At 42.1% G+C, this 72,089-nt stretch overlaps 1 protein-coding gene across 1 annotated transcript; it reads right to left on the reverse strand.

The window, feature by feature from the left end:
- Positions 1-40,279: 40,279 nt before the first annotated feature.
- Tcf21 (transcription factor 21) lies at positions 40,280-43,247 on the reverse strand. The gene is made up of 2 exons (XM_050159500.1): positions 42,471-43,247; positions 40,280-40,830 (listed from the first exon to the last, which is right to left on the reverse strand). The coding sequence occupies exons 1-2, from the start codon at positions 42,918-42,920 to the stop codon at positions 40,741-40,743; spliced, it is 540 nt and encodes a 179-aa protein (XP_050015457.1). The 5' UTR covers positions 42,921-43,247; the 3' UTR covers positions 40,280-40,740.
- Positions 43,248-72,089: the final 28,842 nt, after the last annotated feature.

Below are 72,089 nucleotides of genomic sequence, written 5' to 3' on the forward strand. Positions count from 1 at the left end.
CACACACACCACTGGGAAGCAGCTGGCTTAAGTGAATGGTGAAATGACTTATGGAAAACTGAGTTATGATCCCAGCTGGAGATGGTACTTGGGAAAAATGGGATTCTGGTTTCAGGTCACATCACACCGTCTCGCCCATAAAAAGCAATACTTGCATCAAGACGTGGGCCTGACAGTGGCTTATCTACAGTGCTATCTAATAAGCTCCTCATTTTCTTCTTTGCCTGGGAACGTTGGCTGCTGCATGGTCAGAAAACAGGCCCGGGGGAGAATGCTTTCTATCAGGTGATGCAACACCGATTACATGAAGGCAGGGAGACTGCCGCCCTGCTATTTTGGGTTCTTTACACAATGAACACAAAAGGCTAAACAGAAACTATTCTACTAACTACACAGCGTAACTGATGCCAATGTTTTAAGAGGAAATTTGCTTGTTTCTATGTGGTGGAGGACAGAGGACAGACTGGACCAAGGGCATCATCTTAGTGCCACCAATATTAGAGTCGGGGAAAATGGCAACAACCTCAAATAAAACACAAGGTATCTGAGGGCCTGGGCCTTTCCAAATAATTTGGGTTACTTCATAGACAAAGGATTTTTAGCAGCCGAAGTTCTGGCTGAGGGCATTGGAAATACAGAATGATAAGATGAAAGGGCACGGTATCAATTACAGGCTCACCAGACAAGAACTGTAGAAACAAAGGCCACGGCGTCCTTGTAAATTTGCTATTGCTCCGTGTACCTGTTCGCATATACCAGCTGTGAGCTCTGTTTACCACTCTATGTTCAAGTTGCTCCTTGGGCTGTTTCCCAAGGTGGTTATGACAAAGTGCCACCAGCTTAGTGCCATGGAGAATGTGTTCTCTAATCATTCTGGAAGCCAGGAATCTGGAATCGGAGTGTCAGCAGGATTAGTTCCTTTCATACGGCGTGGGAGAGAATATGTTACATGCTTTTCTTCTTCATTCTGTTGGCTGCCTGGCAGTGCTTGGCATTCTTTGGCTTGTGTTATATCACTCTTGTCTCTTTCCCTCCATCTCTGCATCTTTTTCCATCATCCCCTCCTCCCAGAATTTTTTTCTTATAGAAACATGCCCTTGGCTTAAGGACCCACCCTGTACTTCAGGGTGATCGCACCTCAAGATTTCAGTCCAGTTCCAAAGTTCCTTGTAGGGGAAGCCCAGCCAATCACCTTGTTTGTAGGGCGTGATCCCCTTAGACTAATATTTACTTATAAAATCTTGTAGGTGTGCTTCCCTCTTCCTCTTTGTTTTTCCTGTGTTTCGTGGGAACTCTGACTTTGTAAGTCCCCCTTTTCTTACCCTTATTAAAGCTGAATATTTTATAATAAAGCTAGTCTGGTTATTTCTATCAACCACCCGCCAACAGTTCCTGTTTCCAAGTCAGCTTCCAGCCACAGGTTCAGGGATTACGGTTTCACTATATTTGGTTAACGGCTTTATTTGTTTATTGAGAAGTTTTGACATTTGATTTAATTAACCAACTGCAAGTGTGCACATGACTGGATGTGAGTTTGTTCAGAAATGAATGCAAGCATTAGCTCTTTCGTTTGGTTTTTTAGTGGGTCAGAGTCTTATGTAGCCCAGGTTTACCTCAAATTTACTATGTAACCAAGGATAACCCAGAATTCCTAAGTCTTCTACTTCTCTGCCTTCCAGTGCTGCTGGGTCATACTTATGAATTATCATACCTGATTTGTAATCTTTATGTTTTATTGATTTTGTTAATTTAATTGAATTTCAGAAGGACAATGAAGTAAATACATGTTGCTAAACTAAAAAGTACAGTTGAACATTTTTGTAAATTAAGTGAATAGCCAAAGTTAAATTCTAAAATTCCTTCCTTCCTTCCTTCCTTCCTTCCTTCCTTCCTTCCTTCCTTCCTTCCTTCCTTCCTTCCTTCCTTCCTCCCTTTTCCTTTCTTTGAGACAGGGTCTCTGGCTGTCCTGGAACTTGCTCTGTAGACCAGGCTGGCCTTGAACACACACACACACACACACACACACACACACACACAGAGAGAGAGAGAGAGAGAGAGAGAGAGAGAGAGAGAGAGAGAGAGAGAGAGAGATCCACCTGTCTCTGCCTCCCAGATGCTGGGATTAAATGTATGCACTACTGTTCTCAGCTCCAAGATTACTTTAAAATACATAGAAAATTATTTTGAAGATGCATTTTACCCTCTAGTGGTGGGGAAATTAGCTACTCTATTTCTAAACTAGAAACTTAGTTATATATCCTGAGCAATGCAATTGTGTTGGAGGAAATGGAGGTTGATCGAAGAGTCCTTAGGCCTTGTGCTTTCTGGGGAGGGTTCATTTCATGTCTTGTTAAATAAGCAAACTCAAGCATTACTACCCACAGGGAATAAAACAGGGCATAAAGTCCCTTCAGTAGAAGGAAGACAAAGACAAACAAATGCAATGAGTAAGGAAATGTACCGGAGACAGGAGCGGATAAAATAGAATAGGATGAACAGAAATAAGTTATAAATAAATAGAAAGTAGAAATAACTTGTAAATTCCTGCAATCATAATGTGAGTCAATGGAGTAAATAGTCCTGTACCACAGAAAGTATAATTGTAATGGATTTAAATAATTCAGCTATATTCTGTTGTGTGTATTTACGTGAGTACTTGCACTCGTGTGATTGTGTGCATACATTCGAGAGTACTTGTGTGTATGTGTGTGTGTAGATGTACATTTAAGAGTACTTATGGAGTGGTATGTGTGTGTGCACATATACATTTAAGAGTACTTGGGCAAGGTGTGAGTGTGGAAGTCAGAGGACAACTTGAAGGAACTGGTTTTCTTTCTCGATAAGATGGTTTCTGGAGATAATACTCTGGTGGCCAAGTTTGGTGGCAAGAGTCTTTACCTGCCAAGCCAGCTCATGAGTTGAAAGATTATTCTGTGGATTAGATAAACGAGTAAACAAAAAAGAATTTTATCATCTTCAAATTTGGTATATTCAAGAACAGAAATACGTAGGGCAGTGGGGATAATTTAATCAATAAAGCTCTTGTCACACAAGCATAGGTTCCTAAGTTAGCGTCTCCTCCAACATGTTAAAAAGCCAGACATAGTGACCCACACCTGTAATATCTGGGCTGGGTCTGTAGAAAAAGGCATGTCCAAGGGTGGTTTTGGGGTTAGTCAACCAGGCCTAACTGTCAAACTGCAGGTCGTGAGAGACCTTGTCTCACAGCACAAGGTAGGTAGTGTCTGAAGAGCCATGACAGAGAGGTTGTCCTCTGGCTACTACTACTACTACTACTACTACTACTCACACACACACACACACGAACAAACATATACATTTGGCAGCACACACATATGCATACAGATACACTACAAAAGAATAGAAAGATGGGGAAAATTGAAAAAGAAGTCAGGTATAGTGATACACCTGTAGTCCAGCTACTTGAGAGGCTGAGACATGAGAATCATTTGAGACTAAGATTTGAGAACAAGATATTTGGGGAGGTGGAAATCCAGGAAAATTCTAGCATAAAATCTACTAGCCAGGGTCTGGAGAGATGACTCAATGGTTAAGGACACTTGTTACCCTTCTAGAGGATGGGTGTGGTTCCAGCACCCACATGGTAACTCACAAGTATCTGTAACTAGGGGATCCAGTGCTGTCTTCTGGTCTCTGAAGGCACTGCACATAAGTGGTTCACAGCCATGTTTGCAGACAGAGCACCAATGCACATAAAATTAAAAGTAATTTAGTAACCTGATATGGCATGTCCTTTTGTTTATGTGTTGCTTATTGGTTAATGGATAAAGCTGTTTCTGCCAGTGGCTTAGCAGAGTAAAGTTAGGCAAGAAATCTGAACAGAGATAGAGAGAGAGAGACAGGAGACACTCATGTAGCCACTGAGGGAGCCAGAACATTACCAGTAAGCCGCAGCCTCGTGGTGATACACAGATTAATAGAAATGGGTTAATTTAAGATGTAAGAGCTAGATAGAAATAGTCCTGAGCCATTGGCCAAACAGTGTGGTAATTAATAGTTTCTGTGCGATTATTCAGGTCTGGTCGGCCAGGAAACAGAAGTGCAGTCTCCATTCACAGTAACTATCTTAACTTCTCACAAAATGAAAACATATAAATACAATGGGAAGTCAATATACATAAAATGAGATATTTACAAAGGAACATCAGAGTGGCTAGCTAGTAGATGTTTCTGAATAAAATCCAGTTAACGTTTTTTATTTTAAAAAACAAGGCTTGAAATTTGCCGAATCCATCCCATTTAAGAAGTGAGGGAAAGGAAGACAAAGAAACTCTCTTAGAAAGTAGAAAAATATGGACCAAAGTTCAAGACAGAGTGAAACAGAAAGAAGATTCTGGTTTTTTTTTTTTTTTTGATAAAAAGCAATAAAATAGGCAATGTCTAAAAGAGGCTGACCAAGAACAACAATAGATAAAGCCGCAGTAAAACCAATTAAGGAAGAAAAAGGAGGCTTGGCAAATGTCAGATATGGCGAAGACCAAACAGATAAAAGGAACACCACGAACAACTTCATGCCAATAAATGTGAACATTTTGATGAAATAATAAAAAATAAGATAGCAAAATGACTCGGGAAGGAAGGACGGGATGTCTAGACTCTTGTGACTCACCAAGCATTCTGTTGAAGGCATCCGAAATGCTGAGGGTGGGCTGTAGAAGCTTTTCTTAAAAACACATACTAAGGAGAGAATAGGAAGCCGTAAGGCTCAAGACCAGAGAAGCACAAAGAAGAGCCAATAGCGCTCGAAAGCTTTCATGCTCTGCCGATTTTGAACTTTCAATGCAGTTGGCCGAGGTTACACAAAGCAGGAAACTCAACCGAAGGGCTGCCTGACACTAGCTAGGACCTGGAAGGGATTGTATCCTGGGGTAAAAATGAACAGAAAGTGAACAAGCTTCTGATGCTGGTTTCCAGAACCTTGGAGGGCAGGGGATTTCTTTCAACTTTGAGTAAGGTGGTCTCAGGTCTCTCTGTGGGAAGGTAGAGTCCTATTAGGCTTCAGATGTCTCCGATGAAGACATTTCCAAGCACTACTATTGATACATAATCAGTCAGATTTCAATAGACAATTGGAGATACACAGTGGTGTGAGGAAGAACCAATAGAAATGCCAAAGAAGGGCAAGGGAGATGGCTCAGTGAGTGAAGTGCTAGCTTCCCAAGCACGAAGATCTGTGTTTGGATCTGCAGCACCTACCTTAAAAAAACTGTGAATGACATACCTACAAACCCAGGTCTTAGAGGGTTGAGAAAGATGGAGCCCAGAGTCTTGCTGGCCTAGCAGAGAACAGCAAGTTCCAGCTTCAGCAAGAGTCTGTCTCACAAAAAGAAGTTGGAGAACAATAGAGAAGACAGCCTATGCCCCCTCTGGCCTCCATGTGCACTGCAAGGTTGAGTATACTTGTACACACACACACATGCATAGACAAGAACATCTCCCCCGTGTGTGTGCGTGTACACACATACACATACGCAGCACACACAACGCACCAATCAACAGACAGCAGAAATGTTTAATGGACAGGTGGGAGAAAACTATGCACAGAAGCTATAAAAGTCTATGGATTTAAGGCTGCAGTTAAAAGCGAAATATTACATATGTTTAAGGAGAACAGAACGAGACAAAATCCAACTATATGCAGCTTACAAGACATATCTAAACATGAAGACAGGAAGACTGAAAGCAGAAGAAGAAACAATAGGGCGCTCAGAATTAACCAAAGCCAAATGAATGTGGTTAGTTAAGTGAGAGAGTTCTTAAAAGCAAAGAGTGCCTAAGCATGACCTGAACAACCACAGTATCAATAGCCATGCCAACACAGAGGGGCAATTCTCATGGGATCCTCACCTAGACAGAACTACAGGCAACTAATGAGTGCCGAGAGAGGGGGATTAGCCTCTTCCAAGGGTTAGCCCCCAATCAGTTATCTAAAACAAAGTGGCCAGCCCTGAAATCATATATACTCAAGTCCCACTAAAAATACTTGGAAGCTTGCATTTATATATTTATGTGTGTGGATATATTTATATATTTCATTTAAACATTTTTAATGAGCAAAAATAACTGTTACATTTATAACTATCTATTTACCTGAGAGTAACTGAATAGAAGATAAGAGAATGTGCAAATGATTATTATAAAGATAATTCAGTAATTAAAAATGAAAATGCCATAAACATTCCTATATACCAATTAACTTGAAAACAGTAGATAAGGACCTAAGCAATCATTTCCTCATAATTAAGTTAATAAATCAATGTTCAGAACTTTTTCTGCAAAGAAAATTCCAGGTCCAGATGACACTGGTGAGCAGTTTTGTGAATTCATTTTATGAATCTAGAACTATTTGCTGCTAACATGAAAATTACCATGAGTTGTAATCAATATGCAAAATTCTTGAGATAAATAGCGAAGTTATGATTTTCTTACAAACTGGTCCTGGAATCAACTGGTAGTCAGGGGCAAAAGCCAAACAAACAAGCAAATAAACAATCGAAACCACTGCCCAGCCTAAGTGGGGAACTCCAGGTTCAGTAAGAGACTCTATCTCAAAAAAGAAAAATGCAAGAGAAGATGTATATAAATTCAGAGACACAATGCTAAGTCAGTGGACTCAGTGTTTATCGAGAGACCCTGTCTCAGACTAAGGTCAGAGCAGCAAGATGGCTCAGTGGGTAAAAGAGCTTGCCTCAGACGCCTGGCAGCCTGACACAGATCCCCAGAACCCATATTGGAAGAGCCCCATGCAGTGGTGTACGTGTGATCCCAGCACTCCTGTGGGGAGACAGGAGGCAGAGACAGAAAAGGCAGACTAGCCTGGTGCACACTGCGCAGAAGCCGATCACAGCAAGGCGGGAGGTGAGAACCTTTAAAATTGTCCTCTGACTTCCACATATACCTCAGATGCACAAGCTCACACGTGTGCACACACATGCACACGCACACAGACACACACAGACAGAGCAACAACAACAATTAATGAATTAAAAAATAAGAGGCAAAAAAGTGCGACGGCAAGGATGAAGTCGAACTTGGGATCTGTATGGTAGAAGGAGAGACGTGCTTCCTGCCAGGTGGCCTCTGACTTCCACACTCAGGCAGTGGCACATGCGCGTGCACACACCACACCACACCACACGCTGAATAACTAGAATGTAATCAAAGAGGAAAGGGCACTGAGTGATTGAGAAAGACACTGACTTTGGCCTCTGGCCTCCACATTTACACAAACACTGAGTGTGTAAGCATGCGTGTTAAAATGAAAAATAGTTCAAAAATCTAAACATATGAAAATACAGAATTCAGGCTAGAGTTTACCTTTGTTGGGTACAGAGGGGATGAGGTGGAAATCAGGCCTGACCGCCTGTTCTAGCCTCAGTATTTGCAATATCCCAAAGCCCGCACCTGCAGAGTATTTATTAGCGTGAGGACCCCATTACTTTCTCTTATTTCTTTTAGACCTTTTAGCCAATACAGACCGAGCAGGAAAAACTGCAATAAAGACAGGCTGAAGTGAGGGGTTTTGCTTTGCACGTGGTGGTATTATTTAAAAAACCCAACAATATCAATTAAAGATATCCATGAGGGGACTAAAGAGAAGACCCAGAGAGTAAGGCACTGGCTGTTCCTATGGAGGACTGGGGTTCCCCGCATGGCAGCTCAGAACGCCCTCTAACTCCAGTTCCATGGTGTCTGGTGTCCTCTCTTGGCATCTGCGGGGGCTTCATACATGTAGTACATATACATGCAGTTCAAACACCCACACATCATAATAGTATTTTTTTTTTTTTAAAAAAAAAAACTCTATGGAAACTGGTAAAACACGAGTGAAGGAAGGATTTCTTGGTGGTAGTATCTTCCACTTGTTATCCACTGTGTGCCGGAAACTCTGCTCAGCACTTTGCACTCAGGTTTCAATGGTGCTTTACCTCTCTGTCTACCCTGCTTTCTCTATGAGAATGAGGAAATGGCTCTTGCTGAGCCAGACTCCTAAGTGGCAGGACAGGGTTGAAACTTGTTTTGCATGACTCATAGCTTGTACCCAGAAATACCGTCATCTTCTCTCTAAACTAATCTAAACATTGACTTCAGATATTTTGTCCAAAACAAAAATAATCAGTGCCTTGGGTTTTTTGTTTTGTTTTGTTTTGTTTTGTTTTTCTGTGAAGACGCACCACAACGATGGCAGCTCTTACAAAGAAAACAATTCATTGAGGTGGTGGCTTAGAGTTTTGGAGGCTGAGGCTGGTCGAGTCCATTTTCAGGATGGGAAGCGTGGCGGTGTGCAGGTAGACATGGTGCTGGCTATGCTTTGACCAGAAAGCAGCTGGAAGTCGACTGACTTCACTGACTTCACTGAGTGAAGCTTAAGAAAAAGACCTCAAAACCCATCCCCACAGTGATACACTTCCTCCCACAAGGCCACACCTCCTAAGGGTGTCTCTCCCTTTCTAGGCCATATTCTTCCAACCACCACAGTCAGTGACCAGGGAAGTTGTCTAGGGAAAATGTGGCTCCCTTTGGTGGTGGGCATTGTTTAAATATGACATCACCTGACTGGAAGGATGGCTCAGTGGTTAAGAGCACTGGCTCTTCCAGAGGTCCTGAGTTCAATTCCCAGCAACAACAAGGTGGCTCACAACCATCTGTAATGGGATCTAATGCCCCTTTCTGGCATAAAGTGGATAGAACACTTATAAACAAGCAAACAAACACATCTTAAAAAGACTTATTTAAAAGAAAAAAAAGTGCATATACCTCAGATGGACCATATATGAACAGAGAGAGAGTCTGTATCCTAAGCAAGTCTGCAGAAGACAAAAGAAAGCCTTCTTTGGGGCTGAGAAAACTGAGAAAGCGGTTCAGCAGCCAAGCATATGTGCTGCTCTTGCAGAGGACCAGGCTCGGGTCTCACACCCACAGAGCAGCTCTTAACCTGCAACTCCAGTTCTAGGGGACCCAGCACCTTCTTCTGACCACCATGGGCACTGCAGTCACCTGGTGCATGCACAAACAAGCAGGCAAAAACCACACACACACACACACACACACACACACACAAAATAAAAGGAAGTTCTATTATTTAAATGCTACCTTTAAAAATCCTTCTTTCAGCTCTTCTTTCCCTTCAAACATCACTTAGGCTGCTACGTCTCCGTCAATATTATTCAGTTACAATATAATCGTAATTAACTATTGAAACTATGCCTTGATAGGGTGGTGTGTTTTTGTGCTTCTCCTCCAAGAAGCTGTCCAAGTTGCTTCCACTAGCAGCTGATTCTCTCGGCTTCCTCCCTGCTGGTAGATGAACTGAATAATACATACGGGAGGACTGGTTTTAAGCCATCTCTCAGGGGTGTGGACGTTGACTGCTTTATTCCTGGGTTCTAATTCGCTTTTAACTTCTGTTCTTTTTGTCCTGGAGGCCCTTGGACTCTCACAAAAGTTTGCTGAACTTAGAGTTTTCTCAACTTCCCTCTGGAAAAGTTGCTGGGAACAGCCTCTTGCCCACCCCTCCCTATCCTACCTCATCATAATGGAGGGTGCTGGGTGAGCCCAAGCCCAGATCCACTGTCACCTCTCCTTAGTAATCACAGATAAGGATAAGAAGAGACTTTAGGTCAGCGAGCCCACGGGGCTTTTTTACTAGCTCCTTCTGGAATGCGGGTCTTCTCCAGGCTGTTTTTTCCTTCTCAGATCTCCAAACTCCCTAACAAGACAGAGCTCTGTGGCAGACTAGCAGGACTTGAGGAACAAGGCTGCCCCCGTGTGGTAGGAAATGTGAACACCAGAGGGATTTGTGCAAAAAAAGTGAGAAATATGAAGGTTCTAAAAGGTGAGCTTCCGTGAACAGTAATGGTAATTTACAAGTTATCTGTAATTCATATCAGGCTCTAATAATTACAAAAATGCAAAATCTTCTTTAGATGATATCAGGAACTCATGGCACACCCCCCATGGAGGGACCTAAATCCCGGGAAGAGATTACGATGGACAGGTATTTTAGGTCTACAGACTCACCCCTCTCCCCCACATAGTCTTATCTAAAAATAGGCTAGATACACATAATTTTGTTAAGTAAAAGAAAGTTATATAGAGTATGTGATTCTTGAAATTAATGTTTTTGGTCTTTCCCACAGACAAAATAGGATCCCTGTTGAGTGAAGCAAGGGTTAAAGTATCAAATGGTCGCACAGACCTTGCCTTCAAGGTCTTCAGGAGTTGGGTGATGTCTGCTCGAGTTTCAGAGCAGCAGAACCATGGACTGGCTCTACTTCTGTTTGGTTTTATGTTCTGGGATACAGTCTCACTACAGCCCAGGTTGTCCTTAGACCCAGGACTGCCTTAGCCTGCTGAGAGCTGGGATTACAAATGTGCCTGGTCATGTCTGGCCTATTTGTTGTTGTTGTTGTTGTTGTTAAGAACAGAGTGGAGGCTTGTATTGTATTTCCTAGAGATGCATCCTGATATGTCGTGGTTCTAGCAAGTGGACGCAGGATAGGAAATACACAATGAAAAAAAAAAAAAAGCCTGTTCAAAAAGTACATCATGTCATTCCATCCCGACTGGTGCACATAGTCACAGGGGGTACACACATAGCTGCCCACTTTCATTGGAATCTGCGAGGATGGGTAGAGGGGATTGTACAACTGTTTGACCTCTGGTAACAGAAAGGTTAGAGGTTAGCTTCCTTGTCACACAGCTTAGCATCCTGAGAGGATGTCAGCCACCTCGGTCACTAAACGCAGCTGGAAAACGGATGCTGCTTGTCTTAGTCTTTTCAGATAGAAAACCTAGGGCAGTTGAAAGCAAGAAAATTGGTGCCATAGAGGAGGAAGAAGGGGTAACCGGAGGCGCTCTGGCCTTGTGGCATGATTGAGAAGTTAAGTAAGCTCTGGCCTCTGACCTATTTGGATCCGTAATCTAGCTCTACACTAATAACCTCTCCTGCCTTCAGTTTCTAATCCTGGGCATGAAATCCCAGTCCCTAAGTTGTGGCAAGGACTGCAATTAGCCCTTGCCTCGCTCTCATTCGAGATCCAGAAATATTAGGCAGTAGACATGTGTGCACCCAGACTCAGTGTGCCCACAATGAAGCTATCGCATTTTACGATGAAAAACCAGCTCCCCGGCATTTTTAAGACATTTACAGGAAATACGTCACCTAACATAACAGTCACCTTAGTGTGTGTGTGTGTGTGGGGGGGTGCCTGGAATTTATCACTTCTCCAGATCGCACTCTCTGGGTGAGAAATCAAGCCTGGGCTTGTTAACGAGTGCGCCGGTTTTCTAGTCACGTGGATCCAAGATTCACTGTGCGGATGCGTCGCTTTCTAGTTGGATGCCTTTGAACTTCGTTTCCCCACATGTAACACAGAATCAGAGCTACTATTCACTCACTCACTGCTCACAAATGTGTCACACTAATTATGACACCAGGGATGTGACACAGGGAAATACCTATGTTAGAGGAAACCTCAACAATACATATAGATTTGTTCTCTTGAAATTCTTTGATGGTGGTGGTGATGGCGACGGAAATGCCCAGAGAGATCCTGAGACTTGGGAAGCTGGTAATTGGTTCACAAAGCCATTTGGTCTTCTCAGTAGTAAAATAAAGGCGCAAGGAGACAATGATGTGGCAGTGGCCCGATTGCCGGTTTGATGCTTCTGAACTCCAAATAGGTGCATCATTGCCTGTTCTGCTGTAAGTCCATCAAGTGGGGCTGTACTCTCCAGCAGCTCCGAGCTACACTTTGTCAGTAGAGGGCGCCAGAGGGACGCTGCAGGAGAAAGCTTTTTTTTTTTTTTTTTTTTTTTTTTTTTTCCCTAACTGGTCCACAAGCTTGTTTGCTAGACCTTGCAATTCAAGCTGGCGCTGAAAATGGGGGGCTGACAATAGCGGTTAGCAGCTAGAACACGGCACTCCTGGAGTGATACCCTCCAGCCAGCCATCTCCTCAGGTAGCTTTCTTTACAAGCACTCCTCCAGCGTGATGTAGATGACTTTTCATTGAACCCAGAAAGCAAATATCCAGAACCGTCTTGCAGCTGTCTTCCCCAGCTTGCCTGCTTCTGCCCACACCCCAGAGAGCTGGCTCCTGTGTACCAGTTCTAGCTGAAATTCCTGTGTTACCAGTTTCTGCTAGACGTGCTGTGTGGGTCAGTTCCCACCACCGACCATCTCCTCTGTCCAAATGACCTCGTGAAGGTCTGGACCATAGGCTTGGGGAGACAGATTCGTTCCCAAGGTTGTCCCTCCACAGGTTACTCTCCCAGTCCCTTTACAGCTCACCCTCGACTGGAGTGAAGTTTTTAAAGGAAACCTTCATTGTCAGGATGAACTCTATTCTGCCACTGAAGAACCTTTTTTGTGACTGTATTCATTTCAGTCCTTACATCATCCCCGGGACCCCCGAGTGCTTAATGAAGATTTTTATTCCTTTATATGAATCTCATCCTTGCTATCGATCCATCCTTGGGTTAAGTGTAAATATCACCGGGGAGTGGGGTCTATATTTATGGGGGCAATTGGGCTGATGTGAGAATCCAGCTCGCTCACTACAGTGTATGTTTTCAGCGGAGTGGGCAAGGCTTCTGGCAGGACCTAGAAGGCATTCAGTTGGACCTAGAGAAAAAAAATGGGACTTTGCAAAACTGCAATATGAACACCATCATGGGAACCATTCAGGCAGAAGGAAAGATACAGACACACATGTGTTCCTTCGGAAAGAATGCCTTGGACATGGAAAAAATAGGAATGTAGTCGATATAGTAGGAGTCTGCTTGTTTGTCCTGGCTGCCCAGACCTGAAACAGCCACATAGAAACTGTAGTAATTAAATCGGTGCTTGGCCCATTAGCTCTAGCTTCTTATTGGCTAGCTCTTACATCTTAATTTAACCCATTTCTAGCAATCTGTGTATCACCATGTGGCTATGGCTTACCAGGTAAACTTTGGGTGTCTGTCTCCTGTGGGGCTATATGGCTTCTCCCTGACTCCACCTCCTTTCTATCAGCATTCAGTTTAGTTTTCCCCACCTAGCTCTACTCTACCCTATCACAGGCCTGAGACTGTTTCTTTATTAACCAATAGTACTTACAGCATACAGAGGGGAATCCCACATTTGTTGGGAAGGAGGCAGAGCTGGAGCACAGAAGGGTTTGAATGCTAGGCATATCACGTGGGGGAGGTATGAGTTCAGGAAGATTTGTAGTGTCGAATAGGTTAAATTGGGACCTAAGCAAAGTCACTTATAAGAAAATTATTAAACATTGATGATATGAGAAAATCTGAACCCACAATTGCAACATGGGAAGAGGAAGAGGAAAAAGAACCAGATATAAAGAAAGAATGTGTGTTAGATCCTGGATGGGTGGTTGTGAGAAGAGACCTGGCCAAAGCTGGGTGTGTAGTTTGTGTGTGGCCACAGATATAGGGAGTCATGGGGGAAATGGTTGGTGTTGACTTTCCAGTCTGGGTGGAATGTACTATGAGGCATGGAAAGCTCTGGGCCAGCAGGATGGCTCAGCAGGTAAAGGTGCTTGCCACCAAGCCTGAGGACCTGGGTTTGACACCAGAACCCCCATGGTGGAAGGCAAGAACAGCCCCTGGAAGCTGTGTGTGCACACATATACATGGACTCAGAATGAGTAATTAAGTAAGCGAGGAGACTTAAAGTAGAAAATAATATACAGTAAATAGGAAACACATGGTAATACTACCCAAGCACTCTTTACCGCCAGTCTCCTGCCGCCTGCTTGAGAAGGGTTCTTGGGGGATGGGGGAAGGTGAACCTTAATCACCTAAGTGAATTTTTGGAGGCCCTATGAGTGCCATGCTAATTCTGAGACACTAAACATTTCTCTGAGCCATAAAGTAGCAATTCAATAATTAGGAAGCTTAACTCAAGGCAGCGGTAGGCATTCCACACTGTATTGTCAGCTCCCCAGCCCAGACCTGCTGGCAGTGGAACAGGAGCACTTTCTCTCCCATTTTTCTCTTCCTTTACTCCTATCCCTCCCAGTAGAGACAGGAAGGGATGGACCCAGACCTACAGAGCAAGAGCAAGATCTTACAGGAACAAGGACTTCCTATAATTTGGTTGCATGACCTCTGGATCTGCAGATATAGAGAATAGAGTACTGCCATGTGTCCCAGACAGACACAACAACATGCCCATTAAGAGGCCACTTTAGTTAACTTGGATTGAGCCCAAGGTGATTTCATGCCAAGCTCTGAGCATGCATCTTAGTGCAGCATCTTCGTGCTGACTCTGCCACATAAGAAAGGATCTCTGTGACCCCCATAAACGTCCCCTCTTGCCTCTTCAGAAGTAGCATCATACTCTTAGAGGAATCCTCAGAGCCTCTCTCACTCACATGATGGTGTTGTCTTTTCTCCCTTGGGATGAGGCTGGGCTGGAACTAAGAGCTCAGCCTCAGTCACACAGGTCTTTTTTCAAAAGCACCCCAAACACTTCTTATCTCCCACACGTTCCCATCCTTTTCTATTCTGGCTTTGACTGAGAGACTGAAGGGGCTCAATCAGTTTTGGGATCACCTCCTTCATAAATCCTTCAGAAGGGACTCTGCTTTGAGTCTGGCATCTGCCATCACTGTCTCAGTAGAAACATCAGTGTGAACATTCTCTTACACAAAGACCGTTTTCAATCATAAACTTTCAGAATTCTTCAATAAGGCTCAAAGGAAGTCAATGCTATGACACTGAATTAAAATTTACATGTACAAATATATATTGTATGAAGTTATATATTTAAATGCTTAGAACTACATACATTAATAAACTTCACACACATATGCTTATTCGAAGATTTTTAAAACAACCTTTGGAGATTTGATATGGTGATTTTCCTATTGCTGCTAAAACCAACTTGTCTTTAGATCAGTAGTTCTCAACTGTGGGTCACTACCCATTTGGGGGGAAATACAGATATTTGCATAGTGATTTGTAACAGTAGAAAAATCACAGTTATGAAGCAGTAATAAAAATATTTTTATGGTTGGGGGGCACCACAACATGAGGAACTGTATTAAAGGGTTATGGCATTAGGAAGGATGAGAATCACTTATCAAGCTGGGCATGGTCTTGCAAACCCATTGTCTTGCAGTTCCAGAGGCTTTATTTCAAATATCTCAGGGACAATCCTCTTTCTGGTAGCTCTAGGAAAGAGTTTGTTTCCCCTTCTGATCCTAAAGGCTGCCAACATTGGTCTGTGGGAGAACAGCATTGAATTGCTTTTGTGCCTTTCAGTGACAGGTTGGGCGAGACATTCTCATGACAAGCTCTTTTCTGCCTTCTTCTACAGTTACAGTTAGCTGTAGCTGATGAGTAGGCTTAATTCTCTTCTGTTGTGTGTACTAGATCAGGGTAAGCCAGTGAAGCAACACCAGTAGGAGGTCTATACCAAGAGATTTGTTGAGAGGGATTGGCTGTCATGGCCATTAGGATGGCTAGGAAAACATGAAGCTAGGAGGCTTCCATGGTCATTTGAGGACAGCCACAGAGCAAAGGACAACATAAATTGTGGGTTGGGCAGGTTTGCAGCTGAGGTTGCTGGTCACCCATCCTCTCTGCCTGACTGGTGTTTCAACTCTCACACAGGCATAACCAGAGGATGGAGCCAGTAGGGGGTGGGGCATTAAAGGGTGAGACAAGATGCTCCAGCTTGATTTCTTTTCTTTTCTTTCTTTCTTTCTTTCTTTCTTTCTTTCTTTCTTTCTTTCTTTCTTTCTTTCTTTCTCTTCTCTCTCTCTCTCTCTTTCTCTCTCTCTCCCTTCCTTCTTTCCCTCCCTCCCTCCCTTTCTTCCTCCCTCCCTCTCTCCTTTCCTTTTTGAGATAGGGTCTCATGTAGCTCAGAATAATCTAAAACTATGAACTTGTATGTACCTGAGGGCAACTCTGGACTCCTGATCTTGCAACATTCATCTCTATACTTCTGGGATTAACAAATGTGTCAACATTTTTTAATCTTTTTGTTTGTTTGTTTGGTTTCTTTTTTAAGACAAAGCTTCTCTGTGTAGCTCTGGATGTCCTGGAACTTGTTCTGTAAACCAGGCTGGCCTCCAACTCAGAGATCTGCCTGCCTCTGCCTGTCAAGTGTTGGGATTTACATGGCATGCCATCACCTCCTGGGTCATTTTCACTTTTGCAAACCACAACAAGCATCTTTTGGGATGCCTTGTTTCCAAGATTTAAAACTGTGATTTCTTTCAGATACATTATTATTGCTATTCTATACAGTTTCACTTAGAAGCATTGGTACAATGAAACATGGTTAATAAACACTCAGAGACAGATATTGGGGTTCAACCTGAAAATCAGAAAAGCAAAACAGTCAGCCACTGGCTCTTACCTTGACCTCAATCCAGAAATGGTGATCCTGCCTCCAGGAAACCTCAGAATGAAACTGTGACAGAGAGCTGTCTCCTCCAGTTTTATAATCCTCTATAGTTCAGGGATTAAGGGCATGAATCACTACCACCTGGTTTCTATGGCAAACTAGCATAGATTAAAAGTGTGCATTATTGTGGCTACTGGAATTAAAGGTGTGTGTCATTGCTGCCTGGTATTGCAGCCAGTGTGGTTATTTTACTTTTCTGATCTTCAGGTAAGCTTTTTATTAAAATACAAATGAAATGCCGCTCTAGTCCAGTATTTGCAAATGTAGTCTTGATAGGTCCTTTATAGACTATAGACCATCCTCAACAAGAATGGTCAGTACTAGCCATGGGGCATCTTCTGTATTTCCCTCTTTGCGTTCATGTGGGATAGCAACTCATTTTCCCCTGGAGAAGCTAAACAAAGCACTCCCACTAAGGCAAGGACCCCACTTTGCCTGTTAATGCTACCTAATTGGAAATTGAAAATTGGAAGAGTACATTGCATATCCTTTGTTCCTTTTCATATAGCCTATTTCATTACATATTCTTCCTGGTTGTTATATGTATTCATCATTCACTCTCCAGTTTTTGCCACTAAGTAACATCTATATTGTATACACCTGGCAGAACACATCCCACCCTTACTCATTAGTTAAAAGATGGCCAAGTTGTTTCTACTTTAAGGTTTTAATGGATAAGTTGTTTCAGACACTCAGGTATGGTATGCATATGTGTGTGTGTGACTGTGTGTGTCTGTGTGTGGTGTGTATCTGTGTGGTTTGAATGTCTGTGTCTGTGTGTTGGTGTGTGTGTGTGTGTGGTATGTGAATGGTGTATGTGTTTGTATGTAAACGCAAGGGTATTTTCCCCCTTAAATGTCTGAAAATGTGTAGTAGTTGTGTGTTTCTAGTAATGTTCTCAAGTAATGACCAAGCTGTTTCTCAGAGTAGCTGGACTGTTTTACATTCCTTTTCACAAAGTATAAATGATCCAACCTCTGTATGCTCAATAGCAGTCGGTCCTATTTATTTATTTAGTTAGTTAGTTTTGGTCCTTCTGTGATGTGGGAGTGTCATATATCAATCTGTTGATTTCATTGGTTAAGTAATAAGCAAACTGCTTGGCCTCATAGCTTAGAACATAGGTGGGTGGAGTAAACAGAACAGAGTGCTGGGAGGAAGAGGAAGTGAGCTCAGAGGCCATGCTCCCCTCTCCCAGGCAGACGCAATTGATGAAGCTCTGACCCAGGATGGACGTAGGCTAGAATCTTCCCGGTAAGCACACCCAGGGGCGCTACACACATTATTAGAAATGGGTTAAGAGGCTGAAACTAATGGGCCAAGCAGTGTTTAAATGAATACAGTTTGTGTGTTGTTATTTCTGGTGTAAAGCTAGCCAGGTGGGAGCCAGGTGGGACGAAAAGCAGGCCCGCAGCTCCCACAGCACTTCTGAGTACTTGGTAACAGCTCATGGTAGTAATATTTTGCACTTTCCAAATGGCCAGCAATGTTTAAGCGCTCTCTTCTTGTGGTTATCTGCCATTTGTATTCACATGTCTCTTCATGCTTTTTTTTTGCTCCACTATTTATTTACTGTTGAGCTGTGTTTGTGTTCACATGTGTGTGCACACGTATATGTATGCATGTGTATGCACATGCATGTGGACAATGGAAACCTATTCCTCATAGTTCTATATTCTGCTAAAGATCAAGGCCCTGGCAGGGTTGGTGTCTGGTGAGGGGACACTTGTGGTTTGTGATGTCTTTTCTCTGAGTGGAGGTCCCTTTTAAAAAGACACACTCCCAGTTCACTTCCATTGTAAACTTGACGACCCAGAATTATCTGAGGGTGTAGCCCACTGTGGGTGATGCCATCCCTGGGAAGGTGGGCTGGGGCTATATAAAAACCATAGATGAGCTTAAGTCTGGGAACAATCAGCACCCCTTTGTGGTGATGTTTTATAATAAATAAAGTTTGCCTGAGGATCAGAGTGTAGAGTGAGCCACTAGATAGCCTTAGAGGCCAGGCAGGGGTGGTACACACCTTTAATCCCAGCACTCAAAAGACAGGCAGGTGGCTCTCTGTGAGTTCAAGGCCACCCTGTACTATACTAGATTGTTCCAGTCTCAAAGAGAAACAGAGCCAGAAGCTGGTGGCTCACACCATTAGTCTCAGTACTTGGGAGTCACGTGCCTTTAATTAGGCATTAGGGAATTAAAGACAGGAAGGGAAATGGCTGAGTGGAGAGAGGAATATAAGGCTGAAGGAGGCAGTCACTGAAGACATTCAGTCTGTGAGTTCGTAGGGACAAGATCACCCCTTTGGTCTGAGGATTTAGTACAGGTAAGAACTAGTGGCTAGTTGCTCTGCTTTCTGATCTTTCTGTGTTTACCATGATATCTGACTCTGGGTTTTGATTATTAAGAACAACTAGAATTCACATATTACTCTTTCATCTTTTCTACTTCATTTCTGCTTCCGGGTCCTGCCTTGAGCTTCTCCTGCCCTGGCTCCACTCAGTGATGGACCCTTTCCTCCCCTAGTTACTTTCAGTCACAGTGCTTATTATAGCAACAGAAGTAAACTAGAAAAGACACTAATTCCACCCATGGGGGACTCTGCCCTCACTTCCCCAACCCATATCTACAAACACTGCCATGATGGGGATTGGTTCCAACATCGGCTTTGTAGGGGCGTAAACATTTATTATACAGGGAAATGTCAAATCTAAGAATCCTTTGTACAAAATTAGAGTTCACAGGTTTTCAGCTATGTTCTGTCTTCTAAAAGTTTACATTTTATATTTAAGTGAACTTTTATTCTTGTATAAGGACACCATTCACTGAAAGAAAATAATGTCTGCGCCACTAAATTGTGTTTTGACTTTTATATATTGATAGGAATTAGTTGCCGATATTTCTGTAAGTTTCTTTGTAGGGTCTATATTCTTTTTCCACTGACCTATGCATCCCTGTGCCAGTTCACACTCCCTGGGTTACTGTCACACGTGTAAGTCGCACATGCTCTTTGTGTTACTACAACCTATGGAAGCATTGAAAGCAAAGAGTCTGGTTCTTCTCACTTCCTTCTTCTATTTCGAAATTTTTTCAGATATTCCATTATCTTTGTCTTTCCATATCAACATAAATATTGTCTACATCTGTGAAATCTAGTCGGTGAGAATTATTCTAAATCCTCATGTGTGCACTCGTTATTTTTCTGTTGCTGTGATAGACTACCTGGACCAAAAGCAGCTTGGGGAGAGAAAAGAATTTATTTTGGCTTCCAGCATGAGCAGGATGTGGTCCACCATAGTGCTTAGCATGGCGGGAGGAGTCTAAGGCAGTCAGAGAGCAGACTGTTCACATTTCATTTGCACACAGGAAGCAGAGAGATAGAACACGGGGTTATGCCACACTCTAAATCCGCAGCGCTCTCCCCCCAGTGATGTACTTCCTCCAAGGACTTCACCTCAGTGTTCCATAAGCGTCCCAAATAGCACCCCCACCAGGAAGCTTCCTGTTAAAATACATGAGCTGCTGGGGAAATTTTTATACTTGTACCGTAAGAAGGTCAATGTGAAGAAAATAGACATCTTGACTGTTTTATCTTCCAAGAATACGGCATGCATCGCCATTTGTTTAGATATTTTTGATTACCCTTATCATTTTATAATTTCAGCACACAAGTCTTGTGAATATTTTGTTAAATTTATGCTTATTTTTTTGGACATGGTAAATAGAATTATATTTTCTTTTTTACTGACCACGTGTTTATTGCTAGAAAGTGGAATTATACTTGGATTTTATGTACTTACCTTTTCTCCTGTTACCTTGATGGACTCTCTTAATAGTTACAGGAGCTTTATTTATTTGTTTGCTTGAGACTCTCTACATAGATAATAATGTCATCTGTAAATAACTATCATTTTTTTCTTTTTTAGTGTGGTTTTTATCTCCTTTATTACACTGTCTAGATCTTCTCACCCTACCACTATTTAAGTCACGATAACTGACATCTTTGTCATGTTGAGAAAGTACTCAGCTTTTATATATTTTAACTTTCTTAAAATTTTACATTACTATTTTAATTGCACAAACATATGAGTAGAATGAGATACTTCAATACATGTATACAATGTACAGACAAATCAAGCAGGTTAACATTTTTAGTTCCCAGAAAATTATGCATCTCAAATTTTTTGATTAGTATGTCATAATTGTACATGTTAGTGCTAAGCAGTATGCTATATCAGTATACACACAATGTATACTAATTAGACTGGGGTAAATGTTTCTAGATCTTGGTCATTACATTTAGAACCTTTGAGTTTCTCTTTTACAATTATTCACAAAATATGATGTACTATGGGATAATGTTCTTGTATACTGTAAAGATTTGTCACTTGTGTTAGTTTAATAAGATACTGATTAGTGAGTAGCCAGGCAGAAAGTAAAGGTGGGGTGACAAGACTAGGAGAATTCTGGGAAGAGGAAAAGGCAGAGATACAATCACCAGCCAGATGCAGAGGAAGCAAGATGATAGAATATCTTACCGAGGACAGGTACCAAACCACATGCCTAAACATAGATAGGGATTATGTGTTAATTTAAGTTATAAGAGCTAGTTAGCAATAAGACTGAGCAACAGGCTAAACAGTTTATAAGTAATATAACCTCTGTATGTTTATTTGGGACTGAACAGCTGCAGGACGGGGTGGGGACAGAAACTTCCACCAACAATGATGGTATTACGAACTATAGTTTTCTTGTTCTGTGATATATTTCTAAAGGCTGTTATTTATATCTAGTTGTGTTTTAATACCCATCATCCACCCTTCAACTTTCTTCTGAGCCACCCCTACATCTCTCACTCTCTAGTAACCACCATCACACACACACACCTGCTCAACTTTACTTTTTAAATATTCATATAAAGGCAACACATAATGTTTGTGTTTCCACATCTGTCTTAGTCACTTCTCATTTCTGTGCTATAGCCAACATAAAGGGGAAAAGATTCTGTCTCATTCTGTCAAAGGTTTCAGGCCACAATCACTTGCTTACCCTGCTCTAGAGTCATGTGAGACAGAACATCAAGGTGAGCTGCATGCTTTTGCTTTTTTTTTGTATTTTTCTTTTTTTTTTTAAAAAACTTTATTAACTCTTTGTGGATTTCACATCATGCGTCTTGATCCTACTCACCTCTCTGTCTCCTCATTTCTGCCTTCTGCCCTTGCAACTTCCCTCTAAAACAAAACAAAATTTAATAGTAAACCGAAAAAACAAGCAAGCAAGTTCTCGGTACGGAAGCTGTAGAGTGGCCCGGTGAGTCATACAGTGTACGCTTTAGTCCGTACATCTTCACTTGCGAGTGTTCATTGCAATGAGTCATTGGTCTGGTTCAAGGCCTCTGGTTTCTGGTACCCTATCCAATCTGGGCCCTCACTAGGACTCCTTTTGGATATTTTATTGTTGTCCTGTGTCATGGAGATCCTGCAGCTTTGGATCCGCAGTTCTTCCCCTTCACGTGTTCCAGCAGTTAACATGAGGTGGATGTTGGGGTGACCTAAGTCATAGTCCTTGTTCTGGATCTGGGTGGGTTGGCCAGTCCACTGGCTTTACCTCATTGCTACCACCTGGGTGAACTCTCCATCACTGCCCCAGCCAGCTCACCCAGTGCAATAGGCAGCAAGAATAGGGCTGGTTCTCCTGCTTTCACGCCCTTGGGTCCAGCTCACCTGCATTCACACCACCTGGGCCAGTTCTAGTGTTCTGCCCGGGGAAGGTGCAGGACCTGCTCTCCCTGTTGCTGCAGTTGGTGAGGTTCTGGACCAGCTCTTCTGTTCTCCTGGCCCCAGGCCAGATGGCGAGCCTGCCGCAGGTGGCAAGAGGCTGAGGGGCATGTTTTCCTCACCCATGCCACCATATGGCGTATGAGGGAGCAAAGTCGGCTGCTCTCTTTCTCTCACATCCACGGGGCTGGCTCACCTGTGACCCCGCTAAAAGGGTCGAGTCTCGTGTGTTCCCCAGGCAAGGGGCAGGCCCTGCTCTCCTCTGTGCTGTAGCCCATGAGGGACATGGCCAACTCCTCCACCTGCTCCAGGCGGGGAGGGGTCAGGAAAGCGGGAGGTCTTCTCTCCCTTGTCCACTCCATTGTATAGCAGATGAAGGATGGGGCTGGATCATCGACACCCCTGTTAATATAATTGAACAGCAATGCTCAAGTGTAAGCTAAATAACCCCCCACCCCCGCTTCTTGGTCCTGGTGTTCCATCACAGCAATAGAAACCCTATCTAAAACGTGTAGCTAGAAAAAAGTATGCTAGTGCCTGCCTAAATGCTGTGTTGCCCTGAAATGTCCTCTTCAAGGTCAATGATTTCATCATCAAATTTGTCTTCACCCAATCTAAGGGCACAAACAAAATGCAGAGGAGTTCTTTGTCAGAGTGTAACAAAAATCACCGTTAGTCCTCTTCCCAGTAGCATCCTCCCAGGAACAGACCTTTCTACTAACAATTCTATCTGTATTCTGGGCTGCTGAACTCCCATCAGATCACACTGAACTATGTTCACAGCATTCTCAGATTTTCCTACACTGCTTCTTCAAACAGTCATGTGGTTAGGTGCAGTCACAGTGGTAGCATCACTTCTTGGCACACATCTGTGTTTTGTGTGACTTTGGTGGTGGCGGAAGGTAGGGTGAGTATATAAAGAAATGCCTCTTTACCCTAGATACAATATTAATGACAGAGCAAAAAAAAAAAAAAAAAAAAACAATTCCACCCAAGTATAGTTTAGTAAACCAATGAGCTTAGGATCGACTAGCTACATCACGAAAAGCCACCTCAGCATGTGTGACAGCTCACAAAAGCTTCATCCCAGAAGAGCAACCTGAACAACCTGCAAATAGCCCCACCTAGGAGTCTCCTTTCACCCAGCACTGGCTTTGTTGCTTATATAATCTTGGGGAGGATACTGACGAATTTCAAAAGTTTTAGAAACTGTTTCCATGATTCTTATAAGCCTCCCCCTCCTCCCTTCAGGGAGGAATGTTTCAATTCAGATGACATAGCTACATAATATGTTGCCAGTTACTTTTATTGCAGTGATAAAAATGTCTGACACACAGCTTGAGGGAAGAAGAATTCATCTTGGCTCACGGTTTTAAACTTTGCTTGGCAGGACCCATCACTTTGGTCCTGAGGAGAAACAGAATATAAAGGAGGAGAACACGTGGCAGAAGAGGAGGTAGAGAATGGACAGAAAAAAGACAGGAAACATCCAGAAACCCAATCCACTCTTCTAGGCCTTGGCCCATCCCACAAGTGGCCAATTCTCTTCAACCAGGCTTGACCTGAAAGGCCATTCAGAGGCAAACTCATCGCATTAGCTACTTCTCATTGGTCTAACAAGAACACTTGGAAGAAACAGCTTTAGAGAAGGGTTTATTTTGACTCAGGACTTGAGAGGGTACAGTCCACTGTGGTGGGGTTAGTATAGGGTGATGGGGTTGGAGGAGAAATTCCTCATGTCTCTATAAACCAGGAGACACAGAGAGCCCTGGGCGGAGCAGCCGTATTGTTTATAACTAGTACTCCTGCCTCCTAGCAACCAGCCTCCGCCAGCCAGATCTCCTGCCCAATGACAGTTCTTCTAAAGTAGCACCACTAGCTGGGGATCAAGTATTCAGATGCATAAACTATGGGTGTTCAAACCACAGCGTTCTCTACCTGTCCCTAATAGACTCATGGCCTTCTCACAACACAGAATGCAGTCAATCCATCTTCAACACACGAACAGTCGGTTCAGGATCAGCCGTCTTCGAAGTCTAATGCGCAAAGCCTTTTGTTTCCAGGCTTAAGGCAGTTTTATACCAAATGTCTCAGAAAGTAATGCTTAATTTCCAAGTGCCGTAAAACTGTCATCCATTGTCACCAGGAAAAAAGGTAGGTTCTTTTAAAATTTGCCAGCAATCTCTTTGGGAGACTTCTGAGTTTGGAATAAAAACTTTATCTCTAGAGTCAGTTAAGAATTTTGTTGGGATTTTGACGGGATTGCATTGAATCTGTGGATTGCTTTTGTTAAGATTGCCATTTTTATTATGTTGATCCTACCTATTCAGGAGCATGGAGAAATCTATCCATTTTGGAGCCCATTTGATACAGTAGGATGCCTTGCTCAGCCTAGATGCAGGGGGGGAGGGTCTTGATCCTACCCATCTTTGTTGACTACCCATGGGAGACATTACCCTTTCTGAGGAGTGGATGGAGGGTGGTTTGGGGAGGTATTTGTGTGGGAGGGCATAGGGGGAAGAAGGGGAAACTGTGGTTGGTATGTAAAATGAATAAAAAATTGAAAAAATACAAAAAACTTTCTCATGCAGTATAGACGGAGAATTATTTTTAAGCTTATTAGACGAGGCGTGTAAAGGCAAAAAAAAAAATCTAAGGCAGTTAGTTCTTTCTCTAATAGTTACACAAAAGAAGTCATTTTCATGGTCTTTTCCAGTCTTTGCCCAAGAAACATTTTATGTGTATAGTGGGGATTAAACCTCAGACCTTGAATATGCCAAGCAAACACTCTGTCTCTACATCAACCTATGAATGCCTTTAATTCCCGACCACAATGGACTGTGACTTAAACTGGAGGATGAAATAAATCCTTCCTCCCCTAGTTGGTTTTATCAGAGTATTCTATCATGGAACAGAAAAAGAAACTGAGATACTATCTTACTCATCCATTTCCAATACAGTACAGGGCCCCTCACTGGAGGACTCTTGATGATTAACACATGCAACAACATGAATTCCTGTGCATCATCATGCTAGTGCGCATATTCTTCACCTACATCTTTATATTTCAAAAAGTGGGCTCTTTCTTATTATCGGTCCCTTTGTTTGAACTACTTTCACTTTCCATAGTACCCATATTGCTGCTAAAAATGACTTTAAGATGATTATTCGGATTCCATAATAGAAAAAAATAGCATCTTGTATGCAGAAAGGAATGCAAATGGAGAAACTGTAACGAAAGTGTGCGTCATTGAGGGAATATCTGTAGTTCTGTATTTCCTTATGAATTAACGTTCAAGTGCTTTGAATGATGTAAGAAAAAAAGGAAACCACAAGTATACAACTTTATCAATTTTTTATGAGCACATGTGAGGGGTTCTTTATAACATGCTGTATTGGTTTCTCAAGGCTAGGACTACAACTTACTAGAAATAATGCTTTAAACGATAAAATTGTATTCTCCCTTGATTTCAGGAAGGTAGCACCAGTTTCATTGAGCTGAAATCCAGATGTTGACAAGACTGAGCTCACTCTGGAATCTACTCCTTTCTTCTTCCAGCTTCTGGAATTCCTTTGCCTTTGCTTGCATCATCTTCATCCCCTAGGCTAACTCCTCTGTCTTTCTGTCATCCTTTCCTTTGTTGTGTGTTAAATCCTGCCCTCCGTTCTTTTCATAAAGGCATTGATGATGCCCACCCAAATTTTCAAGGCTGATGTCTTCATCATTAGCTTGCTAGTATTTACAAAGGCCCCTCTTCCAAGCATGATGCTCTGGTCCCATGGATTAGAATGTAACATGTTTGGGATCACCATTCATCTGATGTACATGACAAATGATGCATCTAGGGCCAGGGAACTTCCCCATTTATAATAACAGGTATAACAAAGCTTCGTGGAACTAATTTGTGTCAGTATCTTCATAATGCTCCCGGAGGAAATAAAAAAATAAAGTATCAGAAACAAAACTCACAGAATAGCTATCAGTAGCACAAAACAAAATCAGGGGGATAATAAAGGAGAGAAACTAGAACTTTTTTTTTTCTTTTTAAATAATAACTTAGAGTAAAACCCATATTAAAATACTTGACACTGAGAACTCAGAGAGGAAAACAGTTTGAAAAGGTTGGATTTCCTGTATCAGAACTTTTGTAGGAACCTGCTCCTTCTTCATCCCTGGGAACTCTGAAGGACCCACTTCCTTCCTCCCCTGTATCCCTTTGTGTTCAACATCAATACTAGGAGACTCTGCCTGGGATTCAGGGGACCTGGGAATCAGGTAGGGTATTGTCCCTCTTCTTCTTTCCTTGGTTGTGAATTCTCCAGTTTCGATCCCAGTAGACCTCTTACAGGGGCTTGTCTTCCCTCTTCACCTTTATCTCACTGAACCTGAAAGCAACACACCCAGTTTTCATCTTTCTGTGGACCCTCCAGCCTCCCCCCTTCTAGCCCATTCCCACCCTTTCCCATCAGTCCTTTAAAGTCAGTCTTTAAGGGACACTTTCTTCCTGGGACTTCTAGTGGCCACAACTGGCAGGGGCTCAAAAGCTCTTCTTACTGGGTGACTCACAGCCATCACAGTCCCCTGAGATTCAGAGAGGGCCAAAGAGACCAAAGAATGAAATAATCTGCCCAACAAAGATAGCCAGGTTTCAACACCTAAAATTACAATCCTCCCCAACCCAGATGCCTAGACATCAGCATAATAATGCAATCAGCGACAGCCAGGACAACATCTCCACAACCCCGTAACCCCAATGCAGCAGGCCCTGAGAAGTGCAGTCTAGCTGAAGCACAAGATAAGGACTTCAAAAGTAGCTCTTATGAATATGTTCAAGGACTTTAACGAGGATAGGAATGAATCAATTAATTCTGTGAAAACACATTCGAACAATGGAATGAAGTTATGAAAACACTTCAAGATATGAAAATAGAAATAGAATTATTAAAGAAAGCCAAAACTGAATTAAAACCGAAAATGAAAAATTTAGGAAGTCACTTTGGCTGGGGAAGCTAACTGCACACCTTCACCTCTTACACTGCCTCTCCTCCAAATCCATCCTCCCAAAAGGATGGATCATTACTAGCACTTCAGAGCACCTGCTGAGGCCTACTTTCCTGTATCTCCAATGGATCATACAGGTTCTTCCCTCCTAACTTCCCTCCTCCCCACTTTACCCCAACCCCCAACCCCAGGAGGCAAGCCCTGGGAACTTGCAAGCTATCCCAGCCAGAAAAGCAGGTAAGTTAACTGCAGACCTTCGCCTCTTCCTCCTCTCCTCCAGTTCCCCAGTATCATCTCCAGCTTTGTGGTAGACCATCCTGCTGGGGCCTTTCATCCTTCTGTCTTCATTCCAAGGGGACTAGAACAGATGCTGGCAGAACATCCTCCTTTTCTTTCTTCTGTGGACTCTGTCATCACCCCACCCCAGCAATTTCTATTCCTAAGTGTCAGTGCCCAATAACTAGAGGCATATTTAACCTGGAACACTTATCAAGATCCCAGAAGAATTTCCTACCAGGCGTCACACACCAACACACCAGCTACACTCTCAGAAGGTCTAGAGAGGGAAACAGAAACCAAGCAACGAAACACCCACCCAATAAAGACAAGTGGTGTAGGAGATTATTCTGTTCATGTGTTGCTTTCACTGGTTAATGAATAAAGAAACTGCCTTGGCCTAGTTGATAGGGCAGAACTTAGGTAGGTGGAGAAAACAGAACTGAATGCTGGGAGGAAGAATAGCATAGTCAGAGGGAAGCCATGGATCCTCTGCCTGAGATGGATGCTGGTTAGTATCTCTGGTAAGCCACAGCCACATGGTGATACACAGATTAATGGAGATGAGTTGAACTAATATGTAAGAGTTAGCCAATAAGAAGTTAGAGCTAATGGCCAAGCGGTGTTTTAATTATTACAGTTTCTGTGTGGTTATTTTGGGTATAAGCTAGCTGGGCAGCTGGGACAAACAAGTGGCCTCTTTCTTACAACAGACAAGACCAGATACTAGAACCTAGAATTATAGTCTTACCAAACCCAGACTCCTAAATGCCAGCACTAAGACACTATCAATAACAGCCAAGGCACTATGTCTCCATTAGAGTCCAGCAACCCTACCACAGCATTGCTGAGTATCACAACATAGCTGAAGCACAAGAAAAAGAACTTAAAACAGCCTATATTTTAAAAGTAAGCACTACTTAAAGAGGAAATGAATAAATCGCTTAAGAAATCTTTGAAAATACAAACAGTAGAAGGAAATGAATAAAATAGTTCAAGATCTAAAAGTAGAAATAAATAGATCAACAAAGAAAATACAAACTAAGGGAAATCCGGGAATAAATTTAGGAACTAGAACAAGAAGCTCAAATGTAAGCCTTACTCACAGAATCCAAGATTGGAAGAAAGACTCTCATGCATTGAAAACAAATTAGAAGAAATGGATACCTCAGTCAAACAGAATATTAAATCTAAAAAACTCCTGGCACAAAAGGGTCACTATGAAAACACTAAGGGTGATGTGGGATTTCCATCTGTATGTTGTGAATACCATTGGTTAATAAAGAAACTGTCTTGTGCCTGTAATAGGGTAGAGTAGAGCTAGGTGGGGAAAACTAAACTGAATGCTGGAAGAGAGGAGGCAGAGTTAGAGAGAATCCATGGAGCCGCTGTAGGAGACAGACGTGCTGAAACTTTGCTGGTAGGCCACGACTTCATGGTGATGCCCAGATTAATGGAGATGGATTAAATTAAGATGTAAGAGTTAGCCAATAAGAAGCTAGAGCTAATGAGCCCAGTATTGATTTAAATAATATGGTTTCTGTGTGATTATTTCAGGTCTGAGGTACTGGGCAGCCAGGAAACAAACTAACAGCCTCCTTACAATATAAGGGAAGATGATAAACTGGTGTACTTTTTAGAAAAGGACATGGAATAGATAACTATGAATGGATGGGATCAGGGAATGGACCAGGATGATTAAATTGGGAGAGGAAGAGAAGAAGGAGATGAGAGAGAGAGAGAGAGAGAGAGAGAGAGAGAGAGAGAGAGAGAGAGAAGAGAGAGAGAGAGAGAGAGAGAGAGAGAGAGAATATACAGGAAGAGACAACTAAATTTACAGGACATTCGAGGAGTAATATGAAAACCAAATACATTAGAAACTTCCTAAAATATATACATATATGAAGACAATATAAATGAAATTATCAAATAATGGGGGACACAGAGCCCTAACTGGCCATCTTTTGTCATCAAATGAAATTTTCAGTACTAGGATTAGGATACATTTAATTGAGTTTTTGGCCAAATGGGTCCCATGGGAACCTCCAAACAACCCAGGCTGTTGCTAAGATTATAGACTTCTCTCTACAAACTGACAGAAAGGCCCATTGCTGAAGACAACTCCTACACAACTCATTAAACATGATGGTGTCAAGTTGGTGCCTGCACAGAGCCTTCAATGTGTCTTTTGTATAGTAAGAAAGTATAGAGCATCAATATAGAGCATTTTTAGTGTATTAAGGTACTCTGCAAACCACTAAAAGAGAAACATAAACATCAACGCGGCCATAAAACCTTTGACCTACAATGGTGTTCTACCTGCAAGATATGTTAGGACAATATTGGCACAAAATTTGTAGAAGTAATCAACCAATATCTGATTTAACTTAAGGCCCGCTCCAGTGTAACACATGGCCCAATACTGCCTGGGTGACCCAAAACCTGACACTAGATAGTTGAGGGACATAGGGTCAAACCAAATGTTGTTCAAAAAATTATGAATAAAATGACTCCTAATGGCATTATGTTATACTCATTGATCAGTGCCTTGCTCAGCCATCATCAGAAAAACTTCCTCCTGCAGGAGATGGGAATAAATACAGAAACCCATAGGTGGATATTAGGCAAAGTTAGAGACCTTGGAACACTCAGTCCTAAATGGGATGTCTCCATCAAATCCCTTCACTTAGGGGTCAGGGAAAGGAGACAGAAAACTTTCTTGGCAACCAATTAGTTTTCCTTCTATGGATTACCTGCTCTGAAAACTTCATACAGATGAAATCCCATGATATACAGTCTGTTGTACTTGGCTTCTTTTACTTAACATAATTTTCTTCAAGATTTATCTGCATTGTTGTATGACAGGACCTCACCCCTTTTACAGATGACTATGACTGAATGTGGTATGGACATGGGGTATTCACACTTGTGGAGTTTGATGATTAATGTTGCGTTGAGTATATATGCGTCTGTGTTGTTAGTTCTGTTGAATGTGGAACTGCTATGCCACGTAGTCACTATTGAGCTCCTTGGATCTGTCAAATTATTTTTCACAGTGAGTGCATTACATTAACCTAACAATGTGCCAATATGGTAGACTCCAATTTCTTCCATTCCTCAGGAAAAGGAAAAAGAAAAACAGGAAGTCAAGCAAAAACCACAGAGGTAAGTCTCACAGAATACAAGAGACAGAAGAAAGAATCTCAGGCCTTGAATACAAGATAGAAGAGATGGGTACCTTGGGCAAATAAAATGATAAATCTAAAAAAAAAATCCAAATATCCAGGGAATCTTGGATACTATCTTGGACAAATCTAGAAATAATGGGAACAGAAAAAGGAAAAGCAACCCAGGCCATGGGCACAGAAAATATTCTCAACGAAGTCATAGAGGAAAAAATTTCCCTAACCTAAAGAAGGAGAGATGCCAATTGAGGTACAAGAAGCCCACAGAACACCAAATAAACTGGAGAAGAAAATAAAGTCCCTCCCACTCCCCCAGCAATAATATCAAAAACAGTACATTTACAGAACAGAGAAAGAGTATTAAAAACTTCAAGGTAAAAAGACCAAGTTACATATAAAGGCAGACCCAATAGAATAACACCTGACTTTTCAATGGAGACTCTGAAAGTCAGAAAGGCCTAAGCAGATGTTCTACAGATTCTCAGAGACCATGAATGGCAGCTCAGGCTACTATAGCCAGCAAAACTTGTGATCACAATAGCTGGAGAAAATCAAGCATTCCATGACAATACCAAATTTAATCAGTATTTATCTACAAATCCACCTCTACAGAAGGTGCTAGAAGGAAAACTTCAACATGAAAAAGTTAACCACACCAAAAAAAAAAAAAAACACAGAATAAATAACCTCTGACCAGAAAATCAAATCAAAAGGTGAGAAAAAACCCGCCTCATAGCAAAATAATGGAAATTAACAAAACACAGATCATTGATATCTCTCAACACCAGTGGTCTCAATTTCTTAATAAAAGACACAAACTAATAGATTGTATTAAAAATCATAATCTATCCTTCTGCTACATCAAGAAGCACATCTCACTATCAAGGATAAACATCATATTAGGGTAAAAGGATGGAAGAAGAAATTCTAAGAGAGCGGACCCAAGAAGCAAGTCAGTGTAGCCATTTTAATATCTGACACAATAAACTTCAATCTAAAAATAGTAAAAAAGAATAGGGAAAGATATTACATATTCATCAAAGAAAAAAGTCTACTTAGAGGATATCACAATTCTAAACATTTATGTATTAAACACAAGGATACCCAAGTTCATAAAAGAAGAACTACTATAGCTAAAATCTACCCCATCCCCAGCGATGCATTCTGCAAGGCTGAGCTTCCTAATCTTTCCCAAGAAGTTTCACCATCTGGAAACCGGACATTCAAATGCATGAGTCTATGGGGGCCTTTCTCATTCTACAACCACAGGAATACCTTGGCAATGGGATTTTAACCAGTAGAACACAGCATGAGGAACACTATGCCTATTCTAAAGCTAAGTCTGAAAGGCCTTGTGAACTATTGCTTCCCTGTTCTTTGAGAACAAATACAAGCTAGACTAACACATGATGAAAAACACGTGGTTCAGTGACAATTAGTTCAGACTGCAACCTTGATCTTCTGACACTAGGCAAAGGAGTGAGGCAGCCTTTAACCACCTAGCTCCCAGCCAATCATCAGCCAGTCACATATACATGCACAAGACCAGCAAGAATAGGAAAATCTGTCCCCCATTGTCAGAACCTCCCAAGAGATTCACAGACCCATGAGCAATAGCAGAAGTTTATAACTTCAAGCTATTGGGATTTGGAGTAGTTTGTTATATAATAAAAGCTGATAATGCAAATCACCAGCCTTTAATAACTAAGGGAAAATAAATTATTCAAAATGAATTACATTCTAAATATTATTTTAATAAAAGAAGTAAAACAGGCCACGTTGGTCAGTCTGAAATGGAGAGGTGACACATACATTTCCTTTTAGAATGAGGTTAATTATGATAGAGGGGTCTCAAGGCTGTTATCAGGCCTCAAGCTGATGTGGGATTCCCCTCTGTATGCTGTGGATATGTTTTATTACCATTGGTTAATAAAGAAACTGCTCGAGCCTATAGCAAGGCAGAATATAGCCAGGCGGGAGAGACATATAGAGAGAGTAGGTGGAGTAAAAGAGATGTCATGTAGCTGCTGAAGAAGACAGATGCTGTAAATTTACTGGTAGGCCACAGCCTTGTGGTGACATACAGATTAATAGAAACGGGTTCATTCAAGATGTAAGAGCTAGCTAGAAATATGCCTGAGTCATTGGCCAAGCAGTGTTGTAATTAATATAGTTTCTGTGTGATTGGGTCAGGAAATGAACGTGCAGCCTTTGCCTACCTCAAGCATCAGATAGAAACATGGATGGAGAGATAATAATCATGCTGGAGCCTTAAAGGTAAGGAGAAACTTCTGGTTAGGCCTAAAAAGGAGTTTCCTGAAGAGTGAGTACGTGGGATTAGAGAGAAAGCTCAGCGTTTTAAGAACAGAGGACCCAGGTTTGCTTCCTAACACCCACATCAAGTGACTCACTACTACTCTTAACTTCAATTTCAAGGGATCTGGTGCCCTCAGGCCTCCAAGAACATCTTCAATGCATGAGGAACACAAAAACTCACACAGGCATACATGGATACATATAAATAAAAATAAGTCTGTTGTTAAAAATTTGAGAGAGGGGAGGGAGGGAGGGGGAGAGAGAGAGGGAGGGAGAGAGAGAACAGTTATATCTGTTCCATAAATTCATAGTCAAGATATATATATATAGTGGATGACAATGTCTACAGCAGAATCTTGTAAGACTGAGGCTACAGACAGCAACTTAACCAAACGTCTATGATCTAAAACAGTTAGAAGGAGGAAGTTAGCCAGCATAGAAAATGAGCTTCTAGAGGAGGAAGCATCGAAGACTGGCGGGGACGGCAGAGACAAGCACTCAGAAAGCCCCAGAGAGGAGCTGGACCTCTCACTGCTGGGTTTCCCTACAGCCTGGTAACTGTCAATTTTCTTCCAAGAGATGCAAGAGATTGCTTGGATCATCTTCACAGTACTTCATCTTCCTTTTATTCGAGACAGCTCTGTAGAACCAAACCACCCCTGTAGATCTGAGAGATTCCTTGTTTAGAAATGTCTTGGGTTCTTCGCTGGGGAAAGCAATTGCATGACATAATGAAGGTAAACAGATATTTTTGCCACTGTTGTGGTTCTTGATACAACAGCTTTTAAGACTATTGGGACCTCTTAGGTGATACTTTTTTTTTTTTTAAGGTAGGGTCTCTAAACATTGTTGGTCTCAAACTCACTGTGTAGCCAAAGGTGACCTTGAGCTTTGGATGCTTTGGGGTGTGTAGCCTCATAGAGTGAGGGTATGATAGGCTTCCGACAATTGTACTTAGATTTTTTTTATATGTTGATGAAATGACTTGCATCGGAGTCTCTACAAAACTTCATTGTTGGTCAGACTTGCTAATCTTATAATCAGAAGCAGAAACTCTTTTTGTCCTACCCCACAGGAAGGGGCTGGGGATTGAGTTTATTACCATTGGCCAATGACGTAATCAATCTTAGTCACACACCTTTAAATAAAGTCTCTAGCTGGGCATGCCTTTAATTCCAGCACTGGAGAGGCAGAGGCAGGCAGATCTCTGTGAGCTCAAGGTCAACCTGGTCTACAAGAGCTAGTTCCAGGACGGACACCAAAGCTACACAGAGAAACTTTGTCTCAAAAAACAAAACAAACAAACAAACAAAATCTCTAAAATTACAGATTTGGGAAGCTTTCAGGGTGGGAAACACAGTTGTGTGTTGAATATATGGCATGCCCCAACTTCATATACATAGACACACATGCTCAGAACGTCTCCCTTATCTGTCTTCACTGGGATTCCCACCTGCGTTCTTTGTCATACATTTGTTGGACCAAGGTAAATGGTGATTTGAGTCAGGCGAACTGCTATGGCAAATTCTCAGATCTGAGGCTGGGGTTATGGGAGCCCCTGGTTTCCAACCTGTGGGTCAGAGGCTTGGCATCCGAAATGGTAGAAACATTGGGGCACTCAGCCCTTAACTTGTGGGATATTGACACTGACTTTGCTGAATTACTGAATGTTGAGAGTTAGAAGCGAGGTTGGTTTCCCACACTTGGTGTCAGGAAGGTTTTGCGTATAGGAGAACCTTCTTTTAAGGAAATGGAAAGAAAGAGTTGTAAAAGCAAAGAATTTTTGACTGGGAGATGAGGGCTTGAAAGTAAGATTTGAAGATAGCAACAGCTTTGGGTACTCAAAGGAAGAAGAACTGCAAATGAGAGTCGTTAGTGAGTGCCCGGAGAAGTTAGAAGGGGCTGCTTCTCAGTGATGGACAGAATACTGAAAAGAAACGCATACTTTTCAAAGGCATTTCTGCCTATTGTGATCTCACCTGAGACACCGTGTTAGAAAGTAATGTGGGCCAGTTCCAACAGGATTGCTGATACTGCTTTCACTACAGATTTAGTTTTTCTCATGGAACAAGTTACTGTTAAACACCAAGCGCTGAGCTACATTACCAATTTCTAAATTGAAATTTGAATGTATTTAAGCCAGTCTCTGACTTGAGGGGCAGCCATAATGTTCATATCTCCAAGAAGCCCACCTTAGGCCTGGCACACTTTTTAGGCACTTTCCTGTGCCTGGCACTGTGCTAGGGGGCCAAAAGCCAGCAGACTGGCTAGCCATAGATAGTCAATCCCCGCTCTCATGCCGCTCGTGGAGATGGACACCACAGACCAAGCAGGAAAATGGAGAAAATTTACCTCTTCTGATGAGGTACTGTGCACAGGAACACAGAGGTGAGGGCGGGGCTCACTGCAGATAAAATATGGAGGTCTCACTGAAGAAGAGAGAGAGAGAGCTGAGTGCAATCTCTTTATTGTATTCTCCATGACTTGATGCAATTTGAGCATCACAAAAAATTAATAACCATCTCCGATTGCCTTCATAATTAGGAACATCAATATCATTCTTTCACATACTTTACATATTTTTCATATTCTATCTATCTATCTATCTATCTATCTATCTATCTATCTATCTATCTATCTATCCTCTATTTCTTTTTGAGACAGGGTCTCTTTATTATGTCGTTCTGGCTGTCCTGGAACTCGCTATGTAGAGTGGACCAGCCTGGCCTCAAACTACAAGGATCCATCTGCCTCTGCCTCCCAAGTGCTAGTGTTGGGATTAAAGACACTAGAAAAACACAATTTACCTAGTGATGATCTCCCCTGTGGATTTTTATCTGGTTTTAACAGTTCTATTTTCTTCTGAATTTCTTCTTCGACTCATGTACCTGTCTTTAAGGTAAGAGGCTCAACTAGAGTTTTACCCCAGGAATAGTATTTTTATTTCTTTTTCTTTCCTCACATTCCTAAAACTATTGTTTTTTTTTTTTTTTGTTTTTGTTTGTGTTTTTGTTTAAAGAGATCTCAGGCCCTATGGTGGGTGATGGGTACAAAACCAAGTTAGGTATTCTAACTCTGTTGTTCTAAAAGATAGTGCTCCCGCTCCCTGTCCTCCCCACCTTTGCTCCCCGCTCTGCACCGGGTGGAGGAGTGGGGGTGGGGTAGGGCTCCACCCTGGTTGAGGTGGTTAACTGGGAGATAAAAGGCTAGAGCCAGCCTACATCTAAAGAGCAGAGACCATGTGGAGCTAAGACTGTCGGAGGGAGATGGCCTACTCAGACTCAAAAATGCCGCTGCATGCTCGCTTCAACAGTTTCCACAGGCAGAGCTAGAATTCGAAAGAACGGGTGCTAAGCTGAGAAAAGATGCTCTGCTGGCCAGCTGTGCTCAGCTTCCGCGTGTCCCTCTGTGCCACAATGACCTAGAACCTTCCCTGAACCTGAGTGTGTCTGCAACTGGACATGCAGCAGCTGTTCCGGGACCGCACCCCGAAAGGGACCGAAATTACTGCAGGCTTTCAGGCTGGGAACCCAAGCCTCCTTCCATAAAATCTTTTCCATCTTCCATAAAATTCTCTTCCAGACCGTAAAAACCGGGGTGATCTTTCCCTCCTCCTCCCTCGCTCCTCACCGAAGCGCTCACCCCATGCTCACCCTCATCCCTGGCGTCTACCACTTTCCCACTTCCTGAAGCACAGCGCGCTGAACTGGAACAAGCCCTTCCCACCCGAGTGAGGCAGAAATCTGCTGATCAGGAATGAAGCGGAGGGAATCTCTTGCAAGAGGTGTGAGTCCACGTTGCCCAGAGTTCTTTCTTCCTTAGGAGTCTAAGGAGTCCAGCAGTACCCTGGTCTCTACTCCACCCAGGTCTTAATTCATCGGCTAATAGCTGGAATTTATTTTCTAGAGCGCAAGATGAGCCCCTTACGCGGTCGGGCCACATCCCTAGGACAGAACCGATCTCATATTTCCTGAGGATGTGCGACTTGATTTTCTAGACTGGCAGTTAGGTTCATGTTATCGTAGCATGAATAGAAAACTGAACCAAGTTAGAGCTCAGAACTGATTGATTCTCTTTATCATATTCATTATTAGTCACTCAGTTTGTGTCAGACACTAATGAGAAATTCCTGGAAATCCTTGGTGGGAGAAAGCATGGTGAGAAAAGAGGTGGGAAAAACTTAGAGGCAGGATTCAAGTGTTTGTCTGCTAAACATAGTTGCCAAGACACACACACACACACACACACACACACACACACACACACACACACTTTTGCTCTGCTTTAATGCTTTTTTGCTTCCCTAATTATTCACCTCAAATCCTAGTTCTCAAAGTGTCCCCAGGCCACCAACAGAAGCACAGAAATTACCCAATGGCACCAATTCTCAGACCTCCTACCTGAGACCTCCCGAATCAGTCTATCCTGGAGACCAGCAGAAGCAGCCCAGACTTAAAGGGCGCCTGGGAAGTGTTCGCTAAGGATTAGAGATACATACCCAGTGAATACTAGAACTCTGTTTATTGTTGCTTTTTGGAGTAAGTCTTTGATTCGACTGTGGGCACACCTGCTAAAAGTACACTGATTGGCTTATAAAAATTGTTAATCTTACAAACATTGACAGAGAGAGAGGGAGGGCGGGAGAGAGGGAGGGAGTAGGAGCAAGGGAGAGTGAGTGTCGTTTGCTGCTGCCTTAGGAATCTGAGTCTGAGAACTGTTTGAAGCACTTCATTTCCTTCCAGGTGGCTACAGTAATTTGGTCATTTGCCTGGTCCATCTGAAAGCGCTCTCCCCAAGATCCTTTTTATAGCTTAAATGTCACATGACACTCCTCATCCCTCACTCTGGACTCTTCTGGCTTGAGGCAAAGGTGTCCACTATTCCTGATTTGCAACTACATATAAATTGTGGCACAGGCTGGGTACCAGGTAGTCAGAGAATTGCAGACTTAGGGGAAGATGTGAGAACAAAAGGAATAGGGAAGTTGAACATGGTGAGTGTGGGTATCATTTGCTCTAGAAGGGCTAGTGGCAGAGAGGTGTTTAGGGGGAGAGAGAGAGAGAGAGAGAGAAGGAGAGAGAGAGAGAGAGAGAGAGAGAGAGAGAGAGAGAGAGAGAGAGAGAGAGAGAGAAACACTCATAACACTCACTCCCAGGGAGTTTTTTGAAGTCCAAACTCAGTTATTTGCTCTCCGAACTCTGAATTTGCATTTATCCATCCAGCCTCTAATTCTGGGGACACAACTATGTCCAGACCTAGAGCTCAGCTGAGCCCCTCGATAGGAGAGTTTGGCCCCATCACCCGATGTTAGTTAGCATCATCTTGAGCTCTGTTCTGGATTTTGTGGGAGTCACCTTGATAGACAGTTTTAGACAAATTCCGAGAACGCGGGCAAGAGGTGGAACAGTAACGTGGGGAGGCCAGTGCTGTGGAGAGACACGGTTCAGTCTCTGCAATTAAAACACACCATTTGAGCTTCCTGCCTCAAACACTTTTAGTTTAGATGTACGATAGATAGCCACCTGCCTACTCATACAAGTATTGGATATTTATTTGCTAGGTCCTGTCTTTCACAAAGAGGCCACATGTATTAGAATTTCATTGAGCTGTATTAAAAGCTTGGGCAGTGACTGAGGAGAATACAAATCCAATTATTACTAGCGTTATCATCATTTTTTACTTGCAAGGAAGAGAAGACAGAATCTGGCCCTGTGAAGAAACTGCCCTGAGTGGGACCAGGACTTTGGTTTCTCATAACCTTTCTCCTCAAGTCAAGGCTTCAGATTATAAGTAGGAGGAACAAAGGCTTTAAAAACGTGTGAGTTTGTAATAGAAAAGGAAAGAAACTAGGGTTCTGAGAAGTTGCCAGTGCTACGAGCTCAGAATGTCAAGAATTTACTTGGTTTGTAAAACAAAAACGTGATTAGAAATTTGGGAATGCTTGCCGAGCTAAGGGCACGTGTAAGTGCATCTTGTTGGCGATACCAACCTTCCTTCCCTCTGAATCAGTCCTGGCGAGGACCCTGTCTCTCCTCTCTGAGGTTGGAAGTGAAGGCCTATGTGAGTATGAGCAGGTGGCAACGCCTCAAGTTTGAACTGAGCTCTTGAAAGTCAAGATGGGATGGTTTAGAGGAGTCACCGGACACCTTGAAATACCCTCCATGGCAAGTGTGAAAGCTACGTGGAGAAGAGTCAACAGAAGTGGATGACTTTTGCTTTGGTGGCCCTGTGGCTTCCCTGGAGGGACAAGCCGGAGTGGGGAGAGGTTTCCCGGACCGCTCCTGCTCCGCCCCACGTGGCCTTTGGGGTTGACTGAAGGTGTCAGCGCAGGAGAGGAAGTTATCCTAACGCCAGGTACCAAACCTATCAAATCCAGTTAGAAAAAGAGAAGCGGGCGTGTTGGGAAGGGTGGGGGTGGGGGGGTTGTCGAAAAGAAAGAGCAAGCGAAACGGAAGTTTCAAGGCCTCTGCGAGGGATAACAGTATAAATAACCGAGGGCGTCTTGTAAACACTGCGGTCATAACCCCGAACATTAAACAGCCGCGGTGGCATCTGGCGCAGCGCCGCGGCGGGCTGCTCTAGGGTAGAGGCAGCAGGGTCCCAGGCTCCTCGGCCTCGCCTCTGTGTTTATCTCAACCTAATCTTCCCCAATGGGCTGTTCCTCAGCCTGGAAGATGTTTAAGTTAAGATCCGGCCGCCCTGGCCGGAAGTCTTGGCCGGAGCTGAACGCAAAGGGTAATAACCGCACCTGAAAAGCAGGCTTGCACATTTAGTGTTGCAATTAATGAATTATCAGGAAGAAAGAAGCACGATTATCTTCTGCATTTGGAATTCACATGTAGCTCCAATCCCTCTTCACTGATTTGCAAGCAGGTATTTTTTTAAATCACTGTTGCCCACGGAAAGTTATAAAATTTTCGCAGTTTATTTTCCTGCTCTTCTGAACAGCTATACTGTAAAATAGTGGAGAATTGGGTTTTCTGTTCTTCGTTGTCCTCGGGTCTGTGTGACCGGATGACTGTAATTCTGTTTACTTACTATTTACAGTTATCGTGTTTTTCGTGGGCTTAAAGTAACGGGCAACAACTCTTCAAAAGGTTTTCGGTGGGAAACACGACTTCTCTTTTCCTAGTGGGAATCGGAATTAATCTTTTACTAGAAGCTTGGATTAAATGTTAAGAGAACTATTTTTTTATCATTAAACATCTCCATTCTTTCCACTGTTCTTCACAAAGTTTTTAAAAAGAAATCACACCAATGCCTAGGCTTTTTAGCAATATAAAGAAAGATTTATTTTTGAAAGTAGCAAAACTTGTTTGAAAAAAATATATTTCTTTGAGTGACTTTATAAATGTGACTGTCAAAGTCAGCTATTCTATGATCTACACTTTACAACATATTGTACAAAAGGTACACATTGATAGGCTCTTATTATCTATTTATATATAATATATAATTACATATTGCACTTGGACCAGCCAGGCTCGCAGTCATTCATGGCAGACGTTAATAAAGTTAAATAGATGGGAATCTGTAAGTACAGTTGGTCTCCTTTGGTTTGGAAACGAATCTCCTCGTCGCTGTTAAGTGTTCGCGCGGGGTGTGACGGGGGAGAGGAGCGCTGCAAGGCTGCAGCAGAGACAGGGAGGGGAGGGCAGGGGTCGTCGCCCTCGCTGGCCCACTGCCCCTGGAGCGCAAGGTTCCCAGACTCGCACCTCCAAGGTCAGGACGCGGTGGTTCCACACAAACGGCTCGCGGTCACCACTTCCTTTAAGTCACTCTCAGGCTTGCCGGCCACCATAAAGGGCCACGTCTGCAAGGGAGAAGAGGGCGGAGGAGGTAAGAACTCTTGGACAGGGGGGAGGGGTCAGCCCCGAGCCCTAGTTACCGGAGGGGCACCTGCACAAGGGCTGTGAGCACCGGAGGTCTGCGGTTTACTAGGTGTGTTAATGCCTGGCAGGATAAAGCAAACAGCTTCAGGTGGCGGCGGCGGTGGACTTTTAGAAGTACGGCGATCGAAAGAGGTCCCATTCTGGGTTTTAAGTGAAACCCTTAGAGGAAGCCCAGCCACAGACTCAAGGAAGACACTCTAGGGGTCTGAGCAAGGCCGGTGGGTACGATGGCTATCCCAACTACCGGCTGCAGTTATGGATCCTCTGAGACACTGGTCCAGCATCCAGGCCTTCTCGCTTTTATCGACTCCCGTTTCTCTCCCAATCCAATTCTACCTATGACTACAACTTGAAGTCAGTCAGTATCCCAGGAAGGGTGTGTGCGCTAATAAAAGACATAGTGGCATTTTAACTAAGATCCCTCTATTACGGAGAAAGCAAAGTTCGCCTCTTTCCTTTTTTCTTCCTTTCTTTGGGTTGTCAAATAATAAAAAAAAAGTTTTCTTTGTTTTTTGATACTTAAAGGTGAAAGTAGCAGCAATTACAAATGTTCTGATCGATAATCTCATTCTAGTTTTAGGCTGTAAAAAAAGGCTACTCAACACCCTAAAAAAAATAAACTTTTATTTGGAGGGAAAATATTTTTCCTGGCAAAATGTGTTTTAGCACCCCCTCCCCCAGTTCCCGAGAGCAGCTGAAGGAGACGACTCAGCCCTCTCTGTGAGTGCCCGCCAGAGGGATATCTCAACCTTATCATAGGTAAACAAAGTCCTTAGTAAGGTGGCTCCCCCCCCCCTTAAAGCCTGCACGTTTGAAAATGAAATCAAACGAAAGAGGAAGTTAAAAAAAAATCCTAAACAGTAAAACGCCTCTGAGAGAATTGGTTCAGTAATCAGCATTTGCTTTTCAAAAATTAGGGTCAACTCATGTCCAACGAATTATTGAGGAAAAGCCAAGGCGCTCTTCGTTGTGACTGATCGGACCTATGACTGAAATACTCTTAAGTACTCAAAAGACCTGTGCGGGATTTACTGATTATGTTGACAGTAGCTGGAATTTCTGGGGTTTAAAAATGGTAATCTACTTAGACACGCACCGAATATTTAAGTAGCCGAGGGATTTGCGTGGACAGTTATGGAGGTGGAGGGACATAAATATGTCTGTATTTAATAGTCCTAAATATACTTGGGGACAGAACGGAGTTGGATGTTTACAAGAATCAGAAGGGGAGCTTAAGTTTTGCTCCTAGCTAAAAAAGATAGAGTCAGACGTCTTATGGGTGGCCAGCATCTTGTCAGTTTCACAACAGCGGAAATGGCGCTGGCACCCTACTCGGGGATCCCTCATCTTTGCCAGCTGAATACCCTCGGAAATCCCTTAATGGGGTGCCACGTCAAACCCTTGCACAAATCACTCGCGGGATCTCAGGACTCAGTGCAGAAAGCCAGGGAGCTGCGTGGAGCCCGCGCGAAAGTCCCCAGACGTGGTAGGCCAGCAGTGACCAAGGTGTCAGGGAATCGACCGCTTTCCCAGGCCCAGCGAGCAGCGAGGGAGAACTCACCAGGTTGACTGGGTGAATGTAACCGTTCTCGTACTTGTCGTTGGCCAGGATCTGCCTCAAGTGCGCGATGTAGCTGGACGCCAACCTGAGCGTGTCCAGCTTGGAGAGCTTGGTGTCCGGGGGCACCCAGGGCAGGGTGGTCTTGAGTCTGGAGAAGGCCTTGCTCAGCACCCGCATGCGGGCCCGCTCGCGCGCATTGGCTGCATTGCGCTGGACCTGCTTCCCCTCCTGGCTGACCCCACTCAGTGGGCTCTTCTTGGTGGGCGCCTTCCTCCTCTTGCCCAGGCCACCGCGACCCTTCTGTGGGGACCCGTTCTCACAGTTGGAGCCCTCCTCGGTGCTCTCGTTGGAAGTCACAAACTCCTTGTTGGAGTCCACTTTCAGGGAGTCGCATTCCAGCATCTCCACTTCTTGAAGGTCTTCTACATCACTGAGGGAGCCAGTGGACATGTTTAGAGGGGGTGGGGAAGGAGAGAGAGAGAGAGAGAGAGAGAGAGAGAGAGAGAGAGAGAGAGAGAGAGAGAGAGAGAGAGAGAGAGAGAGAGAGAGAGAGAGAGAGAGAGAGAGAGAGATATTAAAGGGCCTTTAAAGAATGGAGCTGCCACTTCGTGTATTGGGTTCGAGTTGGGATCTGGCAGCCCAGTCTCAGAGCTTCCCCTGGCTGAATTGTGGAAGCGACCACAAGGGAACCTGCGACAGGGAAACCAGCGCTCTATTTCCCCACCCCCGGAGTCCCGGCCTTAATGAAGAGAGAGAGAGAGAGCGCCGAGGAATTTGGTGAACACTAGGAATTTATCTAGGGAATAGAGAGGCGGATCCATGCAGCCCAGGGGAGGGGCCTGGTAGGCCCTACAGACTTCCTAGACCCCTTTCAGAAGCACTGGAGACTCTGAGGCACAGACTCGGGTTTCCAGCAATCCATTGCAATGTGCATGTACCAGTTTCTTTCTTCCATCCTGGACCGAGGGAAGGGAATACTAGCGCTACTCAGCTTGCCCCTGCTCACCTCCTAGGGTCCCCCTTTTCTCTAAGGGAATCTCAACTGATTGTTACTGAGAATCTCAGAAAGATGGCCAGGTCCTTTGCTTCCCCCTAAAGCATCTCGCAGGCAATCCTCCTCCATCAAAATACCAATTAAAATCCAGCTGGCCCTGGCTAAGACCCCATAAGACCACAGGGTTTTACGAAGACTGCATTCCCATGTACTGGGTGATATCAGCAGTCCCAAAGCCCTATCAGTCACGATGAAGAGAGACTTATTTTACCTCGGTCGTGTCCACCGATCCAAATTTTCGAAAAGCAAATGCAGATCACGGAGCCGATTTTTTTTTTTTCCTCAGATGCACTTTACTGTTTCAGTTTTACCTGAGGTAAATTGGGAAAGAAAGCCTTTAGTGGAATCTTTGTGGTACTGGAGAGGAAGAGAAACAAAGAAAAAAAAACCCCTCCATTAATAAACTGTTAATTTGAAGGTACTGGGGAACTGCTAGTGTATAGGAACACATTTGACATGCACATGTACACACACACACACACAGTGCTGGCAGGAGATAAGGAGAGAATGAGAGAGATCATACGATTTTGTGGAGCATATTTTGCTAGCTGAGAATCTTTTCCTAGTGGGATAAAAACTTTTGTGCAAATTCTTGCCAGACATTCATTCCACAGGGTCTTAAAGAGTCAGTCACTCCCGGACATCTCTTTGCCTGATACCTTTCGTAAAAACTGCAGATTTCCTGCTCAGGCCCCTGCCTTTCTCCTCTTCTCCACTCCTCTTGGCTTAAGAAGACACAAACTGGGACATGGCTTTCAGAAAAGACCAGCTTCCAGCCTTAACTCCACCGGGGACCATCTTTCTCCAGGAATGAAATGATTTTCTGGGGGATAGGGGGTGGGTAAGAAGAGAATGGAAGCCAATGGAAGCAGAACCCAAGGATGGAATAAAATAGATGCCGAGGAACCAGGGAGATGAGATGGCTCTCTCCCGCCACCCCCACCCTGCGTCAGATTTTCTGGTCTTACAAACGGACACTGAGGAGGGGGACAGGAGAGACACTAGAGGAGCTCTCAGCATCTGACTCTGTTCCGCTCAGATCTGCCTCTCTAATCCAGGCTCAGATGGGAATTCACCAACCTCTAACGCTTTGTTTTGTTAGCAGAGATTTGTTTGCTTTCCCCCTATGCTGTAAACTAAACAGATTGTCAGCAAATCAGTCTTTATTAATGAATTAGTGAACCCTCTCCTCCCCTCTCATAATGTCTTTCCTGAGGATCCAAAATTTGTTAATCACCAGTGTAGAGATTTATGAGCTCTTATTTTCTGTTGTTTGTGCAGGTGGAGATTTAAATGACCATATCCACTCCTAAGATTTATTGCAAGAGTGATTGATGTTATAAACGAGGAAAGGACTCTTCCCACTGCAGGGATGACAGAAATATCAAGTTGAAGTTGCCTTTGTCTTCATGCACAAATGAACGAGTGCTACAACACAGCCGAGTTTAAGGGGAACACCCAGCAAGCTTGCTAGAAGGTTCCTCGCTGATTTCCAAAATAACCTTCTTTGATTTGCCCAGTGCTCCCTTTTCTCTGTTTCAGTAAGATAGGAAAGCTGCTAACTTTAAGAATAAGGAGCTGTATGAGAATGGGCCAATACTTTGTGGTGTGTGTGTGTGTGTGTGTGTGTGTGTGTATCAACTGAGATGACTGCAGAATAGCCACAAGGTTTTATTTGCCTTATAGAACGAGGTGATGATTAAGAATATTGACAATGGCCTTATTACCAGATTGCTAAACTGTAGAAATTTTTATTTTCATTCTTGGGGCCCCACCCCATTTGTCCTTTCCTTTTCTTTTTGGGCAAGAGTGTCAACCACAGAAACACATTCCTCTGAGGACTGCTGCTCCCCTCCACCCCGCCCTGTGTTGGAAACTTAAAAATAGCAGTTTCTAGAACAGAGCATAGCTAGTCATTATATCATAACATAGTTTTTATGACTGCAATTAATTTTTCTTTATAGCAATGTAAGCAATAATTAAGTCTCCTGGCTATTTATCTCTCCGTGATATATTCAGGCTGGTAAGGACGGACTGGAGGATTGGTAATGAGGTTTGAGAAATTTCTGAAATTTTGCAAGAAATGGCCATCAGTTTGGGGATGAGATGAGAAGAAGGCTACCCTTTAGATATCTTGGTGCCAAATTCTGAAGAAAGGAAATTAATAATACTTTTTTTTCCCTCTTGAATTGTGTATCTATCTCTGCTAATAAACGTTAAGGGCTAAATGGGTGGAGAAAAGTGACTGAGTGTTGGATTCCACTGAACAAATCGGTTAGGCTGTAACTTAAGCTCTGCCAAATCCCCCCCCCCACCCCAAATATAAACTATATTCTGTGAGAAGAAAAGCACTTTTGGGAAGCTAATTAACCCTTACTACAGCCAGAGGATTGCTTTGAATGTGGCCATTTCTCTGCCGTAAACAGAAGACTTTAAACATAGGCGATAGAGCCATCCTTACCTTACGTCTAAATCACTGCTCATGTCCCGGCGGCATCTGGCCAATTTATCGCACACTTGTAACAATTTGTTTTCCCAGAAAGGCTGTCTTTGAAAGATTTTAGTGCTAAGGAAAATTTATCTCCAAAAGTTGTAAAATGAAGATTAGGGATGGAATGTGTCCTTGAACTTCAATCCTGCTTTATCAGCTGATACGTTTTCAGGAAGTTCAGATTTGATTCCACCGCACTTGGATGATTTGGCCCTCCCCCCCCCTTTTTTATGGGAAGGAAAACATCACAAGCCGGCTTCTTTTGAACTGAATTCTATGCCACAACTTTATGTTTGGGGGATTGGGAGGAATCTTCCTTTAAACAGAAATTTTTTATTCTTTCCTTCTACTCCCAGCTCATGGCTAGAAGGCATCCTAGATAATCACCAAAAGGGTGCTAAACACCCCATCTTCTATATTATCAGTGAATTGTCTGTAGATCAGTTGCCACAGTACTAAGATTTATGGCGGACAAATGGCAATAATAACAACTAGAGAAAGATTCTTGGTGGTTCTTTGGTTCACATTTTGTATCCCATATGATCTGTAATACAGGGGTTCTCCTGCCATTCACCTGGGTGTCTTTGCAGCTCAGGCTAGCCTGAAACACCCTATGTAACCCAGGTTATATCTTCTGTTTCTGTTTCAATCTCTGGAGTCACAGACAGTGCCACCACTGGGAGCTCCTAATGTAGTTTTGAAGGCAGCTCAGCCCATGTAGTTGAAGGTCTGGGTTTATTCTAGGGAGCAAATGATCTGAACGAAAATCAGACTTTGGGAGGCAAGCACTTTACTAAGCCTGTTTTCTAATACAAAAAGGACGGAAGAGCTTCCGCTGCATTTCACGCAGGGTGCACTGTTTGTGTCCTTTCAGATTGTAAGGATCACTCCTTGTTATTTTGGTCATTACTACAGAAAAGTCTACTATATGAAATTAAAATGTTTATTAAAACGTGTTCCGGAGGCTCTTCCGGGTAACGCTGAAGTCATGGAAAAGTGGGTCGGAATGACTGTCCTGTATCTTATCACAAAGTTTGAAAGTGAAATTTTCTTGTTTTCCCGAGAACGAATCTCTTGGGCCACACAGGAGACATCTCTAAACTGTATATTAAATACAGTGTATGTATATTATATTGTATATGTTGTAATAGATACACAATTGTGTATACCTTGTACATTAAATACAGTTGTTGACGGACATGAGTAAAAGCAGTTTAACTTGTGGGTGGGGGTCCTTCTGGTCAGGTTAGGAGAAGGTGGGCCGAGAGGCAGGTGCTTAGGATGAGCACTGGACCCTGGAAAGGTCAGAGATAGTGAAGCCTGCCCTCAGGCACATGAGATATTTGCAGGTACGATCACATCGTAAACAGAGACATATAGTAATGTGCTGTTTGAATTGGACTGGCCAAGGGGCAAAGAAGCCTCACACGGTCAAATATTCTGCCCCCACAAGATACCAATGCCAGTACTGCCTTGAGCCTGTCTCCTGGTTTGCCTTGTGATGCCCCCTCCACAAAGTCATGGTGCTTTGGGTGTTTTCTTCCTTTTTGAAGTTGTAAAATAAGTATGAGGAAGTTTGTACTGTTATGCCTTGTTTCTTAGGTAGACCTAGTAATAATTTAACACTGACTTACATATGATGAGGTAGACATGGACTTTACTGGTAAATGAATCTTAGAAACCTGTTTAAAATAGTTTAGTAACATCCATGCCAAAAGGACTTTGTTAAAATAAAAATTTCCTCTCTACCAGATGACCAATTCAAGGGCTATTCATTCAAGAAATCTATACCAACACAACCACTCTCTTTTCACCTTTGCTTTCAGCTAAACTGCAATGGAAGTAACCAAAATAACTTGTTTAAATGATTACAACAGTCTTTTTTGTTTGTTTGTCTTTTTTTAAGGTAAGATCTCACGTAGCTCTGCCTGGCTTAGCATTGAACTTCATACGACGCTAGGTCCTTCTGCCTGTGTCTCCTACATGCCGAGATCACTGATTATCCGGATGTCTGGTTTGTGCTGTGCTGGGGACCTGGCTCAGAGCTTCGTGTATTCTGCATGAGCACTCCATCAACGGAGTCACACTTCTAGTCTTACAGTAGTCAGTCTCTCTCCTTCTTGAATTTTTTCTTTTCTTTTATTATGAGGGTTTTACTTGCATGAAGCAGGCCTGTGCAACAGAGCACTAGTTTCTTTGCACAGTGTATAAACCATCCCAAATGCGATTATCACACTACCTCGCCTACTTTCAGTAGGAACAGCTTTATAAAATTCCTGTTTTTTGAGAGTCGATCAATACAAATATGTGAGTTAGGAAATTGGTTTAATAAAAGCCATTGGCATCAACGAAATCTTTCCATATGATCTTTTAAAGTTAATATCAATTTGCTTATGGATCAGGTGGACTACAGGTAACAGTAGGTGGAACTTTTTTGGAAAAAATTTTTCTAACATACTTTCAAAGTTTGACAGACATTTATAGTTTTAGTAAGATCAGAATTAGTAGCTTACAAAATCAAGATTTTATTTTCTAATACTTTGGGGGTCTGTAAGTTCAAGATCAGAATACCAGCATGGTTGGTTCTGGTAACAGCCCTCTTCCTGGCTTGCAGATGATCACTTGTGTAACATATTTCATTGAGACTGCATACACTGAGAGACAGACAGATACAGGAAGACCTCTTCTTCTTAGAAGACCACCAGGCCAATGAGAAAGACACACCATTATGGCCACACTATGATTGCTTCCTAACATCCCTTTCCAAATAAAGTCAGATTAGAAGTCAAGTCTTCAGCAAATTAATGTTAGGAATTTAGTTCACAAAATTTGCCATTAGAAATTAGAACTCCCGAAATGGTTCTTATTGAACTTACAACCAATTATGTGTGCAACCATAGCCCTCAGGCCTTGGATGCCTTGGCTTTCTTTTCTTTCTCTTTGTGACGAAGAACTGTCCACCTAGACTCATGGTCTATGATGAGGAAGGACCCCTGGATTCCAGTTCCTGAAACTGGCAGAAAGAGGAGGACCATTTTCTAGTTAAGAGCTTAAATCAATTTTCAAGAAACATTAGTGGTAGAATTTAGGAACTTTTTTTATTAAATTTTTTTTATTAAAAATTTCTGCCTCCTCCCAGCCTCCCTTTTCCCTCTCCCTCCCCCCACTCCCCAAGCTCCAGTCCCCTCCCCCTCCCTCTCCAGTCCAAAGAGCAGTCAGGGTTCCCTGCCCTGTGGGCAGTCCAAGGTCCTCCCCCCTCCATCCAGGTCTAGGAAGGTGAGCATCCAAACAGGCTATGCTCCCACAAAGCCAGTACATGCAGTAAGATCAAAACTCAGTGCTATTGTCCTTGGCTTCTCAGCAGCCCTCATTGTCCACCATATTCAGAGAGTTCGGTTTTATCCCATGCATTTAGAATTTAGGAATTTTTTATCAGTGCATTTTGAGAGCACCACACAGACCCTACACAGAAACAGACATGGGTTAGATCCATTTAGTCATAAAATATGCCACTTGTTGAGGGGTTACTCCATAGACAAAACATAGTTGATTGATGACTGGGGGCTGTTCATTTGGTCACTCCGACATATGGTAGATAAAGTCAGTATTATTTTAGGCTAAAATGTTAGGCAGATACCAAACTTCTCTTCACAGTAATAAGTAAGTTAGTTTTCTTTTTAGCCTGATTGCGAGGATGACCAAGGCAAAACCACTTGCCTGGGAGGAGTCCAGTGCTTCTCATATGAATTTGAGCAGAAAGCCAAGCTACATGCTGGGTGGAAAAAGTGAACCTTCTACCCTGCCTCCCACATTCTAAAACAGCAAAGTCATTCACAGAATCATGATCTCTGTTCTTTTTACATTTATCTCTTAAATTAGTCTGTCTCAGTATAACACTTCTGAACTGAGTGACAAGGAACAGTGTCCAGATTCTGCATACATTCTTATCTAGTTATAGACTTGAACCTGGGCAAATCCTTGAACTGGATCCCTGACTTTTCCTCTTCAACGTAATGACTACTGGATGGGTCCTGTAGTGTTAATTATAGCTAGTGCTTAACATGTAGTCTACAGTTAGGATATTGGTGATTGTGACAGTTGCTGTTGCTGTGATGGTCATCTGAGTGCTCATTTTTGTTTATTTCACTTTGGGCCAGTGGTAAGATTGTATAGAACCAAAGACGTTCAGCCACAAATCAAAATCTCAGACAGGGCTCGGGCTACATCTCAGTAGGCAGAGCACTTTGTACAGCATGCACAAAACCCTGGGCTGGATTACCAGACTATGTGAAACTGGACTCGAGGCAATGCTTACATTGGGAATGTAGAGGCAGAAGGATCGGAAGTTCAAGATACATAGTGAGTACTAGGCAAGTCTGGGTTTTATGCACGCTTGTGTTATAAAGAAAACAATCAAACAAGCAAAACAAGCCACATACACTTCCTAAGCAGCAAAGTGCCCCAGAAACTTCCCATAAATTCTGCAGGTTAGTTTTGAAAAAAAAAAATACTGTTAGCCAGGAGGTGGTGGCACATGCCTTTAATTCCAGCACTTGGGAGGCAGAAGCAGGTGAATCTCTGATTTTGAGGCCAACTTGATCTACACAGTGAGTTCTAGGACAACCAGGGCTACACAGAGAAACCCTGTCTCGAAACAAACAAACAAACAAACAAACAAACAAACAAACAAACAATGTACTGTAAATTCTTTCCTTGTGGAAAACCACTGAGTTTTGATTGGACAGACTTCTGTTTGGTTTTCATGGCCCTCTTTGGGGCCTTTTCAGTTTGCATTGTATCTTCTAACCATACGTGTAAGGGAGAAGATTTACTCTCTTTTGAAGTTAGAGAAACTTTAAAAGGCAACATGAATATAGCATGTTCAGTTCAGGTATGCTCTCCTTGACATACAAAAGTCATTCACCTTGCGGAAGACGCTGGTTTTAGACACTGCATGGGCTCTCCTCCATACCATGTGGAGCTCCCCAAAAAAGAATGTTGTCTGTATGTTCCTGCAAGTGCTTTTTTGTCTTTTACCTATAAAAGTAATTCAGCAATAAAACATTTGTTATCATTTTCTAGAATACTCATAACTTTTTTTTTCCTTTGAGACACAGTTTCTATGTGTAGCCTTGGCTGTCCTGGAACTTTCTTTGTAGGCCAGGCTAGTTTTAAACTCAAAGATCCATCTGCCTCTGCCTCTTGAGTTCTGGGACTAAAGGTGTGTGCCACTACTGCCCAGCTAAATGCTCTTGTTTTTTTTTTTTTTTAAAAAAACAAGTAACTAGTGTCAACTTAAAAAAAAACAATATTTTTTAAAAAATATTTATTTATTTGTATTTTATGTACAATAGAGTTTTGACCACATATATGCCTCGGTGAGGGTGTAAGAACCCCTGGACCAGAAGTTACAGACAGTTGTGAGCTGCCATGTGGGTTCTGGGGATTGAACCTGGGTCCTCTGGAAGAGCAGTCAGTGTTCTTAACTGCTGAGCCCTCTCTCCAGCCCTAAAAACAGCATTTAATAAAATGTAAGAAAGGCATTGTATGTGGATGTTGGCTAGATGGGCATCTCCAATTTTTCTCTACAGGAAGAATGTTGAGAGAGGTCGCGGCTTTAAGAGTATTTGTTTCTGCAGTTGTGAGACATATCAATACTCTTCACTCATGTTACTTCCACACAGCCAAAGCCATCAATGAACTTTCTTCATTAGGCTAACCTTTGCCAGTTTCCTCTGAGAATGTCCAGAGGACACACAAGCTAGTGTTTGGGGGAACAGCTTAAATCATTTATATTTCTTCTTTATTCCATAGACCTCACTGTAAATTTTCAAACTATGTTGAGGCATTTTATATTTATTCTCTGATAATATAGCATTAAGACTGGGTCATATTGACATAAAAGTGCCCTCTTTCATCTAAAATTATATCCCAGAGAGTGAGACTGATTTGTCTAAATCATCTTTAATCCTTAGCTTTGATGGTATGTACAATGGCTTATTTCAATGATCCCTTCTATCTTCGTCGATGAAACTTGACTGATAGTTGCAGACTTGCGGGGGAAAAATGGCAAATGACTCTGACAGCAGAAAAGGGGAGGTTCAGAAGAGCACGTTATGGCGAGGGTAGAGGTAACTCTATCATGCAAGAAACTATTGACCTGCCCACCGAATTCCTGAATCCTCTGCCTGCGTGCCAGGAAGGAAAATAAAGTGTGTGGTGCTCCCTGTAATTCTCCTTCATCTTGACATAATTTCCTTTGGGACTGGCTACCATTTCAGCATCCCTACTCCCATGTGGCCTAGCGGCCTGGTGCTGTCTGTGCAGTGTGGGATCCTCAGCTCCTGAGGAAGTAACAGCATCTTATCCATCCAGATGCCATCATCAAGAGCAGGTCTTCTCAGGTTACTGGATTGTTCCCACTCCGACTTTACTTTCAAACTGGCACACAGTTTGTGTAAGTGTTAAAGCTTAGTAGACCAGACTCGTGTTTATTTATTTATTTTTTCCAAAAAGCAGTGCCACAAGTTTTCACTCCCAGTACATGGGTAGCAGAGTCAGGTGGAGCACTGTGACTTTAATATCATCCTGGTCTATACAGCAAGTGTCACGGCTGAAGCTATGGAGTGAGACTCTGAAAAAATAAATGAGCCAGACTTAGCATTTCACAGATATGACAGCTTTTCAATTTTTTTTTTTTTTTTTTTACAACATAGGGTTTCTCTGTGTAGCCCTGGCTGTCCTGGGACCCTCTCTGTAGACCAGACTGGGCTTGAACTCACAGAGGTCTGCTTGCCTCTGCCTCCTGAGTGCTGGGATTAAAGGAGTGCGCCACCACCTTCTGGCTATTGCTATTCAATTTTTAGCAACTTAATTTGTACACAATAAAATCCACCCTACAATTTAATTTTAGTCAATTTATACAATTGTGTAAGCATCGTTACTTCAGTCCAACTGCATTAATTATTACTCCTGCTTCTAGAGCCAGTCATCAGACTGCAGGCCGTCTGTAGATTTGTCCACACAATATGTGCTGTATGGCATGTGCTAGAAAAGCTATAAAGTAGGCAATCATAAAGTATGCCACTTTCTTTCTTTCAGTTCATGTTTTTGATGTTCATTGCTATTTTGGCATATTTTGATGTTTATCTCTCTTAATTACTGACTGATATTGTAATTTTTAATGAGCTTCTTGGTATAGGAGCCCAGACTCACCTAAAAACTAACACTTAACAGCCTTTTTAACATTTATTGATTTATTTGTTTGTTTGTGTGTGTGTGTACATGCATGAATGCACACATGTGGTAATGTGCATGTAGAGTCAGGAACAACTTACGAGAGTCTGCTCTCTTTTTCCAGAATGTGGATCCTGCGATTAAACTCAGGTTTTCTTTTAATAACTTAATTTTTAGTTTTTTTTTATATTTTGCCAATTTCATATAGGGGTACATGATTTCTTCTCCATTTTTCTCCCCACTTCAATTCCTTTCCTGTTCCTCTCTCAAATTTTTGACCTCTTCTTCAATTATTATTATTATTACACACACACTCACTCATTCGCTCTCACACACACAAAACAAACAAATAACCCCCCACCCCAAACCCTAAAAACTATTGAGTCCATTGAGTATTGTTTGTTGTACATGTATTTAGGGCTGACTGACTACTTGAAACTGATGACCCAACAGGGACCTCATTCTGGAGCAAATATTCTCCCTTATTCAGTAGCCATTGTTTCCAATGCTTCATCTAAAGACAGCATCTTGTGGAAGTTTTTCCACCCATGTGGGTGTGTCAGTTGGTGCTATCACTATGAAGGTCTTGTGTAGGTAACCACGTGGTTGGGATTTCATGGGTAGAACACTCGACCCTCAACAAATACAATTCTTTCTGTAAGAGACAGAGGCCACCACAGAGATCCACAGCAGGTTAAAATGCAGAGAACAAGTGGCTGTGTGGTACCTAACTGCAGCTGATACATCTACCACGCAGCCACAGTATCTAAGGTGCAGGGCAAATCACCGAAGGGAGAGCAGAAAGACTCTAAGAGCCGGAGGACCTGGGCGCCTGCTGGGTGACACGCTGAACCATTCCCCCAGTCCAACGTCAGCATTCTCGTGTTCAATTTAACTACTCTATATTATTGAAGGGGTTTTGAAGAGAAGCAAGATAAGCACAGCCTGATAGTACCAGAGTGGTGTGCGACTCCTTGTCTTCATTGGCGTTTCTTTGGGAGACAGCACTGCAGTTGGTTCCCGGGAGATGCAGGAGTCTCTAGCCTTTTCTTTCCACCATCAGGTCCCGAGGAAGAAACAATATCATTAATATAATCTTGTTTATTTTTAAAGATTTTTTTTAAAAAATTGAATTTTATGTATGCATGTGTGTGCGCTTGTGTGCATGTGAGCGCAGTTGCACTCAGGGGCCAGAGAAGGATGCTAGATCGCTGGAGCTGGACTTACATGTGATTGTGAGCTGGCTGTCAGTGGGTGCTGGGAACAAAACTGGCTTCTCTCTGGAGTCGTATACTCATTCTTAACTTCTGAGTTTCATATAGACACTGAGATACATTTTGTTTTCACCTAAAGCCCCAGTGCATTAGTTACTTTTTTTTTTGTTTCTGTGATAAACTTACCCAACAAAAGCAACTGAAGGAAGAAAGAGTTCATTTGAGCTAGAATTTTGAGATAAAAGTCTGTCATGAGGGGAAGACATGGTAACGTGAATGTAAGGCAGATGAGCCCATGGAATGTACCATCAACAGTCAGACTGAATCTTGCTACTCCAATTATCCTAGTCTAGGTACTTTCTCATGATATGCCCAGATATTTGTCCCCTAAGAATCTAGATACTACCAAGTTAGCAATTAGCTTGGAGCACATAGGTATAAAGAGCAACAAATTGAATAACAACAACAGCTGAGAAAATTATGTGAACCATGTCTACAATAAACATGGGGAAATCACAGGACATATTGGCTTACAGGGGTGTTGAATGAAAATTTAAGCCATAAAACCACATGTGATATGATTGTCAAAGGGCGGATAATGACACTAATAGAACCATAGGCATAGGAATTGTGGAATACAAAGTTAGAAGCAGTGATCTTTTCTTTTAAACTTGGGGCAAGGTAGGGGAATATAATTGGGGGAGCACAAACATAGAATCACGGGTATCACAGTGTTGTGGGTCTTATGTTGAATCACTGACTCTAGGTGTTTTTAATTACTAAACACATTGTTATTTTTACATGCTGTGACAAAGTGCCTGGTAATAATTATTCAGGGAAGGAAGGGTTTATTTTGTCTTAAAGTTCGAAAGGATACAGTCCATCCATCTATCAGGGGGAAAGCAGGGGGTGAGGGGTGAGCATGAGGTGGCTGGCCACAATGTGTCTATAATCAGGAATTAGAGAAGAATGTAGGTAGCCACAATGTGTCTGTAATTAGGAATTAAAGAGAGAAGAATCTAGGTCCTCCGTTCACTTTCTCCTTTTCCCACTTCATTCAGTCTAGGACCCCAGACAGTATGACAGTGTCCTTCAAATTCAGGGCGGGTGTCCCCTTGTCAGTTAAGCCTCTCTTGAGACTCTCACAGATATACCCAGAGGTGTGTCTCCTAAGTGATGTTACATCAGTCAACAACGAAAATTAACTCTCTCTTTGTGCTTCATAACGGACAAATATATCACATAAATTCTATTATTGCAGATAAAATATTAGTTATAGACTGATCTGATATATAACTGAAACCAACCCAACTCAACACCGTATGTTTGAGGAGCTCAATAACGTATCTTCTACGTCATTGTGAAAATATTTAGTTAGAAAATTAAAAGCGCTGAATATTTCACAGCTTTTAAAGGAAAATCCACTTTTCCAGTTCAGCAATATGCTAGAAAGATTAACTGCTGAAAGCAGCAACTCCATTCGTCTCTGGGAACGGACCATCAGCAGTGTTCCTCTTTCACCTTTTGAGACTTTTCACTACTCATTAAGCAAGGGAGAGGAGGTGAAATTCAAAACGCTGAATGTTATTTCAGAGTTGGTTAGCAAGCTGTGCCGGTAAGGGCTGCAGGACTGGCACTAAAATTAATAGCCAAGTTAAAGTTTTCGGATGAACTGAAATTCGCTTTCAAATGCTTTCTGTGACGTTATGTAGATAACGTCTCAAATAAAGAGAGAGTTTTGAATGGAGCTTGTACAAATGGCAGAAAACCTAATTGGATCTAAGAGAGAAAGCAATTGTTTTTGCAAATAGGTAAAAGCCTGCAGACACAACTGGTTCACACAGTGATGCTTAGTGCTTAATTGTTAAATTAGTTCAGTTGTCTCTTTGACTCCTGGGTGTTAGGTTCTGCATGGAATCAGACCTGCTGAGGGTTCTTAATCAATATATGGATGTCCCACACCACTCCTTTCTTAATGTCCTCTCCTTTCTCCACATCTATCACGTATCCATCTATGTATCTGTGTATATATGTATGTACGTGTGTATGCATGTATGTGTATGTATGTATGTATGTGTGTGTATGTGTGTATCATCTATCTATCTATCTATCTATCTATCTATCTATCTATCTATCTAATCTATCTATCATCTCTCTCTTCATTATCATCCCCACCATCAATATCATAATTTTTTTTTTTTTTTTTTTTTCGAGACAGGGTCTCTCTGTGGCTTTGGAGCCTGTCCTGGAACTAGCTCTGTAGACCAGGCTGGTCTCGAACTCACAGAGATCCGCCTGCCTCTGCCTCCCGAGTGCTGGGATTAAAGGTGTGCGCCACCACTGCCCGGCCAATATCATAATTTATCTCTTATTAAAACAGATAGAAGTCTGATTTAAATGAAAACTGTATATGATTTATTTTAAACACTTGAGTAGAAGGTATTTTTTATGATAAGCTTAGTATCCCCTTCTCTTTCCCCTATTTTTCCCTTTTCTTCCAGAGTACCCAGGGCCATGTGAGGGCCAGGCAAGCTCTCTTCTACTGACTTACATTGTATGGCAGCATGCATAGGTGCTCTTCATTCTAATAGTTATATACTATTTTCACCATATATTAACTACTGTCTGATTCATGAGATTTTTGAGCTATTAGCATTTTTTCCGGTTATTTCAAATAGTGATACATCATTTAAGTTGTTTTCTTTGCTTGTATCCTGAAACATTACAAAATGATGACCTCAAGTTGTCTTTAATCACAATGATTTACACAACTTATGTAAATATGGGTCTTCTCAAAGCTATATTGTTCATTTTCTCTCATTTAATGACCACAACCATTTCCTTCCTTCCTTCCTTCCTTCCTTCCTTCCTTCCTTCCTTCCTTCCTTCCTTCCTTCCTTCCTCTTTTATTTTCTTTTTATGTTTTCTGAGATAATGTTTGTAGTGGTCTGAATGAAAATGCCCCCCCCCCACTAAAGATTCATAGGGAGTGACATTATTGGAGGTGTGACCTTGTTGGAGGAATTGTGTCACTGGAGGGTGGACTTTAAATTTTCAGATGCTCAAGCGGGGCCCAGTGTCACTATCTCGTTCTGCTGACTGTGGATCTAGATGTAGGACTCTTAGCTACCTCCCCAGCACCATGTCTGCCTTCATGCCACCATGCTTCCCACCATGACAATAATGGACTAAACCTCCTAACTGTGAGTCAGTCCTAATTAAATGCTTTCCTTTGTATGTGTTTCCATGGTCATGATGTCTCTTCATAGCATTAGAAACCCTAACTAAGACAGTGTTTCTCTCTGTGTACTCCTAGATGTCTTGGAACTTATTTAATAAACCAAGCTAGCCTCAATCTTAGAGATCCTTTTTCCTCTGCCTTCTGAGTGCTGGATTTAAATGTGTGTGCCACCACCAACTGGCAGCATTTTCAATTTTATTGAGCATCTCTACGTATATAGCTCTATAGTTAGCTCCTACTCTGGATTTAGTTGCCAAAGATCAGGAACAAATGTTCACTTGTTTATGACCACTTTCATGTGAATATGTCTTATAGACACTATGCTCAAAAAAAGTCTTCAGGCCTAAGACAATCAAAATGTGGTTTGATATGAGATGTAACATAAAGCAAAATGTAATTAAAAATAGACATCATCAAATAGAGAAACCAGCAAGGTTTTGAGACATCAAAACCCATCAGATTTGTCAAGGCCTTGTGTGCTTGGAAAGTTATGACGGACAAGACCTACCGATCCAAGGGGACTATATAATTCTATGTGAAAGCTGCCTCTGAAAACTGAAGTTGGATATTCTGTCCTCTGTGGTCACTTTTTGTTTGGCATTTACTAGAATCTTTCGAATATCAGGTCATATATGATCCTGCAGACTTTTCATGTATATATCTTTTGTTCCTCTTCATTTTCACTTGGTCTTCAGGCCGGAATAGAATGTGCGTAGTTATTATACCTTATGAGGCAGTGAGCTCTCTTTGAAAACAATATTGGACTCAAGTTTTCCTCTTTTCATCTAACACATGTTTTGAACTGACCTTTCTCTGGCTCAAGCTGCCTTCTAGGTTTAAATATAGGGTTCAGATAAAGGACTTCTGTTTGATGTGTGTGGTTCGCTTAAAATGGAGACCAGAAGTGGACCTAATTCTGTTATATCAAAATCTTAAGTATCTAAGATTCTCGGAGATTTTTGTCTTGAAGTGTGTATTTTGGTTGCTATTTGATAAAATACAGAAAGTCCATAGTATTTAAAATTATTTTGTTAGATAGGACAAAGATTTTCATGGTTATAGGGCTTAACTACGCACTTGGAATTGGGATTTACAGCCATTAAATCACTAAAAGTTCACCACACATAATGATTACATGCTCTTGAAGCACTGAATTCAGGTATACATTCAACTATAATAATAACAAAAAAATATAACAATACAATAACCACCACCACAATAATAATAACCAGAAGCATATAAGAAATAACAGAGCAGAGCATGGGTGACAAGAGCTAGCACTAATTAGCTAGTGTGTGCTTGCTGATGGGTATGCATGTGCCTGTGTACAGATCTCGCATCATCTTGCTGATGGGTGTGCATGTGCCTGTGTACAGATCTCACGTTATTTTGCTGATGGGTGCGTATGCACCTGTGTACATATCTTGTGTCATCTGCTAGTCAAGTACATGATGCTAAGGAGATTAGTTTTGCCCCAGCTCCTACATCCAGAAGGAACCAGGGCTGAAAATATCCATCCAGCTGCCTCCAAAGGCCTGTATCCTGTGTCCCATCAAGTTCTAACTGCTGTTCTGCCTCTCCCATTTGCCCATTTCTCTCTAGAAAATTCAATGAAAGGAAAGAGAGTCCCAGTAGCCCAAGAATCAATCAATCTCCTTCTGCTTTAGACTGACTATCTTGCAGCCAACAAACAAACATTCATGGTTTTTTTTTTTTTTTTTTTTTTTTTTTTTTTTTTTTTTTTTTTTTTTTTTTTTTTTTTTTTTTTTTTTTTTTTTTTTTTTTTTTTTGTGTGTGTGTGTGAACAGAGGTCTTTCTACCCAATGACCTTTAAGGAAGTTCAAAGGAGAAACACAGGCAGAAAGGCTAAGTCTGTCAAAAGGCCATACCGTAGTCTGATAAAATTATGTTTTATAATTTTCAACAAACGTGATCATTTTGTAAAAATACAGTCCATGGTAGCACTTACTTCTACATTACATATTAAATGCTCATAAAATTACAAATTTGCTTTTACAGTGCTGTCTCTAAAAGCACTGTTTTTTTTTTGTAGACAAATTTGTTGATACCCCAAGCACCCTCAGATTTAAGAAGAGAGGCACACACTACAGAAAGTGGGCTGAGGGTTCAACACAGCATTATTTTCAGTCTTCATAACCGTGTTGCCAAGTTGGGAGCATTGTGAATGTTTACAGATGTAAAACCAGATGGTCTTGCTGGAGCTGTGATCTGTCCGTGTTGAATCAGTCCAGGCAGGGAGATGCTCATGGGATGGATACAGGCCTTTCTGATGGACAAGGCCCCATTGCTTCATTCTGCCTCCTCTGCCTTCTAATTACCCCTTGTGGTTGATCTGGTTCTTAAGTGAGAAATTTCTAGATAGATTTTTTTTTTTTTTTTTGTTAAATGAACTGGAGTTTTTTTCAAAGACATTTTTTTTCAGATCTTTTGTGCAAAATAATAATTCAAACTATTTTAGAGACATGGTCTGGTATCTTTGTAATATATGTAGACACTTATCTTTGTACAGACGTATACTAGCTAATTAGTTAAGTCCACCTGATCTTGAATCTCAAAACTGATATACTCCCATGCCCGAGGGTCTAGGCCAAGGACAGAGAAAGCTTTATTTCATTCTTCAGGAGCAACTCCATTACAGAAACCAGAGACCCAGGACACATTAGTGAGATTTCACCCTGTATTATCTTTCATGTAGAATAATCCGTCACCATTTCTGTGACTTTACTCCCTAAAAATCTCTGGAATTCATCCCACTACTTCTATAGTCCCAGTCCACATTAGTGGGAAATCACCATTCTCCTTCAGAGGAGTCCTTAATGGGGCTCTTCAAAGTGGTCTCTGGATATCTTTCGTTTTACCCACTTTCTCCATTTTCGTGATCTTTGAACACAAATCTACGCAAGTCAGGGTCTGTTTTTATTGCATTTGGGTTGAAGCTTGCCTTGGTTGCCTTGAGATCCTATAACAAAATACCCTACAGCAAGCTACAGTAGGTGACTTATAAGTCCTCAAATTAATTGCTCACAGTTTTGGAGTAATGTTATATTGTCTCATTAAAGTCAAGGACAAAGGGTGTATTATCTCTGCTAGTATGTATTTTGGTTCTGGGAGTCTTAACCAAGGCAATTTATGAACAAAACACTAGTGGAGGAAATTATAATCACTTTAGGTGATAAAGCCGCATAACTTCATAGTAAGAACAATTATAAGAGTAGTTGAAAAATCATAGAACACATAAGAGAATAAGTAGACATGATAAATTGATATTAAAAGTAACACCTTTTTTGGCTTTTTGAAACAGGGTTTCTCTGTATAACAGACCTGGCTACCCTGGAATTTGCTTTGTAGACCAGGATGGCCTTGAATTCACAGAGATCCACCTGCCTCTGCCTCCCAAATGTTGGGGTTAAAGGAGTGAGTCACCGACACTCAGCTAAAAGAAATTAATTCTAATAATAATTTTCCAGAAAATTAAAAGCGAAGGAGGACATGTGCCATGACAGTCACAACAAAGCAAATTATCCAAGCCTCATCATAGGACCTCAAGAAGCAAGGCTCATGTCCTCGGCAGAGACAAGCTTACTGACTAGCTGCTGTTGCCTAATACTGTCTTAAGAGTTTAAAAGGGGGCTTCTCATTTAACGCCTATTGTGTCTTCCTGTGGGAGGAGTCATTGTTGTTAGTTTTATCTGGCACAGAATGCATCTGTAAGCTGCCTGGGGATAATAACTTCAAGAGCTTTTGCTTAGCTTAGTCACTATAATTTCTCATGTGCAGTATTTACTTCACAGAGACACATTTAAAAGACTGGAAGGGGCAGTGGGGGGTTGTCTCACTTTAAAAACTCGCAATACTTTGAAGATGTTCCTTCTTATTTGGCTGATACATTTAATATACTCTCCATAAAATGTGTGCAGACTTTGAATAAGCTTGGTTGCTTGGTTCTTATATTGCCATAATGTTTGAAAGGATAAGTAATAAAGTTGTGAGGAAGAAGGGTGCCATATATTTGCATTTATGAATGTAGATTAATTTAAATAATTGTTTCTCGATTGCTAAGTGAATAGACCCATTTTTCAATTTCTATAATGAGCCTATAAATCCATATACAGGTGCAAACTTATAGTGTAAGTGAGAATTTAGATTAATGAGAAAATGTATTTGTTAGTTTAAAAAAAATTGTCAGTTAAGCCAGACTTAGCAATACATGCTGCAATCCCAACCCTGGGGAGTTTGAGGCAGGAGGACTGCCATGAGTTTGAAGCCAGTCTAGGCTACATAGTGAGTTTCAGATCAGCCTGGGCTACAGAATGAGACTCTGTCTCAAAAAACAAAGAAGTATAACATAAAAAGCAGAGCAAAAAGAGTGTCATAGAAAACTTGATGTCATTACAGGTTCTTCTGTGACATAATTGAGAAAATAATTTTTTATTTTGCATATATTTACTTCTTTTTTGTTCTTATAACTTCCTTAACTAAAACAGTTGTGCAGATTATTAATTTTTCCTAACCAATAAATTCCTCCAAATAGCGCTTAAGTCTTGCTCTGTAGCTCAGGATGGCCTAAAGATCACTAATTAACCCAGGCTGGCTGCCTTTGAACTCTTGGCAACCTTGCCTGAGCCTCCTGGAGAGCTGGGGTAACAGGAAAGGAGTACCTCACCCAGATTTGTTTGAATACTCTAGGGATTCGGAACATTGAGGTCGAATTTTACTATAAATGCATACTGATTTTTTTTCTTTTATTGCTTAGGCATCTGTGGAAAAGATCAAAGCTGTGTGTACTTTGGCTAAAATAACCACCCGGACTGGAACACAAACGCATTGATCATTTTAATTTCCATGTTGTCTAAAGCAGATATTCTTGTAGTCAGATATTCTTGCAATAGGTCTATCAACTCTACACGAGCTATTGTAGTAGGGGACCCGACTGAGCAGACTCCAGACCTGATGGGCCTGCTCAGAACTTGCTAGTTCTCCAGGGCTCTCCCTGAGGGTAGCATGGTTGGAGCAGTCTCTACAGATTATTGTCACTCTTCATATAACAAAAGGGACAAGTTAGAGCTCACTCTACAGCTAAATTGGCTCTATTTTCAGCAGCCAACTACATGCAAACACCTCCGTGTAACGATGTCAAATTAAGCCACCCTGGAAGAGGGGGAGGACCAGCGCTGTGATAAATGGCCAGTCAGTCAGTTCATTGTTTTCTTTCCAAGAGAAATCACAGCCAGATTCCACTTTATCTCACCCTGACTTTTAGCAAGATAGATAGCCACGTGAAAATTTCAGGTTCAAATAGTTTCCATCAAAAGGGATTAAGAAAAAAAAAACCTTCACATTCTGGCCACACGGAACCTTTTTAACTGAAGGGATTTGATTTCTCTTACTGTGTAAAGAGGAACTTGGTTGAGATCACTTTCCTAATTTTAGGTCTTTAACCAGAATAAAGGCACAGGAATAAACTTTTCTGTTTAAAGGACAGGGAAAGTACCAAGAAGGTTTTGTTTCTGACCCTTTAGATTCACCGCGTGCTTGCATTAATTATCCTGGAAGCCAGGCAAAAATTGTCATCGAAAGTATATAGTGCTGGTGAAATTAAATGCTTGCATTTGAATTTGATTGATTTGCAACCTAAACATTTACCCACCTATTTTGCTGGTGAATAGAACAAACGTATTTAAAACGAATTTTAACGTAGTACTTAATATGACAGCAAAAAAAATCAGAAGACAAATTAAGTTCATAAATAAAGAAAAAATATTGGCAGTAGCTTAAATTTTTCAGATTAGGTTTGGGAACCATTAAGCACAGGGGCTGCAATCAACTAGAGACTCCATGATATGCGGTTATCTCCAATTAGGACCCCAAGATATGTAAAAGACATCCTGAGGTTGCCAATCCAAAAAGGATTTTTACCCAGGTGGGCCCTTCAGGTGTCACCAGTAAGACCTCAGATTTGATGACCTCACAGGAACTTGGAGAGATCCGGTCTAGGGAGAAAGAACTGATCCTCGCCCTCACCCTCAGACTCAGCAGGCAGCAGCCAATCCCCTCAAATGGGAAGGGGCACTTGGTCTTAGGGGCTGCCCCGAAGTGTGCCAGCAGGTGGTGCCGCTTCTGGGCATGCCCCTTGGGGACCAGAGGTGCGTGGGTAGAACCTGCCTTCTGCTCTGGTATCTCCTAGGGTCACCCGGACTGAACACAATTTGTCAAGGTCTGACATCTAATCAATAACCCTCCCTCCAGACCTGTATGAAGACTAATTCAAATAAGTAACATTCACTCTTGCGGTGCGCTTCAGCTCATCGCCTGGTTTTAAAGGCTCTACCTTTGGTACCTCCAGGGAGGGCTGATCACAACCTCTGAGGAAATGTCAACCATCTTTTTCCTCCCCCCCCCCCCCCCCCCCCCCCCCCCCCCCGCAGCCTCTGTTCATCCTTTTGGGTTCTCGGGATCAGCGGGAAGAGTGGCAGACGTCCCAAAGATGCTCAACTGTCCGAAATGCCCTCTCTGGTCCCTAGGGTAAAGAGCAGGTAAACCTCACAGTGCCTCTCGTCTTGTTTGCGCGCGGCGGGGGTGGGAGGATGGAGGGGGTGGGGATGGCTGTCTGCGGAAATCTCTCCTCTGGGATCTTGTTTATTTCACGACCATCCCCATTCCCGCCGCGCTAAGCTTATGAAGAGTCTTCCTCATCCTTAAGACCTTTGGCCAAGCAATCCGGATCTTCCAATTTCCTCTGAAATCTTTCAAGCTTTGATCCCAAACTTGCAGCTCGATTTCTCCACCCTGCCCCTCTGGGATCCCTCTGGTTCCTTGCTCAAAATACCTGCTGGCGCCAGAGGACATTCACTTGTAACAGATACCCAGGGAGTGTAAAAGCAACACCCTGTTTCCAGGGTCATGTTCCTCCGGGTCTTCTAACCCATCAACGTGTCGCTTAGCGAACACCAACACCCGGAATTACCGTGGATCCTGAGTGCTCGCTGGACGATCAGGGCCCTTTTAATAGAGTTGATGATTGCTATCTTGCACGTGTTTTCTCGTGCACTCTCTTTCCCTCCCCCCCCAGCAGCTCAGGGCATGAGGGGGTCTGTGAAATAAACGTGCGGCCAGAGCTGATCCACAGGTAACTTGTGAGCCCTGGAAAGACTTTCAGTAAACGTCAAAGCATCTAAAATAGGAGATTTACTACATTTGTTTCTAAAACTGATGTTGAGATGGCGGGGGCCGGGGACTAAATAAATTGCATTCATAAACTACAGAAAGGCTTAACAGGTGACTTCGTTTTGCAATTTGTGTATTTCAGTTCTTTTTTTCCTTTTTGCATTTCACTTGTAAAGTGAGGTGGCTCTGAAGAGAATCCGTGTTATGCAAATACAAATGACCAAGACCTTGAGAGAACTAGGCAGCAGGGAGCCTTGACAAATGTGAGGAGAACCCCTTTTTCTCTCTAAATGTTTCTGTCCAGCTGGTTTTTTCTCACTAAATAATAATGTTATTTTATTTCTTTCCAAAGAAGCACAACATACCCATCCACTAAAAAGGACTTTTTGATGGACTGGAGAAATGGCCCCGTGGTAAAGAGGCCAGCTTTTCCTTCAGAAAACTCAGGTTCAATTCCCAGCATCCCCATAGCAGCACACAACTGTCTCCAGCTCCAGTTTCAGGGAATCTGACATCCTATCACAGACATACATGCAGGCAAAACACCAATGCGTATAAAAATAAATAGATAGTAAATAAAAGACTCATTTGACCGTCATAGGGTTATCTTACTCAATGTTTTTTTTTTTCTTTGTGATATTTTCTTGCTATTGTAGCACAGGTGTTGGGTACTGGGAAAGGCACCACCATGTCCAACTTCTTATTCAGTTTTCTTGTCTAGTACCTGGTCCCTTTGTATTCTCTACCCCATAGACACTACACAGGAATGTGACTATCGTACAAAACCTTCAGGCTTTTAATAACGCTAAAAAGAAAGTATATATTTCGTTAGTGTCTGTAGACATCTGAACTTCAGTGAGGTAGTTCTGGGTAATTTATTTGAAAAATTTCCTGGCAATTGGATTTCTAAAATGAAATTGGGGGCCCTGGGGCTGTGTTTGCTTGGCCTTAGGGCCCCACATACCGCAGAGCAGAGTTCTTAAGTCCCCGGTTGAGGGAACCAGGACTGTGAAATGAACCCACTTCAACCTCGTCTCTGAAGTTACTTATCTCAGCTCCAGCATGGCTCAGCTCTTCTGTCAACATCCAGGATTCTTTGAGGCTTACTTTCTTCTGCAACGTCAATGCTTTATGACCACGGACTGCTGAGTCTCTTCGAGCAGAGATTTTGTACATTGAAGAGTCAATTTATAGGTCTTGCCCGCTTTGTTCGAGATGGAGTCTCAACAGTGGATAAAGATAAGGTATGGATATGCACAGGATGTTAATAAGACCTTCCTCCAGGAAGAGATATGCCTTGTTTCAGAGATTGGAGCACTTGATGGAGCTAAGAGCTACAGTGACAGATAGCTTATGTGACTTAAAGTGTTTTCCAATTTGTTTATTCACTGAATGGAGACGGCGGAGGGTGTCATCATTTAAAACACCGTGACTAGAAGGCAGGATCTTTCTGGTCCTAGGAAAACCACAACTATTTAGGAGTACCAGGGACAGTGTGAAAAATACTTTACAAGCTCCAGCTAAGATGTCAATGTTGTAATTGCTGTTTCTTGAACCTTTTAGGGAATATGAGGGAGGGTCTGGCAGGGAGTTCCTCTGGGTTACCAAATTAGATTGCTAGGCTGTCCATTATAGAATTTATTTGACAGTTAAACTGTGGAAGGTCAGTGGAACCAATTGAAACATTTCTTGCTTCAGAATATTTTGATGGGCGACAGAGCACAACAGTGTTGTTTCAGATAATATTAACGCATCCTGAAAATAAATCAGCTTCTGGTAATGCCCAAGGTGGATGCTTAGCTTCAGGTTACTGCTGACATGCAGAAAAGGAGGAGCAATGAGGGGAGCAGACGGGGATCAGAGACGAATATCTAAGCAATGATAGTGTCAATCATGGGAATATCTAAGCAATGATAGTGTCAATTACGGGAATTAGGTCATGTGTGACTATCTTCATTTAATGTGATAAAAATTCTACTTTGTGTCTCAGATTTTTTAAAAGAAGAAATTTTAAAAATCTGTGTTATTCCATGGAGTTGAATTGCTACTAAACTGCTAATGGTTTGAGTTGTATAGAAAATGAAATAGAAAGTGGTACCTCCAAATAAATTTCAGTTCAGATAATCATTCAAACCTCGTCTTTGCTTAAAACAAGCACAAAACAACCCAACAACAACAAAACCAGCTTCATTATGAAACTCACCAAGATGGGAAACAAGGATATTTTGGAAGGATTATTTGCTAAACTGAGCAGAGGTAACCATAACTTAATTTTAAACCTTTTTATTCCTCTTTCTCCCAGAAAGCTGTATTTCTCTTTCTTCCCTTTCGAACACAAGTTTAGGCAAATGCTTATCTGCCTTTGTTGTCTCTGAAGTTTCATACAGATGGAATAACCCAACAGGTGGGCTGTGTGATTGGCGTTTTCACTTACATTTATGAGGTTCAGCTGTGTCATGGCATAACTGGATTTTTGTTTTTTTGCAGTTGAGTAGCATTCCACCTCATGTATGTCCTACATTTTATTTACCCATCCATTAGTTGACAGTCTTCCTACTTTATCTTTAATGAATAATGTTCTAGATATACATGTGCAAGTACAGTGTTAGGCTCTGCTTTGATTGCGTAGATAGTACCAAATCCGGCTTATTCCACACCTCCTTGTGAAATACAGAAAATTTGTTCTCTGCTGTGAAAGGAATAATTTATTGGCTGAGTGTCCTATCTTATGAACTATTTTCCCTGGTATATGCGCACAGTTTATTTCTAAGAGATCCTGCAGAAATGCCTGGAAAATAGAAAATGTGTTTTGGTTAGAGAAAGGTGAATTACTAAAGCGAACCAAACTAAGCTATATTCAAACATTAGAAAGCATTTACTTAAGGACTTTCAGATTAAGATAGTTATTTATTTATTATTTATGATTTTTCAGTGCTAAGGATCAAGCCCAGGGCTTTGCGCATTGTTGGTGCGAGGCAAGCACTCACCACTGAGCTGTATCCTCAAATCCTTTCCTTATGTATATTTGGGATTTTTTTTTTTTGAGACTGGGTTTCTCTGTGTATCCAAGCTGTCCTGGAACTTGCTTTATAGACCAGGCTGGCCTTGAACTGCTATTGTGACCCTGACATTCTCATGGAAGAAGGATGATTTTTCACTGTAGAGATTTGGTAAAAGAGAGTTTACTGTTTTTAGCTTCCCCCTTTCACTGATGATCTGATTTCTGTGGCTTCAAGGGATAGGTAGAACATTTAGAATGTTGTAGTATAACTAACTGCATGGGTTTTTGAATGCTCATTGTTTCCAGAGTAACTCTCCGCAGAGAGCACGGCACTGTATTAGAAGGGAAGATACTCGCACTTGTGTATGCTCTCTGTAGAAAGTGGTGATATGTGGGTCAGACTGGTATTTATTGATTGTCTTCAACATAGAGTTGATGCTGTGGATGAGTTTCCTCTATTTTTCTGATAGAGTTGAAAATTTGTGCTGTTTTCATTAAAATACTCAAAACTCTGCATTGAACCAAGATATACAGAGAGGTCTAACTTGTATGTCTGTTAAAACACAAAGAACAAACTAAAAATACAAAGGTCTGATTTAGGATTTTGTAAGGCTTCTACTTTGTACATAGATCCACCTTTCAGAACACCCAGGACCTTTTAGGAATTCGAACTGCATGGAACACTGTCTGTAGCAACCACCATTTGATTCTTTTGAACTAACTCAGTGTTCACTGAGTTAATTTTACATCACATAATCTGAATCACGGAGTTGGTGGTTACTGATAATAGTAGATTTTAACAAATATTCAGAATATAGAATCTACGTGGGGCAACATTAACAGCAATTTTGCAGACATCTTGATCTATGTGATATTTCATGGGAAATAAGTTTCTTCCGGTTCCTAAGTAAGAATTTTAAGGAGACAGATTCTGAGTGTTCAGGCTGGACTGTAGCATCAGTTCAAATCCCAACTTCTCGAAGACATCACCGACACTTTCACAATCTCAGAAATCCGAGTCCAGAATTAGGTTTCACTTCAAAGAAAACTCAGGCATTCCCAAGCTATTTGAGGGCTAGCATTAGTGCCGTGAGACTCAACAAGACTTTAGGGCTTCCCAACTTCCTCTCTCGTGCGTCAGACATCTAGTCCCAAACCTAGTCATAAGCCCTCTCTCTTATCTCTCTTATCTTGAAGTCTCGTTCAAAATTGGGTGGGGCCAGTGATGTGAGGATGGAATTTCAAACATGGTAGCATAGTTCCTGGTATAGAGTTCAAAGGAAGGTACTATAACAAACTGATATCTTTTTGTTTAGGTCCTCAACTCCCTTTCCTCTATGTACCACTCGAAAAGAGATGTAAACATGTCCCTGTGCTTTAAAAGGCTTGGTTCCAAGCATACCCCTACATCCACGAGGGTGACACACTCAGTAGAATGAAGCCTCCTGGAACTATTTGCCAGTGTGCTCACCTATCCTCAGTATTGGGTTCCTCAGTGCAAAATTATTCTCTAGTAATTTCCTTTGCAAGGAAAGAAATGAGACTCTGACTACCTTTCATGGAGATAAATAAACTGATCCCTTCTAGTATTTGTACATGTTCATATTTTTATTTGCTCCAAAATTTATAACTGTATGTTATTTACATATTTACAAGCAGTTTCCTAACAAATTGTCTTCAGAATAGGATCCAACGATTAATGTTGCTATGGGAGTGTTGATGTCAGGAACACAAAATGGTCTCTAAGAGCATGATATAGGCTGACCCTCTACTTCCAGCCGTCCTTAGGAAACATAGCAGATAGATAAGGGTGAGGCTCACTGATGGAAGGGATACAGACTTCTATTTTATAGGAAGAAGGAAAAATTGATCATGTACTTTGGGCTCTAGCCATGCAACTGGCATTTGATTTCATTCTAAGGATGTATCAACTTCCTTATCCCCATGCACTACAGTCATAACCTCCATGGCAATGAGCTGCTCAGTCACATAGCTTGTGCATCTTTACAGTATACATAGTTAAGGTTCATGTTTTAGGGAATAAGGAGGGAGAAACTGGAAAATAAGCTTGTGCCTCACTGGGAGCTTACCCCCTCACCTTTTTGAGACAGGATTTCTCTGTGTAGATCTGGCTGTCCTCAAACTCACTCTGTAGACCAGGTTGGTCTCTATTTCAAAAAGATCTGCCTGTCTCTGTCTCCCGAGTATTAGGATTAAAGGCCTGTGTTATGATTGTGGCTTTCTGTCCTGCCCGGTTCCCACAGTCGTTAAGTCCCAAAGAAATCACATAGAGGTCTACATTAACTATAAACTGATTGGCCATTTGGCTCAGGCTTCTTTTTCACTCTTATAACTTATATTAGCCCATCATTCTTATCTATGTTAGCCACATGGCTTGGTACCTTTATCGGTGAGGCAGTCACATCTTGCTTGTGCTGTGGCTGGGTCAGGACTGAGAATCAAGCTTTCCTCTTCCCAGAATTTTTCTATTCTCATCGACCCGCCTCTACTTCCTTCCTGTCTGGTTGTCCCGCCTATACTTCCAGCCTGGCTACTGGCTAATCAGCGTTTATTTAAAATATAATTGACATAGCCAGGCGGTGGTGTCGCACACCTTTAATCCCAGCACTTGGGAGGCAGAGGCATGCAGATCTCTGTGAGTTCGAGGCCAGCCTGGTCTACAAGAGCTAGTTCCAGGACAGGCACCAAAAAACTACAGAGAAACCCTGTCTCGAAAAAATCCAANTTGACAGAATACAGACCATTGTCCCACATCATGCCACCACTACCAGCCTTTTCTGCTTAAAACTGTTTTTACATAAGTCTTTCAGAGATTCATGATGGTTTAGACTGGATGTGGAATAAATATAGAGAAGGCAAAGGCTTAACACCAGTCTTCTTACTATGAGCACCTGAGCTCTGAGTAGTCTGTAACTATGAGTTAAGGTATCAAAGATAGGGGGGCATTTCTTAACACTGTCAGTACGGGGTGCGGGGGGAGCCAGTGATTTATTGAGCAGTTACTATGTGCCTAGGAGCACAGCTCTGTTCCTGTGACTGACTCTCTCTCTCTCTCTCTCTCTCTCTCTCTCTCTCTCTCTCTCTCTCCAAGAGCATTTGTTTAAGAGAAGAGGATATAAAAGAATTTGAAACCTGGACATGGTGTCACATACCAGTAAGCCCAGCTCTGGCATAAAAATTGCTGCACCGTGGAAGCCAGTCCTGGGGCTACAGAGTGAGACCATGTTGCAGCGAACAAGCAAAGATGAAAACAAGCAAGAAAAACCAGTTGACTCTGAGCTTGCTCCTCTCTGGTAATTGGCAGAACTGTGTGCATAAGTGCAAGAGCGCCTACTGGCTTCTTGTTTAGAGCTGCTGGCTGGAAATAAGAAGAGAAACTTATTAAATATCTGGTTTGCGGCAATAGCAAGAATAAACTGATTCTCACAGATACTCCTTCAGCAGAAATTACTGTAGAGTATCAGTGGAGAAGCAGTTATATGTTTTTTTTTATCCTTTAAGAAATGGGGACACCCCTCATTTTTATTGGTCTGTTTTACTACCCCTGGCCTTTTTGGTACTTTTGGATGAGACATGGACTAGAGAATTGATGGAGAAACCCTCAGGATTTAAAAAAGAGTACGTACGTCTAACTTTTTTTTTTTTAAATTAGGTATATTTGCTGCAGAGATGACTCAGTGGTTAAGAATACACTTACCTCTTGCAGAGGATCCAAGTTCTGTTCCCATACCCATGTGGTGTGGGCTCACAACTCTTAGTATCTCCATCTCCATGGATTCTTCCTCTCTCTTGTGGCCTCCACAGGCACTGCACTCTTATGCAAAGAAACCACATTATATGCACAATTCAAAGTAAAAAATGTTTAAAAAATTCCCCTTCTCACAAATCAGGCATATTTAGCTAGGCATAGTGCTACACACCTATAATTCCAGTTTGGGTGATAGAGGTGGGAGGATCATAATCAGACATCAAGGTCAACATTCAAGGCTGCACAGTGAGTCTGAGGATAGCATGGGTTACAGAGGCCCCCTTCCTTTTCATACAGAAAAAAATTGAAAATGTAGAAACTGTAAAAAAATAATTATTTAATTATTATGTTGTGGAGATCTCCCACTGGATTGTTGAAATTGGAGCGGCGGGGCTGCGTCCCCGGCACCCGGCCGCCCGCATGGCTAG

Source organism: Alexandromys fortis, unplaced genomic scaffold, assembly GCF_014885135.2.
Source record: "Alexandromys fortis isolate MF-2015 unplaced genomic scaffold, M_Fortis_MF-2015_v1.1 scaffold_107, whole genome shotgun sequence".
In the NCBI taxonomy this organism is placed as follows: Eukaryota; Metazoa; Chordata; class Mammalia; order Rodentia; family Cricetidae; genus Alexandromys; species Alexandromys fortis.

Coding starts and splice junctions, on each gene's coding strand:
- Tcf21 (XM_050159500.1), bottom strand. CDS start 42,920: ATGTCCACTGGCTCCCTCAGTGATGTAGAAGACCTTCAAGAAGTGGAG. Junction 40,831..42,470: donor ACATTCACCCAGTCAACCTG/GTGAGTTCTCCC, acceptor TCTCCCTTGCAG/ACGTGGCCCTTTATGGTGGC.